Genomic DNA, 60,948 nt, shown 5'->3' on the forward strand with positions numbered 1-60,948 from the left:
CCTCAGAAGAACTCACACAGACAGTAGGGAAATGTTCATATTCACATCAAGGCTGGAACAAGCACATTGAGCTGTAAGGCAATTCATGCTTCCTGGGATTGCAGACTTACCCTCAGCTATGAAATATCACTAAACTTGTTTCTTCACCTAATGTGGGTCATCCTTCTGGAAGTCTACATATGTCACAGTAAATCACTGATGTGACCTCAGACCTTTACTCCATGTTCTCCTATTGGCTCATCAAAAATACAATAAGTGTTAATACTACACAATAATGTGCAAGTTGTGGCCACTAGGGGGTGGACCAGCACCCAATACCCGAAGCACAACTACACACACAGTGTGCTGGATTCAGATCCAGCATATTTATTTACCAATAAATGTACCTTTTAGAAGCTTCCCTCTCTCAGTGTTGTTTTGGCTCTCACATAACATAGTATATCCCAATAATACCACCAAGTCACTCCATTTGCTTTTTACATTTTCCTCCATTTTTCTCAATGGAGTGTTGTCTGCCTCCTTTCCCGAGTCCAACGCCTGAGCTGAGTGGAAGGCTATCTTTTAACTCTGGACCTGGGAGAACTTCTGATGCTTAATCTGTTGCCTCCATGAAGCAATTCCATGTCAGACAGGGTCACAATGGTCCTTGTATCGTTATCATCTGAGAGCTTCCCCAGCATCCCTCACAGAACCCGACAGGGCAGGCCCATGAGATCACAACTCCTATGCTGCCTTGCAGGCATCCATAATGAGCCTTGCCAGATGAGCATGCTGCCAGCCAGTGTAAAGGAGGACGCTCTGCCAGTAGCAAGCAGCCATGCACTTATGCTGGCCTTCCCATTTTCCAAGTCCATCCCAGGTGTCATTCAGTGGCTGTTGGGGCGCCAGGTCCAATGTAGCCACTCTAGTGTCCTAAAACATCTGGGTCCTGGCACAGAAAGGAGATATTGTCACTCCCTTCCTGACCTTCTGTTATCAAGGCCTCCTGGCCAGGTACAGGAGTGGGGTCATACAGCCTGGGATGCCAGTTCATCCCTCACAAAGGTCTTACTATGGCTAGACAATTCTGAATTCATTAATGACTAAAGCAAAAAAAAAATGCTTAATGTTAAATGAAACCTATGACAAAAGTACTTTTCAATTATGAAGTACTAGTGAAGCTCACAGTATACTGGATAGATCCAGCAAAGCCAGAAATAAGACCACAGTAACAGATCCTGAAGGTTAGGATAGAGCATTCCTCACATTGACATGATGCTTTACCTAGCTACAACTGATGAAATGTACCTATCAAAAATGTATCTTTTAAATGTGATGCTCTAAACCAATGTTAAATATTTCCCTGTATGGGCAGTCATCTATTAAAGACTTCTTATACAGTATATTGGTTCATAGTTTTCTTTGCTTAGACACATACTAGACTGTGCTTTCCATTAAGTTCAGACGAGTAGTATATTGTAGAGGTGAAATTCTCAGTTTAACTCTTGTGAATCAGGGGGGCTTCACAGTACCTATAACAAGTGTTTTTTTTTTGTATACATCTTGTAAAATGCCATGCTGCTGCTAATACATTTGTGTGAATTGAGATCTCATGGAAAACTGAAAGTGAACAGGAAATGTGGGATGGAGAACACTGTGGCCTGATTGCCAAAATGTTCTGTCAGAAAGGAAATGGAAAGCTCTGCAAAGCTGTGTATGAAATGAAAATGGTTATACAGTATAACCTTAAAGAAATTGATGGAACAACACGGATGGTTACCACAGGACAAGTTATATCAACAGTGAAAAGCTTGATAGTCCCTGGAAGTAAGAAGTCCATGATAATGCACAATAATGGCTGCCATTTCACAGTCTTTCAACCTGACAAGAACTGGCAAGGCTGAAGGTGAATGCACTTCTTTACACATCTTAAGGTGCTTATTCCAATTGAATAACTGAGTATTTTGTAGTCCCTAAAGCTCATAATGAGACTGAGAAAGGTTGATTCCCACATAAAACAGAGTTGCTCTAAGAAAATCAGAAAATGAGCATACTATTCAACCTTGAACCATCACTATTTAAAGGTATGATAGACAATAAATTAGTTCTGAATACACTGTTTGGCCAGATGCCTCTCCTAACTGTTGCCACAAAGCTGGAAGTGCACAATTGTCTAAAATGTCTTTGGTGGCTGTCGCATTAAAAGTAACTTTCATTGGAACCAAGCGGTCTAACTCCAACTCTGAAAAACAGCCACAGACCATTATCCCTCCTCCACCACACTTTGCAGTAGGCATTATGTGTTGTAGAAATTAATGTTCTCCTGGCATCCACCAACCGCAAATTCACTCATCAGGCTTTCAGATAAGAAAGCATGATTCATCCCTCCATATAACACATTTGCACTACTCCAGAGTCCTGTGGCAGCGTTTGTTACACTACTCCACATATGGTGATTTTAGGCTTGTGTGCAGCTGCTCAGACATGGAAACCCATTTCATGAACATGAACACACAGTTCTTGTGCCGATGTTGCTTCCAGTAGCAGTTGGGATTTCAGTTGTGAGTGATGCAACAGAGGATCGGGGATTTTTACACACAATGCACTTCAGCACTCGGTGGCCCTGCTCTGTAGGTTTGTATGGTCTACCACTTCAAGGCTGAGCTGTTGTTATTCCTAGACACTTCCATTTCCCAATAATAATTTTGCTTTTGACCATCAAGCAGAGCAGAAATTTCATGGACTGACTTGTGGCAAAGGTGGTATCCTATGGCAGTGCCATATTTAAAGTCACTGAGCTCTTCTGTATGACCCATACTACTGCCAGTGTTTGTCAGTTGAGATTGCAGGGCTGTGTGCTTGATTTTACACAGATGTTAACAACTGGTGTGGTTAAACACCTAAACTTAGTAATTTGGAGGGGTGTCTGCATACTTTTAGACATACAGTGTATGTGTTTAAAATATCTAGAGAGATTTGCATCTCATGACTCATTACCCTGTTTTATTTTCTTTCCAAGAAAAGTCTGCTGAAAACATTATGATTGAGAAAGAACTTGCCTGCAGATTGGCCTTGTAATGTAAAGAATATTGGGAAAGCAAAAGTTATTGGTCTTAACCTCTTTACACCTTCCTGAAATATGTTGCGCCAACCAACCATTGTTTATTTTTCATGGCAGTCATTTTATAATAACCTTCTAAAGTAATTAAAACATTGAAGACTACATCATTATGTGCACAGCGTGTTGACATAAAAGAATTCAATTGAAAGTACTAAATGTTTTTAAACTGTTTTCTGTCTTAAGTTATAAATAACAATTTAATAATGAAATAATGTTGCCAAGCTAATGATAAAGGCATAAATTGAAATGCTAAAACTGTTAAACTATTAATAAAATTATGCTGGTTTCCTTTTGATTTGAACTACTAATTTCATTATTATATACCACAGTAAAAGTGCATGATCTTATAAAATTACATCAGTAAAATTCAATGGATTTTACAACACTTCATTAAATCTGACTACAACATTTATTACAACATGTTAATGAATATTTTTATTTCCTATTCAAGTATTGTGTGGGCTGTCAAATAAAAAGCGTTACATGTTGTGAAATGTTGTAAAAATACAAGCATTCATGATATAGTAGCATCAATCACCCTTCCATTCCATCTCTCTCTCTCTTTTTCATTTTATAGTCATCCATCTTTTTTGTCTTATTGTATATTCTTTTCATTGTATACATACTGTATATGCCAATACAGATTGCATTTGCCATCCTGAAACTATTGTTGAATTATTTCATCATTAGTTCTTTTTTCATTATCCGTTGAGTTATCCATTTATTAATTTTTAAAAGGGCTTTTTTAATGACAACATATTTTTGTATAGTGCTCTTCACTAAGTGCAGACGCAGAGAACTGTGAATGGTTCTCAGTTAAAATTCAAGTAAGGGAACGAGGTTGAATCTAAGAAAACATAAATGGAAATCAATAATTTATAATCATTAATTAACTGATGAACTACAGATAGTTGAGAATGGAGGAGATTGTAAAAGAGAAAATCAAAAACAAAGTCAGTCACCGTTACAGCCATAGAGACCTCAGCCAGGTTAGAGAGAGTGGAGTGAGAGCCTTTTCTAGCAGCACTGGACCCAAAACTTAATGATATTAGAGATAACATAGTATATCTCCCCAACACTGCAGAACCTCCAAAGCCCCAGTACTCCATTATAAACAAATTAAATGCTTTCACCAGGATAGATTCACCTAAATTACATAGTATAATCTCTCAACTGAAACCCTCCACCTGCGTCCTTGACCCAATACCAACCAGGTTTTTCAAAGAAATATCAGGCGTGCTAATTGACAATATTCTGGACATAGTTAATTCGTCATTAGATACGGGGGTCTTTCCAGACTGTCTTAAGACTGCTGTAGTTAAACCCCTGCTCAAGAAAAATAATCTTGACCCCTCTGCCTTTGAAAATTTTAGACCCATCTCTAACCTGCCCTTCTTAAGTAAAATTCTAGAGAAGGCAGTCATTTTGCAATTAAATGACCACCTCAATAAACATGCTATTCTTGATAAATTTCAGTCAGGTTTCAGAACAAATCACAGCACAGAAACTGCACTTGTTAAAGTAGTAAATGACTTGCGGGTAAATGCAGACAGAGGCCATTTATCTGTTCTCATCCTCTTAGATCTGAGTGCTGCATTTGACACCATTGATCACAATATTCTTAGAAATCGCCTTAGTCAATGGGTGGGCCTCTCTGGCAGTGTCTTAAATTGGTTTGAATCCTACCTGGCAGGTAGAAAATTCTTTGTTAGGTAATCACAACTCAAAGACACATGATATCCGATATGGTGTTCCACAAGGCTCTATCCTGGGTCCGCTGCTCTTCTCAATCTACATGCTTCCATTAGGTCAGATTATCTCAGGTTACAACGTGAGCTACCACAGCTATGCTGATGACACACAGCTGTACTTATCAATAGCACCTGATGACTCCGACTCTTTCGATACACTAACACAATGTCTTACTGGTATTTCTGAATGGATGAATAGTAATTTTCTCAAACTAAAGAGAAAACTGAAATTTTAGTAATAATGGATTCAATGGAGTTATCAGAAATAAACTTGATGCACTAGGATTGAAAGTTAAGACGGAAGTAAAAAAAAGGGGTAACCGTTGACTGTAATCTGAATTTTAAATCGCATATTCATCAGACCACTAGGACAGCATTTTTTCACTTAAGAAACATAGCTAAAGTTAGACCTCTTATATCATTGAAAGATGCGGAGAAATTAATTCACGGTTTTGTTTTCAGTCGACTAGATTACTGTAACGCAGTCCTCTCAGGACTACCCAAAAAACACATCAATCACTTGCAACGAGTGCAGAATGCAGCTGCTAGAATCCTAACTGGGAAAAGAAAATCTGAACACATTTCTCCAGTTTTGATGTCACTACACTGGCTGCCTGTGTCATTCAGGATTGACTTTAAAATACTGCTTATGGTTTATAAAGCCTTAAATAATCTCGCTCCATTTTATATATCGGAATGCCTGACACGTTATATTTCAAATCGTAACCTTAGATCTTCAAATGAGTGTCTCCTTATAATTCCAAAAGCTAAACTTAAAAGAAGTGGTGAGGCGGCCTTCTGCTGTTATGCACCTAAAATCTGGAATAGCCTGCCAATAGGAATTCGCCAGGCAAATACAGTAGAGCACTTTAAAACACTGCTGAAAACACATTACTTTAACATGGCCTTTTTATAACTTCACTTTAACTTAATACTGATACTCTGTATGTTCAATTCTTCATAATAACTATTCACAGTGGCTCCAAAATCCATACTGACCCCTACTCTCTTCTGTTTCTTTTCCAGTTTCTTTGTGGTGGCGGCCTGCGCCACCACCACCTACTCAAAGCATCATGATGCACCAACATTGATGGACTGAAAGCCAGAAGTCTACGTGACCATCATCATCAGGTCCTTCCATGAAAACCCTAAATACAAAGAGGACTGTTTGACTTATGTTAGGTAGATTGCCCAGAGGGGACTGGGCGGTCTCTTGGTCTGCAACCCCTACAGATTTTATTTTTTTCTCCAGCCTTTGGAGTTTTTTTTTGTTTTTCTGTCCACCCTGGCCATTGGACCTTACTCTTATTCTATGTTAATTAATGTTGACTTATGTTTATTTTTTATTGTGTCTTCTATTTTTCTATTCATTTTGTAAAGCACTTTGAGCTACATTTTTTTGTATGAATATGTGCTATATAAATAAATGTTGATTGATTGATTGAAAACATCTGTGCACGGATATGTACTCAATTACACCAACTCACAGATTATCTTGAATGTCTCTTGAATGTGGCACGGAATCAGAGAATCTGGAAAAAAACAACCTGAGCACATGAAGAACATGCAAACTCCTACAGGCAGCATTTGTCTTGAAAAATCCAACCCAGACCCTTAGAGCCATGGCTTAACGGTCCTAACCACTGAGGCACCATGCCACCTGTGTCATATCAAATTGTATCCTGATAGACTGGTGCCCTATCTAGGGCTGGTTCCTACCTTGCGCCCAGTGCTGCATGGCATACACTGCAGTACCGTACAACACTAAATCTGGTTAAATGATTTTGAGAATGTTATAGTACAGCCTTCCAAGATGTGCATGTATACAGAAAAGTATATGAGACTGATGGCAGAAAAGTAATGAGACAGATTTTTTATTTACCAAAGTTTTTATTTTTTTTCAAACATCAATGTTATCCCCCTTCAAAGTAGTTCCTTTGGGCAGCTACACACCGATGGAGACGTTGTTCCCACTGTTGGTAGCAGCGCTGGAAGTCTTCAACCAGTATGGTCTTCAGCATGTCCGTTACACTCTTTTGGATGTTTTCTAAAGTCCCGAAATGACGTCCTTTGAGGACATTTTTCAGTTTAGGAAAAAGGAAAAAGTCACACGGACTGAGGTCAGGTGAATAAGGGGGCTGGGGAACCACAGGAATGCCTTTTGAGGTCAGAAATTCTGTTATGGAGAGGGCAGTTTTTCGGCACCATTTTGGCACAGACCTTTCGCATGTGCAAATGTTCAGTCAAAATTTGATGAACGGTAAATCTGTTCAAATTTAATTGTTCACTCAACATTCTTAATGTTAAACGACGGTCTGATCTCACAAGAGTGTTCACACGTTCGATGTTTTCATTGGTTTTCGAAGTTGAAGTCCTCCTTGAACGGTGTTCATCTTCAACGTGTTTTCTGCCTTCCAAAAATGATTTGTGCCAGCAAAAAACTTGAGCCCGGGATAAAGAATGTTCCCCATAGGCCTGTTTTAACTTTTCAAACGTCACACTTGCCATTTAATGGCACAACGTTGCTCCAAATTCCACTGTTCCATTTTGCGTGACGCACAACCAAAAACACAACTTCGCTAATAGCAGTCACAAAAATCACGTAGTTAACGGAAGGAGTTGAAACTCGCACTGAGCTATGGGAGAGTACTGATACACGTGCTCTATCAAGGACAACAGCGCAGCTTTGCCAGATCGCTTGCAGTGTTGCCAGTCTCATTACTTTTCTGCCACACCTCGTATATGCCATTTTATCATATGAAAAAAAAGCTTTTTAAAACATTTATAGGGAGCACAGTGGTGCAGGATTTGTGCTAAACTGACTAATTGTTCTGACTTCAAATCCCAGGTTTTCCTCCAGGTACTGTGCTCTTCCTCCCACATCGCTAAAGACATGCAGGTTACATTAACTGGACAGTGAATGTGAGTTTGCACATGAGTGGGCTCAGTGATGGATTGCCACCTTATTCTGGTTGTTTCTTATCTTGCACTAAATATTGCTTGAATAGGTTCAAAGCCCTGTGACCCCAAACCAAATTAACCAGACTTGAGACTGTTATTTTGCTATTCCCTAAACTAAATGAAAATTACCTTTTAAAAAAAAAAAAATTTTTTAAATTTGTAGTGCATGATTTTAGAAGTGCAACAGCAAAAGAACTACACTGAAGGAAGCATTGCTTTAATTATTTGTGCATTATTCCATCCCTGACCTGCTGCTTATGTTACTATTTTTGTCCACTAGAGGGTAGTCAAAGCTTATTTGTGTTGTTAAGCCTTATACAGTTTACTGTATATCTCAATCATTATATTTAACAGAATTATTTATTTAACAGGTCAAAATCAACAGGTGAAAACACATAATATTAACTTAAAATAGAATATGCTATCTAGATATTTAATCTTTATGACTAAAAGTGTGCAGATATGTACAGTACACTGCAAATAATATTATGCAAGTATTGATTAAGTTAATGTTAAAACATATAAAGCAGCCTTTCTCTTTATTTTTAAATTAGTTTGTAGGCTCAAATCCAGTGGCCTTGAAATGCTAATTCCACAAGTGTTGTTTTTTTTTTCTAATGAGCTTTCTTACCAGGCATTTTCTCAGATTGCTTATTCCTTTTTTACCCTATGGTGCATGAACAGGCTGTTGGTCTTAGTCCTGTTTAACTTAAAGTGTACAAAGAAAATGTATATTGATAGTGATCACTTTCTTTCCATTAGGAGATTTAAATATGAGAAAGTGGTATCTACAGTATATTCACATATCATAAAATATCACACCATAATGGAACCCTATAGTGTGCTTTAATATTATTCACTATATATCTAGTACATTATTTAGACTATTAACAGTTCATCTTTATTATTATAATTTATAATTCAGCTATGCTGATGACACACAATTGTATTTATCAATAGCGCCGGATGACTCCGACTCTCTTGGTTCACTGACACAATGTCTTACTTGTGTTTCTGAGTGGATGAGTAGTAATTTTCTCAAACTAAATAAGGAGAAAACAGAAATCTTAGTGATTGGCAAAAATGGATATAATGAGGGTATTAGAAATAAACTTGATCCATTAGGCTTAAAAGTCAAGATGGAGGTAAAGAATTTAGGAGTAATTATTGACTCTGACCTAAAATTTTAGATCACATATAGAATCAGATTACTAGGACAGATTTTTTTCACTTAAGAAATATAGCAAAAAATTAGACCCCTTATAACTTTGCAAGATGCTAAAAAATTAGTTCATGCTTTTGCTTTTAGTCGACTAGATTACTGTAACGCACTCCTCTCAGGACTACCCAAAAAGTCATCAATCAGCTGCAACGAGTGTAGAATGCAGCTGCCAGAATCTTAACTTGGAAAAGAAAATCCAAGCACATCTCTCCAGTTTTTATGTCACTACATTGGTTACCTGTGTCATTTAGAATTGACTTTAAAATACAGCTTATGGTTTGCAAAGCCTTAAATAATCTCGCTCCATCCTATATTTCAGAATGCCTTTCACATTACAGTCCAAATTGTAACCTTAGATCTTTAAATGAGGGTCTGCTTATAATTCCAAGAGCTAAACTTAAAAGAAGCTTTCTACTGTATGCACCTAAAATCTAGAATAGTTTACTGATAGAAATTCAGCAGGCTAATATGGAGCACTTTAAAAAAACTGCTAAAAACTAATTATTTTAACATGGCTTTCTCATAGCTTCATTTTAGTGTAACCCTGATATTCTGTACATGCATTTAATTACAATTTTTTTTCATGGCTCCATAATCCGTACTAACCCCTTCTTTCTCTTCTTTTCTTTTTCTGGTTTTCTGTGGTGATGATTTGCACCACCACCATATGATCAAAGTCCCTACATTGATGGATTAAAGGCCAGAGGTCCACATGACCATCATTGTCTAATTCTTCTACATGAAGCTTGAGAACCATGAGGACTGATTGATATCATTGATGTTAGGTACAGTAGAATGCCCAGTGGGTGCTGGGTGGTCTCAAGGCCTAGGAACCCCTGCAGATTTAGTTTTTTTTCTCCAGCTCTCTGGAGTTATTTTTTGTTTTTTCTGTCCTCCCTGGCCATTGGACCGTACTTTATTCTTTGTTAATTAGTATTGCCTGATTTTTCTATTTTTTCTTTCTTCATCTTGTAAAGCACTTTGAGCTACATCATTTGTATGAAAACATGCTGTATAAATAAATGTTGTTGTTATTATATTGGCCCCTCTATAGCACACTCCTACTTCAAATCCAGGCTACTTGTGTCAGTGTCACAAATCTTTGCCTTAACCAGTGCTGTTGGATCTTTTGAAGTCGGGGGCTACAGTCTATGATTTCTGTGGTGCTGCAGTAGACCACTATGACTGACACACCTTCCTTGCTATTAACCTTCTGGGTTATGTTGCTGAATCATCTCCTTTATCATTTCTTCTTTAGGACGATGTATCCGTTGCTTGGCTTTGACCTGACACCGCAGCTTAGAATTTGTGTCATATTGTTCTGAAAGGAGAACCTCCAACTTATACTGTGAAAGTGGCCTTATTCTTCATGTAGGATACTTAGTGAAAAAGCAAAAGACATGAACCCTTGAAAGTCAGAATGGAGATATATTTTAATAATTAATTCTGGATAGTTCCACAGAATAACTACTTTTTGGTAGAGCTGTAACATTGTTTGCCCAAATGATTACGGCAATACATTCAACTTGAAGGGCAAAAAAGAGTAGGTGAAATATTAAAATGAATATGAAACAGCAAGTATTAGAGTTTCCTGTGGCATAAAGTTACATTATTTATTTTTCATTTAATTATGCAAAAATTTAGGTTCATGGATATCTGTAATGATGGTCAATCCCACTGATGGCATCCCAATCAGATACTAATTCTCCTCAAGCGCCTTCACTTGACTTGACCTCAACTCCGTTCCGTGTTATGGCCTAACTACAGAAACATGAAATCACTTGTTAATGGGCACGCCTGATTATTTTTCTCATTGGTCCACCTTTTTTATAGCTTCATTTTTTTATATTAAAATTTAGTCTATGCTGCATACATGCATTTTAATCCACCTTCCCCTTGAATAAAGTACAAAGTAATTATAAACATATACAACAAAATTGCCAGTGTTATTTTATTTGTATAAGAATTAATTAACTCTTACAATATTTGAAAAGCATATACAGTGGAACCTCGGTTCACAACCATAATTCATTCCAAAACTCTGGTCGTAAACTGATTTTGTTGTGAACCAAAGTAATTTCTCCCATAGGATTGTATGTAAATACAATTAATCCGTTCCAGACCGTACAAACTGTATGTAAATATATTTTTTTAAAGATTTTTAAGCACAAATATAGTTAATTATACCATAGAATGCACAGTGTAATAATAAACTAAATGTAAAAACATTGAATAACACTGAGAAAACCTTGAACAACAGAGAAAACTAACACTGCAAGAATCCGCGCTATAGCGCTATGAACCGCTCGCTAAAAACATTTTTTTTAATAAGTTTTAAGCACAGGGAAAAAAATGAACATTTAAAAAATCTGTAATTTAATAAACCACCAAGAAAAGTAACATTGCAACAATGCACGCTACGAACCGATCGCTGTAAACAGAAGTGAAGTGGAGGTTAAAATCCAATAGAAAAAAGTCTTCATTAAATACAACAAGGTTAAAACAATGCTTGGATCTGTCTCTTTAAAAACAAGCCTGGTACATTCTTTAACTGCCTTCTCTGCCTTATGCGTCCAGCCATCTCTCTCTTGTGTGTGCGTGTGTGTGTGTGTGTCTCTCTCTCTTGCGCGTGTGTGTCTCTTTCTCGCGTGTGTGTGTGTCTCTCTCGCGCATGTGTGTGTCTCTCTCTCACGTGTCTGTGTGTGTGTGTGTCTGTCTGTCTCTTGCACTCGCTGCACAGGGAGAGACTGAACACGTCCGGAAATCATCAGCGCACACAAACCGAAAGGGAAACTGGCTTGTTCGTATACCGAGTCTGTGGTCGTGAATAGATGCAAAAGTTTGGCGAACTTTTTGGTCGTAAACCGATTTGTACGTGTTCCGAGACGTTCGCGAACCGAGGTTCCATTGTACATTGTCACACACTTGTGCATGGGAGGCAGTTAAAGGGCCTGAATGAAGGTAATTTCACACCAGACCAGGGGGTGGCAGAGTGTGCTGACCCTTTCTCTCTTTCAAATACAGACCAATTACAAGAAATTCTGCCTGGTTCTGAGGATGCCACTTCCAATTCTATCCCTGATGACATCACTTCCTTTAAAACCGGCATCTTTGCCTCATCAAGACAGTTCTGTTCTGGACTAAAATCTGTACTCAATTGTACACAAAACATAACTCTTTTGCAACCAGGAAACAATATACGGGTGGCTGCCCCAACTCTTTTTGTGGCTCACTTGCCTCTTCTTTGACAACATAAATAGCAATTTTTAAGCTTAAGTCTACAAATCAACATTTAGAAAATACAATTGGCTTGAAATATTTTGCAATCACAGCCATTCAAGTGATATTAATGATATTAGCAGGAAGTTATTACTTAGTGACTTAGTGAATTTACTTGTTGAGGTAGGTCTTGTTTGAGTGAAAAGTAAATGGGTCAAAAAATGCATGAAAAATGTCTTAACATAAAAACCTTTTACATTTTATTAGTGAAAGGAAACTACCAGAACTGCAAAATGTGAGTCTGAGGTTGACACTAAAAATTTAGATGCCTCAATGGCAAGAGAAAAACCCACTACTAGCTGTGTAAACTTTCAAAGAGCTTTGTATGAAATAGTGGCATCGCTACCTCTACATATATATAGCAAGAGGTTAGAAAGCAGTACCTTAATGAACGACCAAAGTTTGTGACAATGACAAAATTCAGAGGTGACATACAGCTAAGATTCTTACCTAATTTAACTTTAACTAATAATCAAATCAGTTATCCAGGACCCAACGTGGGTCTTAAATCATTTAATTACAGTCAGCCCTGTGCATTCAACAAACACAGGTCGAAAATATAAAAAAAAATTAGAAAGTTCAAAAAAGCAAATCTTTAACTTGCTGCGCAATGAGCACTAAATGCAAATGAAGTGATGTGTAGGCATAACAAGCTGTGGCCTCCCAATGTTTCACAGATCCTTAGTCTCTCTCCAGAACTGTTTGTCTTGCTTTTTGTTCGTTCTCTACTTGTGTTGTATGTGCCCTTTCCTTCTGTGAACAAATGGATACTTAAAAGCAATTAAGTGGTAAAAGGCTAAGAGGGAGCATAAAGTGCTATCTCTCGATGAGAACATTTTTTGATCTTATCATTGTCATCATAACAAGGTTATAAAGAGAGAAGAACCAGTGAGAGAGGGGATAAATTTATATGCTCTCTATATATAATTTTAAATTGTCTATATGTATTTGTATTTTAAATATTTTTTGTTTTGTTCTATGTATTTCTTTTTCAGGACATTGAAGAAAAAAAATCTAACCTTGTTGCTGATGTGCATTGTATAGTTAGGCTACAGTAGTTTTGTTTATCCTGAACCTGTGCTGGCTTTCTTTTCTTCTCATTATTCTCTAAACAATGCAGTATGACATCGATTTATATGGCATTTACATTATATTAAGTATTATAGTAAGTAAAGATGATTTAAAGTATATAGGAGGAACTGTGGATTTTGGTATCTGAGGGGCATCCTCAAACAAATCCCCTGTATATACCGAGGGACAACTGTACCTTATTTTGCTGCTATAATTCATATAACTCTTAGTTTTGTAAGCCACAAAAAAAAAAAAAAAATCTGACCATTATCTAGTACATGCACATATTTTGTAAATAAGTAAATTCGCTTACCTGTTGACATGGATTTAACCTCGTTTTAAAAATCATTTGAATTTTGCTGCTCTTTCTGGTCAGTGACTATAATATGCTGCTCTCCATCTTTTAAGGATTATCTGTTTCAGCTGTTGCTGTCTCTGGAGCTCTCTCCTCCAATTGTACCATGCACATAGTTTCTCTCAATGCCAGGTGTGGCACTTTACCCATTTTACTCAGCAGTCACGGCCTCACTTTTCATCAATAATGAGGCAAGGCCTGATACTTCTTCAGGTGTGGTATACATAAAGCAGAGATACATTTGACAGTCTCCATTAATTAGTCATTGATATTGCACCTTGCCTGGAGCCAACCACGGCTCCTGACCCAATTAGACACTTTGGCAGAAGATGTTGGGGTCTTTATAATCCTCACTGAGGTCTACAGTGCAACAGGAAACACTCAACAGTCTGACCCTGACGACCCTTAAAAGGGAAACTGGATTTCACAGGAAACATACAGGATTTTGCTGTAAAGAACACCAGAATAAAAAGCTTTTGAAGGTAGTGACATGTACAGTATTTTATTATTGTGTCTTTTGTGTTATGCATTCCCCTGAGATTTGGGTGGACTGGCTAGAGAACAGTAGGCCACTGTGTACGCTAGTATAAGTGATACTGTTGTTCATATTATGTGGTTTGTAGCTGATTTTCACTGCTTATCCTGTGTCTCTGTTGCTGATATCATATGGTTGGTTTAAAATCCAGATTGGTGTTTTGTAGTGCACATTTCTGTGACCCTTAATATATTGTTACACTGGTATGATAAAATAAATGTGTGCCATACAATGATTTGCATTTTGTCCTTGCTTTGGGTCACTATCTAAAGGTAAGGTACTGGTAAAGCATTTGTATTAATAGGAATGTCATGGTTGGGCCCAAAGCTAGTTTCAGCCTAGGGGCCTCCAAGTTAGCTAATCTGTCCCTGCATATGGTATACAGTTATTGCACATTATAATGTGTGTGTTTTCTCTCTGCTGTTTTGCACTTTACAAAACACCTTTAAAAAGTATTCACATCCTACTGTGGACTGCAATATATAAAAATAAGCTGTGTGGACTTGAACCCGGACACAGACAGACGGACATCGTTGACTCAACCACACACTGTTTATTTACACTAATATTTACAAAGTAATCTACGTGCACTGACAACCCCAGTGCCTCCAGCACCGATCCCCCAAATGTCCAGGCCTCACAGTCCTTGTGCCTTTCTCCTCCTAGCCGCCTCCATTCCTCTTTCCAGCTCTGTCCACTTCCACCTGACTTCCGCCATCGACTGAAGGGAGGTGGCCCCTTAAATAGGAACCCGGATGGGCTCCAGCTACTTCCCGGCACTCCTCCGCAGACACGCCCCAGTGTGGCGGAAGTGCCGGCTGCGCACCCGGAAGCTATCCGGGTGTCCCCTGTCGTCTCACCCCCAGCACTTCCTGGTGTGGCGGAAGTGCTGGGATCCAGGGATATTCAGGTACCGGGGCGCCGCCTGGCAGTGGCCACGGGTCCCTACAGAGCTGGGCTTCCAAGCCCTTTACCCGAGGCCCCCAACATAATCAGGGCGGACGCCCCCTTGCGGTCCGGAGGAGGCACAAGCCCTCCTCCGGTCCTCCTGGGCGTCCCGGCCGGGGATGCCACAGCTGAGTGATTTTTCATTGACATAAAATGGTAAGCATGTACTTAAGTGTGATCAGACATTTGCTGGTCATTGTCCAATTGGACTTGGTTCATTCTTCTTGTGTCTTTGTATGTTTTTTTTTTTTGTAGATATTCTGGCCATCCTCTAAATACTATAGTCATGAGTTTGATGATTGATTGGTAACTCTAACTTTGTATATTGTGAGTCAAAGTGGCTGCATGCATGAGTATGACCTATGATGCACTGCCACTTGGTCCAAGGTAGGATCTTGCCTTGCCACCAGTTCTTTAGGGATATGTTCTGGACTAAGTTTTTTCTGTAAAATTTGTATGGACAAATAAGCTCACTATAGGTAGTGAGACCAGCTATGCTAAATGTGTTGGAGACAGTGGCACTGAAAATCAGGAGACAGAGCTGGAGGTGGCAGAGTTAAAGATGTTAAGATTTGCATTGTGTGACAAGGATGGACAGGATTAGAAATGAGTACATTAGAGGGTCAGCTCAAGTTGGACCTTTGGGAGACAAAGTCAGAAAGGTGAGATTACGCTGGTTTGGACATGTGCAGAGGAGAGATGCTGAGTATATTGGGAGAAGGATGTTAAGGATAGAGCTGCCAGGGAAGAGGAAAAGAGGAAGGCCTAAGAAAAGGTTTATGGATGTGAGAGAGGACATGCAGGTGGTGGGTTTAACAGAGCAAGATACAGAAGATAGGACGATATGAAAGAAGATGATCCACTGTGGCAACCCCTAACAGGAGCATCCGAAAGAAGAAGAAGAAGAGAGGTGGTATAATACTGCACAGTAAGAATTTATACTAACCACACCTAACTTACTCTTTGTGGCTCCATTTCTCTTGCTGTACTTAGTTTGGTTGTTCTCCTTACTAACATTCAGTTCCGAGTGATATAGTATGCAACACAACAAAACTGGAGAGTGACTAAGGATTAAAGGGCTGCATTAATTAGACCAGAAAAAAAAATCAAACCACCCAGATTTATTTTTGGGCATCTGTATTATTCCAGCTAACCATTACCTAAGTGAATTGAGTCCATTATTCCAGCCGAGGATTCATTTGCTGTGGTAATTGAACATAACAATGTGGCAATTTGCAGTGTTTACAAAGATGAGAGCTCTTCATACCTGTCTGTCATTTTTTTTGTACTTTAAAATAATAGTGCTGCAAATATAACTTATGTCTGCATTACCATTGTATGTAACTTTGTAATTGTGTGAGTGCTTTAGAGCAGTGACTTTTGTCAGCTGGTGTGAGACAAAAGCCAAAGCAGTTTATCTAAGGTTAACAGTGCGTCAGAGCTTGAATATTTGTAATGTGCAGGCTAGGCCAGTTGAGATTTCCTATAAACCTACACAGTACCTGGTGAGCTTCATTATTAAATCTTGAATTGGGCAAACTAAAACTGCCTGTGTCCTCTGTTGCATTGAGACCTTGAAAAGATGCAGCTGTTGCCTGATAAATTCATTGTTTTTTTCCCTGAGGGAAAGGGATAAGCAGTCAGTCTGAATGGAAGAAAACACGCAGTTCTGTTAGTGCAGATTGTAGAAGCATTTTAATCAGTAACATCTGAGAAAAAGATGATCATTGCTTACTTAAAGCTCTATCCAGAAATCCACTTTACTTTGCTAAATTAACAATTTTTACATTGATGCGAGAAACAAAATCTGTAAAACTATAGTATTTTTGCAAAAAAATGCTCAGCACTTAAATGTTCACTTAAATAGCATGATTCTTAATATGATATGGCTAATATGTGTTGTCACGCGCATGCGCATAGGGGACAGCTTATTAGCTCTGGTGATTGTAATTCCACACCACTCCAGGCGTTGGTGCTGTGTCCTAATGCCCTCTTCCTCCCCCTGCAGACCAGAACATTGATGTCACTTCCAGTGCATGCCCACCTTGACCTGCCTTTTCCTGCCTGAAGGACTGAAAACCAGAAGATCTGCCATCTTTAATTAGTTCATACTTGGACTTGCATCAGAGAATACGTTTTTATGATTATTTTGAATTTGTATTTTTTGTTTTGCCAACAGTTATATGGCATTCGTCATTTTGTACCCAAACTCTTTATGATCTCTTTTGTATTTTTTTTACAGTGTGTTGGGGCAGAATAGGTACACTAATTAGTGTGCTACCTCAGAGTGGTAGGTCCTGATCCAGTTACTGTACTCCATTCTTGTGTACACACATATATCATGTTAATTTCTGACTCCAATTGGACCCTGCTTGTGTACGTGCAGATGAACACTGATGAACCCTATCCTGGGCTGGCTTCTGGCTTTTGTCCAGTACTCCTTGGATAGGCAGGGTCAGTGCCACCAGTAAAGCAAATTAGGTAAAAGGGGGGAAAACTGAGCTGCACAGGTTAGCTACCGAACAGTCGGTTGGTGCACTAATAAGCTTGGCCTGGGTTGTAAAATAACCTAGCACCTAGCATGACTACTTACATGTATGCAGTACCTAAATTTACAATTCTTGTTGCTTTAGAGAGTTGCTTGTTTAGAATAAGGTGATATAGTGCAATTTAATTACCTGGGAATATAACTTGACAGCATTTAAGCAGGTATGCATTACACATATTATTATTGCTTGATTGTATTCTGTGAATTGAGTTTCACAGTGTAATCATATTCATAGTGCCACCTATAATATATTAATCATAAATCAGTGAAAGTGTCAAGTTTGTGTTGGCCTTTGCCCCTTTCTGTATACATTTTGAAATAACAGTGTATTTAAAGACTACAGGTCTACAGGTAATACCGAAGTGCTTCCAAAAGAGAATTTTAAATGACTACAGGATGTAATATGAATGTAATGCAAAGAAGCTACCCATCACATCCTTCACAGCATGAACACAAAATGCATCAATTCCTTTGTAATAGACATTATTCTGTAGCATTCTAACCTTCCATCTCTCCATTTTCTGAATTTGGCATCCAAGGGAGTCAGAGCTTATTCTAGAAGCATTTAGTGGGATGATAAAATCATTTCTGAATTGGACAAAAGCAAAAAAAAATACTTTGAGATGAAGAAAACAGCAACTAAAAATGCTGCTAGATGAAGAAAATATCAGCTTTGGAAATACTGTACCAATATTCTATTGTTAGATAAGTGTTTATCCATTTATTCATCCATGCATTCAGTTTTTTAAGTTGCATAGTTCAGTTTGTTTAAGTTTAATTGCTATTGTGATTGTAATCTATGATTGTAAATGTATGAGTTATTACATCTTTTCACTTGTGGCAATCAACTTTTGTTACCTGTTCTATTACACTTGCTTTACAAACAGGCCCTAGCCTAATGTTACTCGATTTGTTTACCTCTTTTGTAAGTCACTTCGATAAAAGCGTCTGCTAAGTAAATAAATGTAAATGTAACATACTAACAACAAATTGATAGAGCAGGTTTCCTAAAATACACAGAGCAAATTTAGGAGAAAACATAATTAAAAACAAAATCAATTGGTAAAAAGTCCTTTCTTGCTTAATTTTTAAACTAGCTAAATACAGGACAGAATATTAAATAGCTCAAGGGCTATGGTTAATGTATTAGTGAGTCTTTGCCTAATTTCCCTAAAGACCTAAAGCTAATTATTTCAGACATATAAATTCTACCTAAAATGATAACAGACGATATATATGGCTTTGTTTAAAAGAAGAGAATGAATCTCATGCATTGGGTCTGTCTAGTTACTTTAGGGGTTTCTTTGCTTCAGGCTAGTGAAGATGCCTGCAGGGTTAGAGAAAACTTCAAAATGATCCAACACTCCAGCCCTGGTCATGTTGTATTAGGTGGCTTATTTCCCATCCACTCCAAAGGTGTAAATGTGGAACAAACTTTCAAAGAGAAACCTGGAGAGACACTATGTGAAGGGTAAGGAAAAATGCAATAAGACAGCTTTCTGTCTGAAGCCATGGAATTCTTTAACATTTCATGGTTTAACCAGACTTTAGATATATAAAGTGATTTATGTGTAATGAATGCATAAGTAAAGACATATCATTTTTTGTTACAAAGTATGACTATGGATTTGTACATATACATACAGTATGCATTTACTCTATTGTATACTGTATCTCTATAGTTTATTTCTTCTTTTTAAGACAAAATGATCAATTGATAAAAGTAACACCTTCTAGAGGTTCTTAACAAGCACAGAACTAATACAGAATTATTTTCTTTCAACATGTGCTTGAGCAAAGTCATGCGCTCAGGGTTACACAGTTTTCTGTAAAAAAAAAAAAAAAAGGAAAACCCAAACAACACATATAATCACAATTTTTACACTATAAAATTATTTTTTCCCCACAGTTTTAATTTTCGAACGTTTCGCTGGTCACAAGCAATGGTATTCTTCATCGAAGAAATAAACAAAAACAAGACCTTTTTACCAAATGTAACTCTTGGTTACAAATTATTTGACACATGTGGAATCGCCGTTCAGTCAATGAAAGCGACGTTATCATTAATCAATGCACCAAAGAGTAATGATTCAGAGGAATGCCTGGCTGCACCTTCAGTATCGATAATAATCGGTGATTCTGGGTCAACACTTTCAATGGCTATATCAAGAGTCTTGGAGTTGTTCAAAATCCCTTTGGTAAGCAGATTTTTCATTTGTAGATTAAATTAATTTTGTTTTGTATTGCAAATAATCATGTGGTTAGCTTGGAGGTCATCAGAAGATGAATTTCATATATTCTTTTTTTATGTGTCTTGAACACACGCCAAACATTAAATTTTTAGAATAAATTGACCTGTTTATTTATTTATGGGGTAACATTAGCCCAATTGAGAGGCTCTTCTGTTTGTTTTTTTTATCTGTACATCATCCATTCTTTTGGTTGTTATTTTACAAGTTCAGACTACATTACAACTGTTTGAAACAAATAGACACGTTAGGTGACTTTCTCATGGCCACACAGCAGCAGAAACTGAACCAGCAACCTTGGGGTTTTTAAGTCCAATTTCTGAGCCACCACAATACGCTTTTGTATCTGGCAGTATTGGCCACAAGGTACTTATCCGCCCTGGATGTGACACTGGTTCATTGTAGAACACTTTCACACACGTTTATATATTAAGACACTGATAATATTGATATTATATTAATAACACAACCTGAAAAAATCTAGGGTGATGGAATAAAAGGATACCTAGAAAAAAGCAGTACAGACAAGAGGAATGCTTGGCTAAAAGAGAAGCCCTGGCTCCAGAAACGATGACCCACCAGAAACAAACACCGTGTAGGTTTATCAAGCATAAAAACAATTTTTAATAAATCTGCCTATAATAAATCTGAGTTCTGCCTATGATGATACAGGAGGTGCATCAGTGCTTCTACTAAATTAGAGGGCTAAAACTATGAGAAAACAGATTTACAAACTGAAAATATTTACCAGTGACAAAAATCTATCCATCCATTTTCTAAACCCACTTTTTCTATTATGAGTTGTGGGCTTAGTCCTGGCACTATTAGTTTTGTACCAGATGCAAGCCTTAGTAGTTATTCATCAAGTTTGCTTAACAGGACACCTTAAAACAGTCAAATAAAGCAATATCTTCAAAAAATGTTCCTGAGAATTTACAGACTGTGAATGAGCTAGGAGTTTAAAACAGGTCCACAAAGCAGCAGAAGTTCTTATTGTGTAAGCACAATGTTTTTAATCGTTTTTAAATTTTTAATGGTTTTAATATTTAAAAAAAATAGAGAATAATAATATTGAAATGGTGGCAAATCCTATTGCATGGGTCTTCCACAAGTTTTAGAACATAAGTATATTAAAATCTACAGAAAAAGTGCAAAAGTATGAAGGAACAAAAATGCCTATCTATCATGTATTATAATGGCATTATACTTTTTACTTTTTATAGAATTTGTGGTCTTAGTTGTGGCAACCAGTTGTAATATAAACACTTTATTCCTGATTGCAGGTCAGCTACTTTGCGTCATGTGCGTGCCTCAGTGATCACAAGAAGTTTCCTACATTTTTTCGAACAATTCCTAGTGATTTAAACCAAGCCAGAGCTTTGGCATACCTCGTTCAACGCTTTGGCTGGACGTGGGTTGGAACTGTTGCTGCAGATGATGATTACGGGAGGACCGGAATTCAAATGTTCCATGATGAGGTGACAAAACTGGGTGTTTGCATTGCATACCGGGTTATCATTCCAAAAGTGGTTTCTAAACAAAAAGTTGTTCAGATTGTGAAAACGATCCAATCCTCCACAGCCAAAGTTATTGTTGCATTCTCAATTGAAGAAGATATATACCCCATTATTCAAGAGATTGTTTTACAGAATATCACTGATAAACAATGGATAGCGAGTGAAGCATGGGTAACTTCCTCACTAATCTCAACAAAGGAAAATTTGATCTCCCTGGATGGCACAATTGGCTTTGCAATTCGCAGAGCAGATATGCCGGAGCTCAAAGAATTTCTGATGAGCCTGAATCCGTTAAAACAACCCGAAAACCAATTTGCCAGAGAGTTTTGGGAAACTTTATTTGACTGTTCCTTTGATCAGAATGATCTTGGCTCGAATTACTCGGTAGTGTCACCTCATAAAAGAAGCTGCACTGGAAATGAGAAATTAGCGGAAACAGAAAGCATCTACAGTGATATCTCTCAGCTAAGAGTCACATACAATATGCACAAAGCCATTTATGCAGTTGCTCATGCTCTTCACAATTTGCAGTCTTGTGAAAATGGAAAAGGACCATTTTTAAATAACACATGTGCAAATATATACAGTCTAGAACCCTGGCAGGTATGTTTACGTAGTTTTTAAACAATCAGATGTTTCTCAGCAAAATACCATTACTAATGGTGGAATTATTATGTCATCTTATGTTAACTGTTTTTTTTTTCCTGTGACCCATGTTTGAAAATGTGATGTTACTTTTTTAGGTTGTGCACTATCTTAATAACGTAAGATACACTAACAAATTTGGAGAAGATGTTTATTTTGATGAAAATGGGGACCCGGTTGCATCCTATGACCTAATAAATTGGCAAAAAAATCCTGATGGCTCTGTGAAGTATGTGACTTTTGGACGTTTTGATTCTTCTGCAAGTCGACAGCAACAAATAATCATTGATGAAAAGAAAATAATTTGGAATGGAGGCTTGAGGAAAGTAAGCTGATACTATGTGTATGTCACTGCTGGCTGGTTTGTCCTGTCAGTTGACTGAGCCTTGTTAATCCTGATGGAACTTTTCATTTTCTTTCTTTGTATAGAAATGTCTTTCAATAGCAGCTAATTGAGATGATGCATAATATAAAAATGTGGTATTTGACATTATGTTGTTATTTTAAATGTCTGGCATACAATAATACATCCCACTTTGCCATTTGATTCTTTTCGAAATGAAAAGTTTTTCTTTGCACAACAGTCATCCAGATTGCTCTTTTATATAATACTTTATATTTTCATTTTAATCTTTTTAATTTTCTTGACTTGTTTTTATTTTCTCAGCAGGGTTCATTTCAGATCACACTCATGCACACACACTTTAACATATGCTAAGCCAACTTGGAGGCAACAATAAACCTTATTTGCATGTCTTTGGGATGAGGTGGAAAATTAGATTAGAGAAAACTCACATGAACATTGAGAGAACATATATTACAAGTGATAATGAAAAACACTGACCGATCCCTGGACCCAGGAGCAGTGAGGTAGCAGAATGAACCAGTGCATCACTCATCTGGAAAAGAAAAAAACTGCCAAATTAACACACCAAACAGATCCAGTAGGGAGAATAAAAGTAGCAACACACAGCGTAGTATGAGAAAATCACCCAGCATATGAAAAAACTGAAGTCGGGGGGCAAACTAGTGGCTGGGTCTCTCTTGGTATTTTCAGAGGCAGAAAAGGCAGGACTATAAATTGTTTCATAAATACATTGTGTAATTTTGGACTATTAATGGCAGTATTTATTTAGTTATGACATCTCTGAATGAATCCTGTGTGTGTATATGTCATTGACACGAAAGGAAAACAACAAACGAATGGAAGAAAGTATAAGTGCAGCACTTATAAGGATAGCAAGATTTTAGATGGCTGTGCTTTTTCGATTGAGTGAAAAGGTGAGGCTAAAATTTGGAAATTAAAGTTTATGTTGTAGGAGCCTCAGGAATAAAGGCAGAACCAAAACATGGCACTTCCATTCATTACTTTCCATCAGATTGTAGTCAGGGTTGCAGTCAGCAGCCAGAGGCATAATGAAGTATCCCACTATGGATGACGCACTGAAGCATACAGAAGCTGCACTCACTAAGAAGCAGAAGCAATGTACAGATGTTCATTGTTATGAAGGGCTGATAGAATGCGTTTTAGTTTAGCGAACACAGGGAGATCATTTATTTTCTACACAAATACATAAACTGTTTGCATGGTAGTATTTCTGAATACCTCCACTATGTTTTTGACCAGGTTCCAAAGTCATTGTGTACAGAGAGTTGCCCCTTAGGTTACAGAAAGGCTGTACGCAGGGGGCAGCCAGCTTGTTGTTATGACTGTGTACAATGTGCAGATGGAACCTTCAGCAATCAAACAGGTAAATATTGTAAAATCCAAATAGTCTTCATTGAATTTTGAGCCAAGTTATTAATAAAGTAAACTTTTCTGCCTTTTTTTTCCCCCCTCAGATGCAGCGGAATGCTTTCAGTGCCCTGTTGACTTTTGGTCTAACAAAGAGAAAGATGCATGCCATCCTAAAGACATTGAGTATCTTTCCTTTTCAGATACCCTCGGCATCACGTCAGCAACCATTTCAATATTTGGCGCTGTCTTGACGACAGCTGTGGCTATCATTTTCTTTCTGCATAAGAGCACTCCGATTGTGCGGGCCAACAATTCTGAGCTCAGCTTTCTTTTGCTGCTCTCACTCGTATTTTGCTTTCTATGTGCGCTCACTTTTATTGGGGAGCCAACAGAATGGACTTGCAGGTTAAGGCGCACTTCTTTCAGTATCACTTTTGTTCTCTGTCTCTCCTGTGTCTTGGGCAAAACAATTGTAGTCCTTATGGCTTTTAAAGCAACACTACCTGGGAATAATGTCATGAGGTGGTTTGGGCCAGCACAGCAAAGGTTTAGTGTGTTTGTTTGCACGGCTGTTCAGTGCCTAATTTGCTTGGTGTGGCTCATCCTCTCCCCACCTTTCCCATTTAAAAGCACCAGGTACTACAATGATAGGATTATCTTAGAATGTGATCTCGGGTCGGTCACCCTGTTCTGCTGTGTAATGGGATACATCGGCTTTTTAGCATGCATCTGCTTTGTTCTTGCATTCCTGGCACGGAAACTACCAGACAATTTCAATGAGGCCAAGTTTATTACATTTAGCATGCTGATATTCTGTGCCGTCTGGATCACTTTTATCCCTGCTTATATTAGCTCTCCTGGAAAGTACGTTGTGGCTGTTGAAATATTTGCAATTTTATCTTCCAGTTTTGGAGTGCTGCTCTGTATTTTTACACCTAAATGCTATGTCATATTAGTCAAGCCGGAAAAAAACACTAAAAAACATCTAATGTCAAAGACGAGTGTGCAGGGATCAGTGAAAATGAACTAATTCTTTAGTTCATTAATAACGAGCATCCTTTTTTGATTGATTATTTTCCTTTTTTAACTCTATAGAATTATTTTTTATACAGCTGTATATTTGTTTATTTGTGTTAATCCAGCCATCCATTATCCAACCCACTATATCCTAACTACAGGGTCACGGGGGTCTACTGGAGCCAATCCCAGGCAACACAGGGCGCAAGGCAGGAAACAAACCCTGGGCAGGGCGCCAGCCCACCGCAGGGCACACACACACACACTAGGGACAGTTTAGGATCACCGATGCATCTAACCTGCATGTCTTTGGAATGTGGGAGGAAACCGGAGCACCCAGAGAAAACCCACACAGACAAGGCAAGAACATACAAACTCCACGCAGGGAGGACCCAGGAAATGAACCCGGGTCTCCCAACTGTGAGGCAGCAGCATTACCTACTGCGCTTATTATTTTATTTCACTTATTTAACTGTTAACCAGCCTTTGGTGTTTTTCAGCTGTTGCTTTTCATAAATGTAAGGCTTGTTAATATTATGGGTTACACATATTTTCTTTCAGAGTAATCATTCATTTGGTTTCGGAACCCCAGCTACTCCAGTACAAGGTTGTGGTGAACAGGGGCCTAGTGTGGTGGGTTTGGGACACATTGGCAGAAAGTAACCCTTGACATGATGCCAGCCCATCACCCTTTTTATGTGATTACTTTAGTTAAATCTTATTATAAACTCACATGCAATAAATATGTATTAAGGAACATGGCTATGTGCTGAAAGCCTGTTAAAGAAATGAAGAACCTCAGGGACAATGGAGGAACAACAGAATCCCCTGCTTTAATTCCAGTATACCCACCCCTTTTATTTGAGTTTTTGTTGGAAACTTCATGAATAAAGTTCATATGATCTTTAAAAAAAACTTGCCATCTTCAGATAATTTATTCATACAGTATTATTGGCATCTTTTTTCTTTTAATTGAAAAATATAGCACATTTATAAGATTCTTTATTTGGCTAAAGAAATGTCATGCTTGTATCTTTTGTATTGCATTTTGCTGTGTACCTATGTTCAAATATAATGTTCAGTGATGATTTCAGTAAAGAGAGTGCAATAATTCTCATTGAAATAAATATTAAAAACATGGAAGGACAGTACACCTTAATCTTCTGCTGCTTTCTCATAATTCCACTAGGTGGCTCTGTTTTCAAGTGCTTGAGAAATCACAGACTTGCTATTCCAGGGTTGAGAACTCAAATTCAACATCTCAATGAATATAGAAAAATATATTTAATGTAAGATTTGAAAATAATAAATGTTTTCCACATCAATACAGTATGTAGCAATGTAATTTATACTTGTGAGACAGAGACAATTTAAAATGAAGTCACCTGAACAGCTTGCTTTGGCAGTCTTTAAACAGAAATGAACCAATGTTTACACATTTCTGTATTGAAATGAGGTGTTTTCAAAAAGTGTGACCTCTGCTCTTCTTCTCTAGTTTATGTGTTTATTTACTACTCAACTCACAAATATTGCAATTTTTTTAAGCTGAACACCACAATATATTTGGAGTCGTTATGATATTTTACAACATCCAGCTTTTGAAGTGTCTCGATGACTCTTTATTTTTAATTATATTTTCCCTAGTTGAAAGAAAATACCACAATGGATAAACATTGACATAATTTTCATTTAAAAACAACATCATTTTTATTAAAGGAAAACAATCATCCCTACAATTACAGCATTTTATAAGTTAGAATTATTTTAGACCTTTAGTAACTTATTTCACATAGAGATTTATTATTGAATTTCACTGGCTTGATGTGGGAGCAAATCATAAAGAAAGCTGGCTGGAGTTTTTAGAAAAGTACAAAAGAAGTTTTTATGCTGGGTGAAATCATAACCCAAAGATCAAGATTTATTTTTTTATTTTTTATTGCTCTGCATACAATCAAGTCACATTTATACAACAAATCACTTCATAGTCAAATAGAAAAAACGCAGAAAGTTAAAGAAGAAACTCAGCAAAAAAGACAAATCCTAACAAAACAAAATTCAGCCCCACTTGAGCAACATTTATTAACTTATTTGTTTACTATTTTTCTTTGTTTCACTTCCATAATATATACAAGCTTTCGAAATGCACAGCTAGCTTTCATGTGAAAGTCCGACTTTACATATTTTTCAGTGTAGGTCACGGCGAAGAAAACTGCAGGTATAATTGTTTTTTTAATATGTGGCTTTATCTATGATCTTATTACAAGTGTGATCAGTTTTCTGCATTTTATTCCAAAGTATATATTTTAATTTCAGATAAGATGAACTCAATATCCAATTGCATGACTTTTTTTGCCATTTTCCAAGCAAGTGGGCTCTTTATTGTTCTCCTTTTGAAAATAATCTCTTTTCATAGCTTATTTTCTGAATTATATTACCTTTATTGCTACCAATTGCACTATGCGTTCAGGACACATAAGGCTGAGTGGCCTTGACTTAGACATTGCTATAATGTGCAGTACTTTTGGCTAAAGAACTCTTCACAAATCACTTCTTCTGTTTAAACGGTTCCTATTTGACACATTATAGCTCCCAGCTCACAAATGTGTAAATAGAATCCAGGGTTGACTGTGGCTTTCTAGTGTTACTAACTATATGGATTTTATATTTGGCCCTAATCATTTCTTTTGAAGTGTGATATGCCAGTGCCCTATCCAGGGATGATTCTTGCCTTGCTCCAGATGCTGCCAGGATAGGCTGTGGTCACTGTGACTCTAAACATTTATGAAAGTGTAAGATGTATAAAAATGTATAAAGAAATGAAAATAGCTAAGATGGCAAAAATGACATCACTATTTTTCAATAAATAAAAAATATTGAAATGCTAAAATTCTTTTAAAATAATTTCTTGTTATAGTATAGTATAGTGACCATGAGCAACAGTCATGTAATTAATTTGAGACCAGGGGTGCAGAGAAACTGAAGCCTATCCCAGCTAGCATAGGGCACAAAGCAGAAGTAAACCCTGGACAAGGCACCAGGCCATTACAGGGCAGACACACACACACACACCAAACACACATTAAGGCCAATTTAGTGTAACCAAGTCACCTAACCTGCATGTCTTTGGACAGTGGGAGGAAAACAGAGCAACCAGGGGAAACCCACACAGACACGGAGAGAGCATGCAAAGCAGCCCTACCACTGCACCACCATGTCATCCATGACTAATAGAAAGTTATAAAAATAACATGTATAAGTATTATCTATGAAACTTCATAATTCAATATAATTATTCAAAAATAAAAAACTTCCATATTTATAATAATAGAATATAAATAATTTATAAGAAGAGAACTGAAAGAAAATGATCTCATTTAAGTAACACCGAGAAACTGCAAATGATAAGAGGGGACCAGAATTGATGGTTCCACAGTGGTTAGCACTTCAGTCACACACCTTCAGAAACTTGACAACTGTGTCACTCTCTGTCTGAATCTTGCTTGGCCTGCCCATATTCAGGCAAGGTTTTTTGTGCTCCAGGTTTTTTCCACATCCAAAAGGCATGTCCATTAATTTATGTTTCTCAATTTATTGACTGTGTGTATCTGTGTGTTTGAGATTGTGTTTTGTGATGGACTGACTACACAGGCACCTTATTGAGAGCTGGCTCCTACCATTCATACGCTGTGCCTAATAGAGGCTGCCAGCTCTCCATGACCCTCTTATATGTTCAGAAAATGAATCCTTAAAAACAGTCACGCTCCTGAACTAGCAGCCCACTGTGTGCTTGCCTGGCACAGAGTGAAGAATAGCAGGTTGACATGCCACACTTCAAAGAAGCAAAATACCGTCAGACCCTGAGGCATAATATTCTTATCAAGAGAGAAACTGTGGCTCAGTTTTATGTAGCGTGGATTTAACAACTGTGTTTGCTGTGCTTAAGATCTTGAGAAGCCTTCCACTTTATAATGATCTTTGTGTCTTCTCTCACTGAACCATACTGATATGGAGTGTCCAGCTGTTCTCCAACAAGTAACTTACGCCTAAACATTTTGCAATGACTAAAAATGTTAGCCTTTATATATTTTTTTCATTTTATTTTAGATGCTCCACATTTTTCTTTCTTTCTTTCTTTCTTTCTTTCTTTCTTTCTTTCTTTCTTTCTTTCTTTCTTTCTTTCTTTGTCAAATAGATCTATTCCCATTTGTGGGCAAGAGATAGAAACCAGACCTGGATATGACATCAGTGTATCTCAGGGTAGAGTAACACTTAGACACACACACACACACACACACACACATGACTTTAGCCACACCAAGCCTATTTAAAGATACCAGTTAACCTAAAATTTCAGAAGAAATCAAAATGCCACAGTGCCTATCTGACTTATTTAAATAGGAGAAAATAGTAAGGTGGCACAAAGTAGGGCACACTGTCATCTAACCTGGCAGTATCTGTCTACATCTGTTATGTAAGATGGGGCGTCTTCATTCTTCAGCATGGTTTGTGATTTGCAGTTAATGTCCAGATTACTCAGCTCGCACTCCATGTCACATAATGGCTAAAAATTACCATAAATAACAACTAACGCTTGCGGTGGGCTGGTGCCCTGTCCAGGGTTTGTTTCCTGCCTTGTGCGTTGTGTTGGCTGGGATTGGCTCCATCAGATCCCTGTGACATTGTAGTTAGGTTGGCGAGCATGCACTGATACAGCACGTTGCCACACCCACCACATGACAAAACAGCTCGGGATCCTGGTTGCCAACCCCCTAGGAAAACACATGGTCCAGTTCCACTATCTGGAAATGACCCTCTATTTTCCATAGCCAGGTGTTACGTGGGTGACCCCTTGGCCTGGTCCAGCCACTGGTCCCCAACAATGAGGATCTTAGAAGCCGGATCACCCTTGGAGAAACGCGACACATGGCCGTAGTGCCGTAACTGACGCTTTCTCATAATGCAGGTAATGTGCCTCACTCGGGACTCAATGGGCAACCGCTCATTCGAAACAAAGTCAAACCAGTGGTACCCAAGGATCAAGAGACACAGTACTAAAGGAGTCCAGCCTTCATCTCAGGTCACTGGATAGCATCCATGCCTCGCAACCATATAGCAAGACAGGGAGCACCAGGACTCTAAGGATTTGGACCTTCATCCTTTTGCATGGATATCGGGAGCGCCACACACCCCTTTTCAGTGACCTCATGACCCCCCATGGTCTCTTAATCTGTCTACTGACTTCATAGGAAGAGGCACCAAAGATATGAAGGTCACTACCGAGCTAAGTAAACCTCTCGACAAGGTTGATACTCTCTCTGTAGACAGACACACTGCTGATGGCTGTGCATAAGAGGTCATTAAATTATTATTATTATTATTATTATATTATAGTGTCAATAATAATAATAATAATAATAATAATATGCCCATTTCTGAGCCAATTTATTCTAATTCATCATTGTGAACAATCAGAGCCCATCTACGAACATTTAACACTATGCAGGAAACAAACAGGATACCATTCAATTGCAGGGACACTTACTCACACTGGGTTAATTTAAAGTCATCAGTCAATAACTACAACAACAACAACAAAAAAATCATTTCCTTCCCCAATGGGAGAAAACTGGCATAACTAGAGAAAACTCATTCAGACACAGTGAGAACATACAAACATCACACAGCCAGTGACTGGCCCGGATTCAAAATCAGTGTCTTGAATCTTTGAGCCAGCAGTGCTAACAACAGTGTGTGCCAGCAAAAATAATAATAATAATGATTATAATTCAAACAAAACTGACTTTGCAAAGCAGTAAGCAAATAAAGCAAGCTACAATAATAAATTTAATAGTGGTAACATCTCTTGAAGAATATATATATATACAGCAGTAAAATGATACCATGTCTACAGCTGAGATAATAATAAAGCATGTATCAGTTTATCTCCAATTTCTTATTAGCTGGCAGCAGGTTTTCCCATTAAGTGCTTTTTTGTGTTCTTTTCTGGTCTCACTAAGATAATATAGCACTTGGGAGCAAATATACACACAAGAAGGCTAAAGCTAGAAGACCAAATAGCAAATATTTCCACAGCTACAGTGTATTTTCCTGGGGAGCTCACATAAGCCGGTATAAAAGTTATCCAAACTGCACAAAATATTAACATACTGAAGGTGATGAACTTTGCTTCATTAAAATTATCAGGAAGCTTCCTACCTAAAAATGCCAAGAAAAAGCACATACAGGCCAAGAAGCCAATGTAACCTAGAACACTGTAAAATCCAAAAACAGAGCCCACATTACATTCTAAAATGACTCGGCCACTGTAGTGACTTGTTTTTGTGGGAAATGGTGGAGACAAGATTAACCACAGCATACAGATTAAAATCTGCACCAACGTACATAAAAAAATGCCTACACGTTGCTGAAGGGGGCCAAAATATTTCATAATATTTTTGCCAGGAAGTGTAGCTCGAAAGGCCATTAAAACCACAATTGTTTTGCCCAGAACACATGAAATGCAAAGAACAAAACTGATGCCAAAAGCTGTGTGACGCAGCATGCATGACCAAGATAACGGTTGGCCAATAAAGGTAAGTGAGCACAGGAAGCACAGAGTTAGGGAAAATAAAAGCAGGAAACTTAACTCAGAGTTATTAGCTTTTACAATTGCGGTGTCTTTGTAATAAAGAAATACAGTGATGACAAAGAGTGTAATGCTGGCGCCAGAAATTGACATTATGGTTAGAACAACTCCCATGGTTTCTCCATATGAGAGATATTCAATTTCTTTCAAAATACAATTTGTTTTGTGAGTGTTTGACCAGTAATCCTCTGGACATTTGAGACATTCCAGTGAATCTGTGAAATAAGAAAATAAACAACATTATTTCAATCCTGCAATGCGCTGGCCAACCCATTCTGGGCTGTTACCTGCCTTGTGCCCAGTGCCACTGGAGAGACTCCTGTTTCCTATGACTAGAAATGGATTAAGCAGTTTGGAGAATGTTGTTTTTACTGTGTTACAATATGATACTTTTTCTTATCATTGTGAATTTACACATTCTGTAAATCTGATTTATTCTGCATACTTGTTCAAAGATGCCTAAATTATTATAAGAGTGGCAGGATTAGTTATGAGTAGATAGATAGATAGATAGATAGATAGATAGATAGATAGATAGATAGATAGATAGATAGATAGATAGATAGATAGATATGAGTGTGTGTCCTGTGGTCGAGTGTTTTCCGGTCTATGGACTGGTCAGGAGAGGCACTGGTGCCCTGCAATTATAAAAGTGAATTAGAAAGTGGATGGATGGAATAGAGCACAATTAAAATACTGTTACAGAAAGCTCTACAATTGCTGTTATTTTTAGAGTATAAGAAATTCTTCCATTATGCAATTTTCAATCAAACTTTTAGTTTTAAATAAACTACACTGGTGGACATTTGCACATTAAGGCACATGACATTGTTTATATCAGCCATTATATTTTTACAGTATCCTGAAACAATATTATATACATATTTTGTTGTTCTACATACAGTATTTGATATTTTAAAATCAGTCTTGCAAAATAAAAAGACCAAACAATTAATCAGATTAAGAATTTAAAGCTGGCTTTGTTAAATATAGAAATTGTGAAGCTCTTTTCTGTAAATAACATCCATACTTAGCAATTTATACTAAATTTCCACATTATAATTATGGAGAATTAACAAAAAGTGGGAGGCGTGTTTACTATACAAACATTTAAATGATGCCTAAAAAATAATGGTAGACATAATTACATATGCAGAGTCTTTATTTGGAAGAGGCAAAAAATCTTCAGATTTCACTTTAATGCAAATAAATTGCTTAGCCTACACCCCTACTTAAACTTAAAGTATAAGTTTTGCATTTTTCAAGTTGAAGTAATTTCCTCAAAAACATGGCATATATGCATTTGCTGTGCAAAATTATGTTCAAACATTAAGCACTTTCTAGAAGTAAAATTTAAAAAAAAATCGCCTGTGCTGGCACTTTACAATGGAGGGTCTGGAGCACAAAGGGAAAGTTTAACAACAACCAAATACATCAGTTTTTCAAGCCAAGAGAGCTGCTCAGTTTCAATCCACACTTTCTATGCTTCTGATGCATGTCTATGACAACAAAAAAGACATGGAAATAATATTTTTTTTGCCTTTTCCTGGTACTATGTTCTTGTGGTAAAGATATGTTTTATATTCACTTGTGGAGGTAAATCAAAACAAAAACAACCATGTGGCATGAAAAGTTTACTGTGATATGGTCTTTAGTGAGATAAACCACCCCACAGTGTGGTGAAAGGTTGCTCTGCAAGAAAACTAAGTGCTGAGCTATCATGGATGGCTGGTCTTCTTTTAAAGCATCTAAATCTCACAATATTGGTGTTTTTGTATGAAAATGACACATATAGATTACTTTACAATGTGTTTGCAATTGCAAGATGCGGATCAATGCTTGGGTGGTGCAGTGGTAGCAGTGCTGCCTCATAGTTAGGAGACCAGGAGTCCTTCTTGTGTGGAGTTTACATGTTCTCCCCATGCCCATGTGGGTTTCCCCCCACAGTCCAAAAACATGCAGGTTAGGTAAATGGCGATCCTAAATTGGTCCTCGAGTATGGTTGGGGTGGATGTGTGTGTGTGTGTTTGTGTATTTGCCCTGCAATGGACTAGCACCCTATCCAGGGTTTGTTCCTGCCTTGTGCCATATTAGAAAAATGACAGATCAATACTCAACAAAAGTCTTGGCTTGTATTTGATAAGTTTTTAAGCTTCTCCTCTGTGCCCCATAAGCTATAATATAAAGCACTAGTGCAAGCAAGAAATATTTGAATTTATAGAAAAAGCTTAACTTTAGAGCACAATTTTGCATGGCAAATGCATATATACCATGTTTGTGAAGAAATAACTTTAACTTGAAATATACCAAACTTATCCTTTAATTTAAGTTTTGTTTTTATAAAGGTAAAATGCACTTTTTGTACAAATCGTAAAACGAAAGGAATAACTAACAGAATAAAAGAAATGAATCTGAAAAAACAAAAATAAAAGTGTCCATTCCAAAAGATGGTAAATAACAGATTAGTATGTCATATGAATTTACTTTGTCATTTTAAGAAAAATGAAGGCCAAATGCTTTAATATAATTAAAAATATACAAGAATAAGTATTGTGTTGCTGTGCTTAACATAGCTGTCTCACAGATCTTGGATCTGAATACCAGCCCGGACACTTGTCTTTTATTAGGAGTTAGTATATTTTTTACATGTCTGCATGTTTATGTTCTTCAGGTGTTCTAGTTTTTCTGAACATTTACAAAAGAATGTGTTATACATTAATTGGCAGCTCTAAATGAGCTCAATGTGAAGGGGATTGTGTGTCACAGTATCCTTTGATGGATTCTAACCCAGTCCCAGGATGGTTCCTGCCTTTCATCTCACTCCAAACTGAATTAAGCAGGTTTGACATATGATGGCTGGCTAAAAAATGTAGGAAAATATAAAAGTGAAAAAAAGAATTAAACTTACCATGTTGGCATCTACACATGAAAGAAACTGGATTTATTTAGTGGGCTAAACTGAAAATTGCTAATTCAATAAAATATTTGCACACATGAAAATGCATATATTTAATTTACTTTACTAGCAATAACTGGCAGAAAACATTACAGCAATTGTGTTATTAAATTAACATAATAAATGCAAAGTAAGGATGATGTGCAGCTTTTTTATGAATGGTTATATTTTAAATAACATATAAGACCCTAGATTATTATTTAGATTTTTTTTTTTTGGATGTTTGTGTATTTTTTTGTTTAAGGAAAGCTAGTTTAAATTGTGAATTTTAGCAGTTAAAGCATGGCATTGACCTTGTGGTAATTTAAATATGCCATATTCAGTTTGCCAATTTATTGTAAACCTATTAAGAAAAAAATAAAGTGTGACAGTTTTACTACTTTTCATAATCAGAATCAGGTACACTATTGTATACAAGGAATTTGTCTTGATAGTATTGGTGTAACACACAAGAACAACACAGAATACAAAAAATAAATATAAGAAGATAAAACATAAAGTGATAAAATATGATGCAGCATACAAGGGTAATGCCAGAAAATAAAGACTCAGTAAAATAAAAATGTCTAGGCAGTTTAGTGTGCAAGTACACATAGATACTGAGTAGAGGCTCAGACCTGATTAGTAAGAATAAGAGTAACTGCACGTGGAAAACAACTGTTAGGTGACATGATGTTTTAGCTTTCACTGCACAAAAATGTTTGCCAGATGGAAGTCTTTGGAGCAGGTGATGCCCTGGATGAGTCAGATCAGCAATGATCTGTGTGGCCCTCTTCCTTATCCTGGACCTGTATAAGCCTTCAAAGTGTGGTAAGTTACAGCCCTTGATCCTTTCACAGGCTCTGATGATTCACTGCAGATTGGCCTCAGTCTGAACAGAGGCAGCACCAAACCAGACAGTATTACATGAGATCAGAATGGACTCGATAATGGCTGTATGGAATTGGACCAATATTGCTTAAGGGCAATTAAATTTCCTAAGATGACACAAAAAGAACATTCTCTGATTGGCTTTCTTAATAATGTATGTGATGTTATAGTTCCACTTAAGGTTTTGTGACAGCACAGTGCCCAGAACCTTAAATGATTCTGTCATTACAATGGCTGAGATATTTATAGGAAGTGATAGTTTAGCAGGTGATTGCTTCCTGAAATCTATGATCATCTACTGAATTTTTTTGAATGTTAAGGGCCAAATTATTATGGCTACACCACAATGACAGATTTTCCACCTCTTGTCTACCTATGGATTCATTATTGTTTGAAATGAGGCCTATTAGTGGGAAATACATCCAAAATGCTCACTATGTGTTGTGTCTGCGAACGGCAATCTCCCAGCTGCTTTTGTTGCCACCGCTGTTCTGTCCCTTCAGACAGTGCATGTGCATAGATTTAATGCTTTTGTGGTTGGTAGAATCATACTGTCTTGGGATTTTTGGGTTGCAAAAAGTGTGCCACCGCAGAAAAAGAGTTGGAAAACAAAGCTTTGCCTACACCTTTGCTCCTGGCATGCTAAAAAAGATCTCCGTTGCTGCTACAGTATATCGCTTAAAAACTGACACCATAGTGTATGTAAGAGCCAATCTTGGAAAGTTAATGCTTAAAGTTAAATTCATATAGTGTTTGCTTGACTCCTATGGAAGAATAACTATTAGAATATCATATAGTCTTTTACCTCCTGTAAATTAATATGAGATAGAACGTTCTTGCTATCTCTACAGTACAGTGTGTTAATTGAGTCAGTTGTTGTTTAGAATAGATCCCAGTAATAGCAGGGACTGAAAGACCCGTTTACAGTATGAAAATGGGATAAGCAAACAGTTTTCTGAATGTTTAGGAATGGTTCAACTGTAAGCAAACTTAAAGAATGAAACAAGATATATAAGCTTTAAACGGAACTTTTCTTAAATAAGATCTTTTCCTTTCTTCACTGTATCAATTTTTTCTCTATTTTTGTGTGAACTGTTTTACCTTAAATTTTTGCTAAAATTTTTCAAACAAAGATATTTTGTCTGTGGAATCATTTCAACGTGTCAAGCTCTTGACAGAATCCCATGAAGCATTCTGAAGCTGCAGAACTTTGCTAATTTTGGGTAGACGCAGCTACACCGTACGTACATAACTTGGATTGTTATGTTGCATTCTTTGCCTAAATTAGCAAAAATACTACAAACGTGAACATGGACAGGGATAATCATTACACTTCTATTTCATATCATTTTGTCATTATACTAGTCAGCACTATAAACTGGCTAGTAGACTGGCCAGTTAAATACAGAGGTACTAGAGATGTATTTTGTTTTTAGTGCCACTCAAAGATAACTTATTTAGCACTTATGTTAAATGACTTTGATTCAATCTTCTTACCAAAACATGAAATAAAAGGAATTAAAAAAGAGAGCATAAATTTTACCTTTGCAAACAGGACTGCCATGTTTTCACGTACATATGGGATACTTTTACATCCCTATGAGATGTTTTCATGTACGTACGAGATACTTTCACTTATGTACAAGACAAAGTTAGATTTAAAAAAATTATAAAAGTATGGTTCAGGGCTAACTAATTATGACTTTAATATACCATGCTTCAGGTTGACGTCACTTCCATCTCTTGTAGTGCGGTGATATAAAAAGGAGACGGGTGGGCTTTTAAGGAGTGTAGGATGGCTAAGGTACGTACAGTACATTATGTTCACAGTTATCAAACTGCACACATGTACAGTGCCCCTGAGGGTGTATTTTTTTTTCTGGGAAATAATTTGCTGTGTACAATTTGCTCACCACTTACTATCTGGTGCACACCACTTATTATTTTGTGTCCAGCTCATACTATCTTGTGCTCACCACTTACTGTCTCGTGCCCATTACTTACCATATCATGTGCACCAGGTACTTTAAGGTCGCACCAGCTAATATTGCGTGTGCACCACATACATTCAGATGAGCATCATACACCATTGTGTGCGACTATACATCATTATCTGAAAACAGGACAAATTGCTTAACAGTTTTATGTTTTACTCACACAGTTACTGTACATTGCACAGAAATGCATATTGGCACGTTTATAAAAGTAGGCTGTACATTCCAGCCCATGTTGTTGGATCCACAAAGCAGCAGAGCTAACCCTTGCACTAATGTGTAGTAAAAGAAAATGACATGAGTTAGCTAACTACTCATATCTACTTACTAGCTCACAGCTTCTTATTTTCACAAATTATAAAAGAAATTCATATTTCACATATTGATTACATGTGAAGTTTACTAGTCCAATGCAGGTACACTAATTTAATTCTCTGGTAATTAGGAAGCCCTAAAGGGCACTTTTTTAATTTTTTAAATCTAACTTTATCTCATACATACATGAAAGTATCGTGTATATATATGAAAGTATCTCATACGTACGTAGTAACATCTCGTACATACATGAAAGTATCCCATACATATGTGAAAATATACAGGTTATCCCATAATTTCTTTCACTGTGGGGTTCAGAGATTCTGTATACAGGCAACATTACAATACAAAAATTAACATGTTAACTGTCCCAAGCCTAGTCTCCTGGGAATAAAATACTGTACATTATGAAGACATCCATTGTGGGCTGCACAAGATATAGTAATAATGATAATAACATCACTGGTGAATTATTATTATGAATTATTATTTCCATTGTACCTGTAGTATTGCTTATTTCTCCATCAGCACATGGGAGACAGTCAAAACAGCAGATAGGCTGTCCTTCTCTGGCTGCTTTCCTTGTGCCTGGTGAACAGCTTTCAGAGCACATGGACTTTGGAACCTGTTGGAAATACAGTATATTTAAAGTAGTTCCTCATAAATATCTGGTACTATATACTGTATTGAACAGAGATAATTTACTGCTCTATGTGCATCCAATAAAAATTCAAGGATAATTATGAATCCCCTGCTGAGTTATATGTTCATATTTTACTTTAAAATTACTACCCAAACCAATATTTAAGTGAAAATTATCCAAGTAACTTCCACCATTTTACATTCATAGTGCAAAACAGTTCTTGTTTTTTCTCATACTAACCCAGTATACCACACTCCTCTACACAAATGTTATGTTTCTTGTAGTCCTTGCTGTTTTGCCTTTAAGTACCGAATATGCTTCTTCTCACCATATGCGATTTACAAACCATCTTATGCCCTGGCCGCCATTTATTCATGCAAGTGACTGGCAAAATCACTAACATACCTACTGGCACGAGGCAACAATAAATGATTACAGTTTAAATCCACCCCTTCATTTATATCAGAACAACAGTAAGGACCAATAAAGGTATTTACTATGTTTGCTAATGCACAACTTTTTTTTTTTAATTAAACTTAAATTTTACAAGTATTTTCACATTATATTTAACTTTCATTGGCATTTACTGAACACTTTAAGGAGTAGATCACTCAAATCTCATTTTTTAAATGTCCTTCTCATCTATGCATAAGGGGAAATCATAGGTACCCACTATGTTATAAAGTTAGCAGCATAACAAGTCATAAATCATATTTTTTTACTAGATTTAATATGCCTACTCTTTTGGGGATATTTCTGCTGTACCTGGAATATTAGCCTTAACAATTTGTAATTCCTTCTTTTATATTAAATTTTCAAATTTGTATGAATGGATCTCTTATTTGATTACAGAATTTCATTAGTTACCGTAAAGTAATAAGTCTTTCCAAACAAACATGTTGAGAGGAAAACTCACTCAATTACCTGAGGACTTACAGACAAAAAACAGCATGCATATCCTCAGACTCCAGTGTGATTCTGTTTTTAATTTGCCTCTTTGAATGTATAACCATTTGTGATGTGATTTTGACAAAAGAGGGTAGGAGTCAATACTTGCATAAATGTGAACTGGTGCACAGCAACAAAGCAAAAGATGAGTCAAAGTTGACAAAAAGAGATGGTAAAACTAAACATTGTAGAAAGCAGATTGTGACCTCTAGGGGGTGTATCAGTACCCCCAAACCTCAGACATAATTGCAGGTTTTTGTTCCAACCCAGTTGCTTCATGATGATGTCATTTAATGCTGATAAAGTACTTATTGTTCAAGTGACATTTTTCTGCTTCATTTAGATGTCTTGACTTGTTAAGATTTTAAACCATTAATTGCTTATTGTAGTCTTAAACAGCTGTGTTCACAGATTTTAATTGCTCTTTATTAACAATAAGATGCAAATGGCGAAGGAACCAGCAATTCTCCATCTAGCTTGTCTCCATTTACAGTTGTATGTATTCATCATGTACATTTGCTTTTTATAAAATACTTCAAATCAATCTACAATTTAACAATGACTTTTCATTGTCCAATTATAACACTAACAAGTCTTGGTATTAAATAAGACCTGTCATTGACGTTGTTATAGGATTGTTTTCTAATTACGCTACTGAGTTTGAACAAAAACATGCAACCACTGTGGCATCCAGGCCTTGTTACATGGTTTCAGTGCCCATATTCTTCCACTATATAATAAGAAATTAGAGTATGGCTAAGATGCTCTCATATTTTTAAAAGATGTTGCCTATGTGTTGTTTATTCCAGGTATTATCTGTTACAGCTGAAAGCTTCACTACCTGTGCATTTACATGTAAATTTTATTATTTTTGGGCATGTATATTTTTTGGTTTATATTGGGTGGTTATAGCATTGTATTGATTTTTATCTATTATAGTTTACAAAGGCAGCTGCTCACAGGATACAAAGAGTGAGCTGAGTAAAGTAAGTCTTTGTCTGCTCATTGTAGGACTACTGATTTTACATTCTTTCCTCAGGTTAGTGTGATATTCATGGATTTTGTTCATTATATGCTGCATTTATTTTTTTACATCCTTCTCATACTTTAAAACTGTGACGTCTCAGTAGCACATTTTATGTCATTACGGTATTTTTTTTTTCTTTTTTGACTGTTGAGTGTGACTACCACTTTTTGAATCTTATAAAGTTTTGAGATCAAGCATTGTAGATTTCTTTTAGTTCATAGATATCCTCACAAACCAACAGTCTTCAGCTCAGAGGCCAGCTCTTACAGCATGAGCTAAATGGAGAACTGCACAAAGCCTGTCTCTGAACACTGTGAGTGGTGTGGCTCTTGTTGATGTCAACAGATCTCTTTCTGTGTCAGCACCTACTGTTTAGTGTAGTGTCGCCTCTACAAAAATTCCCTCTGATATTCTATTATTGCTCAGCAAGGTCAATATCTATCATCATTATGTATTGTCATGCCTGTGGATCACCCTCTGGACTCATGTGAAGCAGGTACTACCACCAGAACTCGAGAGGTGGCTTATGTTAACCTTCTCATCTTTTCTTTCCTCCGCAACACAGAGAAAACCCCCTGTGAGGGCAATTGACTCCATCAATACCAGTTTCCCACCCATAAATCCCAATGCTGCTGAAAGGAAGTGGTCAATTCTCAATATACTGCACTGTAGAATAGAGCTCCCTATCTCTTGATAGACTCGTTAATTCAGCCAGAAGGCTTTCCTAATTTATCTTTTTCTGTTTATTGTTTTGTACTTATGTGCATAATGTCTCTTTTTTGTTATGTTTTTGTGACTGAATTAATCAGGTATGACTGGGTTGACCCCCCAACATTTATCTGTGGGAAACTGCATTGTCTTATTTGACCTCAGGTGACATAGTCAGCAGAATTTCTAGCCTTCTGTGTCAGGGATCTGCACAAGTAAATAGTGTTGTGTCTAAACACTAGACATGTGATCCCCAACACAAAACAGGACAGATAACCTTACAAAGACTGGCAAGAAGTCAGGGTCAGGAGAAGGTGGACAGCACCAGTGAAGGAGTAGTGAAAAAAGATGGTAGGTGACCAACAGTGCATGATATTATTGGGCTGGACTGGACTGATTTAACCTTAGAAGGGACTTATTCTATTGTGTTTGGCCGAGTTGTGTCTGATGATCGAGGCTCTGGGTGTCCCCCTGGTGGCCACAGTATTAAAATTGTTTTAATATTGTTTGAAATAAAACTAATAAAGAACTGACATGAAAGTTGCCCAAGAAAGATATTTGCCCTTTAAAAAATAATTTACACTATTTCTTTCCTTTTTGAAAGGAAATGAGACTGTGACTGAAACAATGACAAAGTTTCTCTCTATATATTCTGTGAATTTTCTGGCCATGTTCATGCATTTGTATGTTGTTTTGTGTGTCCTGCTTCCCACAGTTCCCTGTGGAAAAAGGGGTTTCAATATGGATGGATGAATGGACAATATTCATTTACATAGCTACTGTCAGTATTATCAAGGAGACAAAATATCATAATCTGGCCAAGGTGGTTTGATCTATAGGGGTACTGCCAAATCAGAAACACATTGTACTCAAGAGGTAGCACGTACCCTGATATATTAATAATATTATTATTATTAATAATAATAATAATAATAATAATAATAATAATAACATTTAAATAGCATTTTTAGGTCCTCAAATTGCTTTACATGGACAGTGCGGATCTACATGAACCATCACCAATTTGTAGCACCCATATGGATCATGCAATAGCCGGCATTTTTGAGCACATAATCCCAAAATTGCCTATTAGGTGGTGAAGGGGTGGGAGAGATATTTATCTAGTAAAAGACAAGGGATGATAAGGGGACAGAATGAATGAGATCTTGATGGGAGATTTAGCCAGGCCATCAGAGGAACACTCTCCACTTTTCAAACAATGCCCAGGTATTTTTTATGACGACACAGAGTCAGGACCTTGGTTTTATGTTTCATCCAAAGGACAGTGCCAATTTTTTTAAGCAGCACAGTCTCTCCATCACTTCACTGGAGCATTGGGATAGACACATAGACAAAACTGTAAGTGTCCCCTGATGGCCTCACCAACACCTCTTCCAGCAGCAACCTGAGCTTTTCATAGACCATCCAAGTATTGGCCGGGCTCAAACAAGCTTACAGGCTTACCTTGGTTTGACCTTCTGCCCACACTATTTTCTCTTCATTGATTTCAAATTCATTTCCAGAATTCCATGTTGCATCAAATTGCCCAACTTTAACAAATGCAATGGATCCATCTGCATTTCTCTGCCAGTTAATAATATCATATGCTGCAATGGGATCAGCATTGTTATCAAAAGAGAAAAATTCGCCCACTGGACTTTTAAATTTTACTTCTTTCAGATAATGAGTGAGCTTTAGAAAATTGAAATGATAAAAAATATCAATGAGAAAAAAACATACAAATGATTCTGAATTCCTTTTTTTTGAAAATGTGTAATTTCAATGGCATTATAGCACCTGAAAATATTATTAGTCTTTTTTAAAGCATGCTCCTTCCTATTTTAGGGTTGCGGAGATGTGGACCATATTTTATTAACAACTGCTGCTAGGCAGAAACCTATATATATATATATATATATATATATATATATATATATATATATATATATATATATATATATATATATAGGTGTATACTGTACATTACTGTATATACAAAATTTAAGGTAAACACAACCTTAACAAAGTATTATAAGCCTGCAGTGTTCAAAACTGTGCTATTATGCTTGCAGTAGCTGAGTTCACCTGCCAAAATATTTTGTAAACCAGTTTTATTTTGCCAGACCTGGAGCTCATCCCATCAACATCCAGCACAGACCTGAAGTCAAACCTAGACGGGATATTGGTCAGCTACAGATCTCTGATTGATGAAATATTTATATATTTAAGTCAAGGACATGCTTTATTTAAACATACCTGCCAAGACTGTAAGTTAAAAATATCTGGACAGTCTCCATTCTTAAAGAAGGAAGTCCCAGGTTTGCAAAAGAGCATATTATGGAAAGAATAGGCTATGGCATAAACAGCTTTATATACATTGTATGTTGCTCTTAATTGTGATACATCATTATAAATACTTCTGATATCATTCAGGTTTTCCAAACCTGTGCACATTGATTTTGAACCTAAAGATGTAACTAGGGAAGTATCATCTGATGATACTTGCAAAGTGCATCCAAACAGTGCTTCCCAAAATTCAATAATGAATGGATCAGATGCATTCACATCAGGATGAATTCTACAGAGAAATTCCTTTAATCCCACAATCTCTGCTTTACGAATTGCAAAACCTATTGTTCCAGCCAAGAACTGATGGTTTTCTTGAGATGATACTAGAGATGATGTTATCCATGCTTCAGTTGCAATCCATTGCTTGTCACTTATATTCTGATGTACAATCTCTTGAAGTAGGGAATATGCATCTGCTTCAATTGCAAAAGTAACAATTACTTTAGCACTAGAATGTTTAATAGTTTCAACAATATTCATGATTTTCTGTTTAGAGTACATCTTTGGTATGATTTCAAAAAAAGCAATGCAGACATCAAAATGTTGGATTTCCTCTTTGAAAATCTGGATGCCGAATTTACCGTAGTCATCATCACCAGATATGAGTCCCACCCATGTCCAACCAAATTGTTTCAAAAGTCCTGCCATTGCTTTAGCTTGAAAATTGTCACTTGGAACTGTGCGAAAAAATGAAGGAAATTCATTTTTGTTGCTGAGGCATGCACAGGATGCAAAATAACTCACCTAAAAATTTGAATAAAAGGGTTCATTTATAGTATATACTTATAATAAATAAGTAAGAAGAATCTATCAACTATTTGTTATAGCTTCAATATTTTGTATTCTATTGCTTTTAATTAACTTAAACAGTATTTTTTGTTTAGGTGTATATTTAAAAATCAGGAAAAAATATCCTTTCATCCATTGATTAAGTTTTTCAAAGGAAATAGCTGCATGACTAAGCAAATTGATTTGGCAGAAATGGCCACAACACTTACAAATGTATCAATAAATGCTAACATACTATAATATGCTTCTGACTGTTATGTTTATTAGCATGTAAAGAACACCATGCACATTTGTGTTGTCTAACTCATCATCTTCTAGCTCTGGTGTTGGTTGAACATACCTCGGTATTGAATAATTCTGTATTGAATGAAGCCGCTGTTACTGAACAGTACTCCCAGTAAACATAAACACTGGGCGTGGAAATTGATCCTGGAGCTGCATCAAACTAACAGGACTATAAGAGATGATGCTCTAGTTCGTGGTGTTGCAATGTCATTTGGAAAAGAGACAGACAGCATCTTTGAATAACACCACACAAACAGTGGACCACTCATCCAAGGATCAAGCTGTGTACTTCAAATTAACTTCAGCAGGTTGCATTTCTTTAACTTGTGCACCTTCACCATGCAGTGCAGAACAGATTCTGTGCATACAAAACCTTTCAAAATGGCTACACTGATGTATGGTAGTAATAGAACTTTCACAGAATTGCGGAGATACTTAATTAAATTATGATCTCTACCAGCATTTATAATGGAAGTAAATTACAACCAATAAAATTATGTGAAGCAGGCAAATCATATTGTTTAATGGAGGATGCGTCTCTGTGCAATGATTAAAAGTTGAACAGATAAGGGGTATGCTTGGTTTAAGGCTTGACTTAATTTGTTATCAACACAGTGATTGCCTTGATTTAAATTTTTCTGCTATTGTTTCCATCCAAGTGTTTTACTAACACGATGTGCAACTAAATTTCAAATTAAATGAACCATAACAGCTACCATAGTAATGCCTTTCTTAAGCAACTGACTGCAAAACTAAAACAGATTTTAGATTAATAACTTTATTTTCATCTATCATTCCATTCATTTTCCAGTCTGCTCATCCTGCTCATTTTTACAATATTAGGCCCTGTACAATGATCAGTGTTCATTTTCTTTGAGGCTAAATTATGTTCTTTCGACATTATTTAGTGAATAAATTCATGAATTGGAGAAAAACCCACTTCATTTATGTCTGTAATAGCACAATAAAGTGCTCCAAATGTATTACCTGTGGTGTGATTGTCAAGTTCCACACTGAAATATAGCTACTTATTATAAAAGATGAAATGTGCATTGTATATAAAAAGACTGATTTTCCAGACTTGCCCTTGAATACATTTCCTATGTTTTGATTTAGAAGGCGGCTATTTAACATTAAAACAGTATGCTTAAGATTATTGAACGACAGAGCTGAAATAAGTTAAATACATTTTAGTCACACATTTAGAAAGCTTTCAGTTGTAAAATGTAACTCTTTCAATGATTTTCAAAGCACATAACATACAAATCTCATTCAGGTTTAAGATCTAATACAAGGAGCCTAGCCATTTTTCAAGGAACAGGCAGATCTTTTGGGAGTAAAAATTCATGCTCTTGTCACTTAATTCTCTCTACCCCTCCACCCCGAAACCCACAGCTTTATATATACACACTAAGGAGAATTAGCTTGCCCTTTCTGGAACTAAGATAAGCAATACAGGGCACAGGTTTGTTTCAAAGCATGTGGTTGCCTGGTTACATAAAATTGGCAACTTTCCATTCAACACAAATTTAGCAAACTGTTACCATGTAGTGACTAGCTATTCAGATCTCCGAAATAAAGAACCTTACCATAGGAATTCTGAAAACTCCCAGAGTTCTGGCAATTACCATTGAAGATGTTGAACTGGCATCCCCTATAATAACAGGAACATGTGGAGCATTTCCACAGGTGGGACCAGACACCTTTTTTTCATCTCCTGTCGCCAGTGTGATGGCCGAGCCAAGTGCATTGATGTGAGTGGAGCAAGTATCAAAAATACTGTATCCCAAAGTGATATTTGGTAAAATATTGGTATTGTTGTTTATTTCTTCAATTGCAAATATCATTGACTGTAACCAACGGAAGGCTCTGAAATCAAAGCTGTACATGAAAGAAGATTTAGACAGTAAAGTGAAGTCATCACTTTTCTTTTGATTAATGCATGCTTTCCTTAAAAGTAATTAAAAAAACCCTCCACGCCTTCAACAACCTAAATTGTGGCCACATGTTTTCCACCGTCTAAGTATTAACACTGTTATTCGCTGAATGAAAAGCACAGGCTAAGGATAAGAGAATAATAAAACTCAATAAACCTAAAGGCAGAAAATCCTACCCAAAAGCATGGTGACCGCTGAAACATTGCCAACAGAAACTGCCCACTTGTATAAACCATTTTTCCATTAGTTCTGATTACTTTCCCAATGAAGTAACTCATAAGAGCTACGAAGAAAAAAATGCAGATCTTTAGTTTAAACAAAATTTACGTTGGAAGGACTGTGTACGTTCATGAATGCTTTGACTACCATTCACCTGGAAAAAATAACACGGCTCATCAGCAGCATCAGTGAGCCAGTCGACTTACTGTTCACAGCCCTGCTAAGTGTGACCTGCTCCACATCTGTCTTCTAATAGTAGAAAAACACTCTTTGTTTTGCTTTACCTACCATTTAAACAATTACATTAAAAAGGTTCCTTGATATCATAAAAAAGCATGTCGCCTAAACAGTTTTATAACCCATGGTAATTATGTTCTGCTACTTGGAAGTTTAAAACATCACAAAATTCCCATCAAATAGGCACCCCTGCATAGCAATTAGAAGGCTTTTAAAATAAATCAATGAATGGTAAGATTTCTTCTCAATGGTATTTAAAAAAAAAACAATTAAATTTGAAATAACACAATAACAAAGAAGGGAACAGGAGTGTTATTAAATGTTTATGTACTTTTAATAAGAGGTGTTCCGTGTTCTGTTTCCAGCCCAGTCTCACGTTTTACAGTTTGTTCTTCTGATTCCATCCACATGTGGAAACCATGCAGATACGGTTAATTGGCAACTCTGAACTGGTCTGGTGTGACAGAGTATGTATGTATGCTTCAGTCCAGGACTTTTTCTTCCCTTAGGCATTATTTTGCTGGAACTGGTTCCAGCATCTTGTGATTCAGTAATGAGAAGAGTATGTTTGGAAAAATAAAGTAATAAATATTAAACTTCTTGCTATTGGTTATAAAATTTCATCTGAACTCCATTCTTACTTAAATTTTCTAACCTGTTGGATGCAGAATCAGTTCATAACGGGACACAATTATACACAAATCTATACCATCATAATTGAGAGTTGGCAATTACCCTAGCAAACCTACCCTACCTGGAAAAAAGAAAACATGAACAGACCATGCAAAATCCACAAAGACATTGCTCGAGCTCAATATTCAGATCCAGGACATTGGAGCTATGTTAAAGATCCACCCATTTTACATTATTTACATTATAATGTTATTTTTAATAGCAAACATTAATCTTACATCCATAAAAATCTTTATAACCTTCACTCACAATAGTTCCAAAAACTCAATGACATAAAAAACAGGCGGATTAAAATGATATACAGACAGACAGGAACATTTGACAGCCACATTGGCAAACAAGAAGAAAACAAAATTGACTCAGCATTCCCTTTTGCATTCATTATGGTGTCTGCAGCAAAGTCCTCTTACAATATTTTAAAGGTATGCACAGCATTCATTAATGTTTTGGCTAATGCAAGCAGGAATGTGTTACAAATTTGGACAAATCTTCCTGTAATTAATTTAGCAGTTCAATACGAAATGAAAAAATGAACCTTTCTTTTTAATAATTTTATACTGCCACACAGGCAGATAGATAGATAGATAGATAGATAGATAGATAGATAGATAGATAGATAGATAGATAGATAGATAGATTTATTTAACAAAAAATACTCAACACCCACCACCATACTATTGTTAAATATTCGGTTGGATAATGTAAAGAACAGAAATCAATTGGAATGATCGGTAAGCATCAGTGTTCAGGAATTCTACTTACCCTTCACATTTAAGAGGCTTAACCTTATCTTTCAAAGACCGTTCAGGAACAGCTGACCTGAAGTGAACAGGGAATAACCCTCCCAACATAAGGTCACCTTTTTTGAACAGTCTTGGCAAAACTGGATATTCATATAGACTGCAATCAGACTCATCAGCTTGATATACAGATGTGTGAAAAAGTAAATGTAAAGTAAGCCACAAGTACAGGTGCACTGCCATCTGAAAAAAAATAAAGAATGCGACAGAGATAGAGAGAAAGAGAGAGAGGGAGGAAGAGAGAGAAACATTGCTTTACAGATGATATAAAATTCCTTTTTATAATCTATTATAATCCTTTGGTGAAACTGCTAGTTTAAGTTATTTACTTTTGCCTCATGCATGCAAGAACGTGTAAGTAATTTGCAGAATTCCTAGAGGAATAAAGTTAATTATCCATGAACCAAGAAGCAACAGAAAATTCTTTTTCATTTCTCATTTGGGACACTTAATTGACTTAACAGATACCAACCTTATGGGAAGCACATTGTAAACAACAATTCATCTTCAAACACATTTAGCTGCCTTGAAAGAACAATTAAGCTTTAGAAACTCAGCAAATTGATTATGCTAAATCCATAACACTTAGGATTGTCTGACAAGTTTGTCACTTTTTTTTTTTGTTCGAAATCGTTCATTGTCATACACCATTCTTTGTGACCACAATAGGTGCAGTAGAGTGTGATAACAGAAGAAAATAAATATAAGGAAATGCATAAGACTAAAATAAGATTATCATTAGATCCCTCTATATGTTTGAATTTCAGACAGATATTAAATTTGGGGATTCTGATCAATTGACTGATGATAGGAAGGCCCTTGAGGTTGCATGTTGCTGGTGCTGCCAGGTGGTAGCATCCTATAAGAAGCCTGCGCTTTTTATTTAACCCCTGACTTTGTAGAAATAACCTGTATACGAGACTGGGTCTGAAAGACAGACCACTGAATGGGACTAGATGAGTGCAAGTTACTGTATTCTGAGCCTACATATTTATGTAAGGTCAGGATATTCAACAGACACTATATATTTTAATAATTAAATTCCTGAAATGTTTAGCAATACTTTTTTTATTTTTGGAACTTTTTGCACAGATGTTGAAACCAATTCATATCACTGTTTGTGTGGCCTTTCATAGTCACATATATACAATTTACCATGAATATAAAACAGACTTTTATTTCAAACATTAAACTTTGAAAGAAATATGCAACATGAATTTAAATTGTTCACCTCAAAGACCTCTATCTGTAAACATGTCAGACTGACACCAGGGATATGAGATGAGTGTCATTTAGGTTACTAAAAAAAATGCTCAAAATGATTAAAGCATCTCGACAGCTGCTTGTTCTGCTGCAGTCATCAGGGAAATCACATATAATTGTTTAAAATTGAATAATTGAGATGACTGCAAATAGATAATATGCCTGTTTTTTACAATTAACTTTTTGATAATTCACATTAACACTGGCATTCATTTTCCAAAATGCTGAACTGTTTCTAAATAATAGTATTATTATTATTTCTTGAAATGCTATCACTTAGTTAGATTTTGTTTAAATGTATTTTGCTACTCTAAGTCCCAATCACTGATTTCTGTTTCTTAATTAATTTCCATACTGGCAAAACATTCTTTTTTTCCATATTAAAATTATGGCAATGTATTTCAAAACTGAGAATTGTTTATATCACAAATTACAGGAAGTTTTAGTTCCAAAATGTGTCAAATAAAATTTACTGTTTCACTTATCTGCGGTGGGCTGGCGCTCTGCCCGGGGTTTGTTTCCTGCCTTGCGCCCTGTGTTGGCTGGAATTGGCTCCAGCAGACCCCCGTGACCCTGTGTTAGGATATAGCGGGTTGGATAATGGATGGATGGATGGATGTTTCACTAATATTGGGCAAAAATAGTTCATGTGTTTCATGAAGTCCTATTTGATCTTATCGACTAACATGTTTGCAAAAAAATAGGCATATAATTGAGTTTGTATTACTCCCATATGAAATATTAGTTGCAACATTATTAATGGCTGTATCTTTTTATTAATATTAATCAGCACAGGGATTACCTATTCTAATTCTCATTTTGAATATTAGATTTATTTTAAAATTAGATTACCTTCAATTTAAAGTACATAATGATCACAGTAAATTAATTTAACAATATAGATATGTGGCTCCCTGTGCAATACCACTGTTGTTGGATATAGGACTCTGGGTGCCAATTGACGTAACTGAATGACCAGGGGATGAGTGAAATGAGACACAGACCAAAGATTATTCAAAAGCAGGATTGTGTTTTATTCTAATTGTGCCAAATCTACTGTATTTAAAAAACAAATGTCTTGTAAAAATATTTATAAAGTCCAGGGCAAAACACTAATAAAATGAGAAAAATATATACAATATTCATAGTGGCTCCAAAACGAAAGTGCTGAGAAACAACAGAAGACTCTTTTTTCTCTTTCTTCCAACAAAATGACAGCTCATGAAGGACAGACTGAAAAATAATCAAAATCAAAAAGTAAAAAAAGTTAAGCATAATGACACTAAAGTAGAAAAAGAAATTGAGCACCCTGAAACACAAATTCCTCTTACCTAGACTATTACAGGAAATTAATCTGGTCTTTACAACTACTATGTACGAGGATCAAGACGTATCTTTACTACAAGTATAAATTAATGAGTACCGCAGGCGTGCTGGAAAGTAGGCCCAAAGACCTGGTTAACTGACAACTCCTGGTTCAGACCATAGTTTTATACTGCAAACCCTTTGGTCTATGCAATCCCTACTTACGTTGCCCACGTCCCCCATTAAACCATTACACCAAGAGATGTACTGGATGTCAACCCCTGCTTAGGCATAGTCCACCCCTATTTAACCTCCCAGCACTTGCATGCACATGTACCCTTCTGCCTTGGTGACACAATGGCTACTGGTTCAGCCTCTGGTAAGTGCATACTGTGATCTTTCACACATTTTTATTTCATCCCCTACCACACCTGTGAACTTTTTCTGCTGGTTGCTCGGAAATTGAGCCCTCCATCACTCTAACCTGCTTTCCTAAACTTATAACTAGCATTTTCTCCTTTTCTCCAGCAGCCATTATAGAAGCATGCCTCAGCACTTGAACTTTTGGAAACCATGAGCATGCTCAAAAACTGGCTTCATACACCTGCTTTGGCACTGGTTAGTTCAAGCCCTCGGTCTTAGGGTGTCTGTAGGCCTCCAGACAGCCTTTGAGCAACCCTGTGCTCAAGTGCCAGTAAAATGTTTTGCTGTTACCATGTCAACCTGGGAAGGAGCACTAAAACACACAAATTAAAACTTTATTTCTACTGCATCTTCTCCCATGTCCGCGATAGGCTGAACTGGTAAGCATATAATACAGAGTCATGGCTGTAGCTTATCCTTGTAACATCAAGTTTAACACACTAAACAGCCATGGATATAACACCAGGGTACACTCTTGAAAACACTCAACCTTATCCTCACTTATATTGAATAAAATAAGAATAACCAATCAAACTAATCTGCATGTATTTTGTATATGAAAGGAAACTGAGGTTTTCAGTGAAAACCGACAAAGAGCCAGGAAGAACATCCCAATTTCACAGGGACAATTGCCATGTTGGGTCCTGAACCCAAGCTGTTATAGCTGTGAAGAAACAGTGCTAATCACTGAGCTGTTCCTTACCAGTAGTATATTTGGAATGATGATTCTGGTGGGGCCACATATACCTGGGAGAGAGACACTGTTAGAAGTAGCGAAGCCTCTCTTGCAGAGGGTGCGTTTATGTGTGATGAAGCAATTAAAGAGAAGCACTTATAAGGCATGCTCCTCTGACTAAATTTATTGGCCACTGGCTATTCTCTGGGAGGATCCTGGCTTGGTTTATCTCACAGAGTTTAGGGAAATGAGAACATCTAGTATTGCTTCTGAGGCCAAGAGAAAAACTATGTTTCATATTGTATTAAGGTACTTGCACCAATGATGATATGTCACCAGAAAAGTGGTATAAAAAGAGAACACTCAAATTAAAGATCTATTAACATGTTATTCTGGCATAGAGTAATCCATGAAAGGCCTTTGTTAAAAGATATCTGCACCTCAGAAGGAGAAACATAAATGAATGTTCATAAATTTCCAAATCTGTTCAATGGACAAAGTGGTAAATCATCTTGTACATAAGTAACCAATGTGATTTATGAAAATAATGAAGACTACTCTTAAAAAAAAAAAAATCAATCCATGGGTTGCCTAAATGGCTTCAAGCCCCAAAGCAGAAATGAAAACTTCAGGCTGCAAACACAGACATACACAAACACCCCCCCAACAGGTATCCTTCACTCACCATGACTGTCTCTTGTTCATGCGGATTCATTTGGCATAATAAGATCAGACCATATCTGATGGAGCAGACAGCACAATTTCTATTCCAGGCAGTAGTCCTGACTACTACAGTACTCAGCTTGCAGGAGTACTTATTGGCATGTGCAACCAAACCACTGCCGGAGATTTAAAATGCATTGGCCTATCTCATATTCAACCACTTACTCCCAGTAACATCATGAATTAAGTTTGCATCCTTGATGCTTACCTACAGAGTAGTCAATGGGTTACCCCTATGCATAAGGAGGCACTCATGTAGTTTTATGCTCCTTCTCGCCCAATAATATCTGCTAATAAATGGAGGTGGCAATACCACCTTTATATGGCATCAAACCTCAGTCTAGACTCTTTTGTTGTGTATCTCCAAACTGGTGGAGCAAGCTGCCACATCCATCCAAACTGCTGACTTTCCAACTGTATTTAATAAGTGTTTCAAGACTCTCATGTTCTATGAATATCTGTTAAATTGACAATGGCTTTTATGATAGTTCTTGTAACTAATTAAAGATTAACTAGTTCTGTTCTGTTCTGTTTGGCTTCACTTGCGATGATCTGTTTTGTAACCTTGTTCCTGTAGCACTTGAATCAAAACTGCCCCGAAACTGATGTTTACTTGATCATGTTGACCTCTTTCATAATTCATTTTGGATTAAAGCATCGGCTAAGCAAGTAAATGTAATATGTATGTATACAAATATTGATGTATAGAACCCACTTTTCCGTTATAGGGTCACCAGTAGTTGGAATCTCAGCAGAACTGAGCCCTACCTGGACCAGACAGCAGTTCATCACATGGCACACTTAAGCACACACCCACCATCACTGGTACTAAGTCAAGTTAATTATACTATTCAGTTTGAGCTGAACTACTTTGGCCTGTGGAAGAAAATGCCAATCACTAGAAAAACCACCAAAGACACAGAGAAGGTGTAAACTCCACACAGAAAGAGATCAAGTAAGAAACTGAACCTGAAAGAAACTGGAGCTCTGATGCAACAATTCTATATGCTAAGCCACACTACCACTAATGTATATACTGCATTGTGCTACTGTTATTTTTATTTTATTTTTAACCACATGAGATCTGAATTATTTTGTAGATTATACAGTATCTAACTCTTTGTGAAGTTTTCTATTCTAAAAGCAAAACAATACTCTGTTAAATAATACATATATATTGAGCTCCCAGGACACATTTCGTTCGACTGATATGAAAGCATTTTAGGGGAAACAGATGGAGTTGGTGAGATCAATGTTAGATATAACGGAATGACTGGAATTGATCATATTTCTCCACCTCCTGATGACCACAGTAAATTGCTTCTGAAACATTTTTCTTCAGTATAAGAAAATGCACACAAACAAAATCTGTTCCATTTTTCAAATATTGTTCTTGGAAACTAGTCTCAGTGGGTTATTTAATGCATAGCCTGGAGACAGATGGCTAGCTATTAACTGTTTGCTGTAATTTCCTGGAAAATCTTCTGGATGTTTTTTGATACATGGAGAAGAGTAAATAAAATGGTGTAGTGGTCTAAAAAATGTAAAAAATTAAATGATCTGCAAGATAGGCAGTTGTGTTCCAGAAAAAAACTATTTAATGTTATTTTGGGCTTCAGTTTCCTGTTATATCCTGCTGTTATGCAAGAACTGAAAATAATGTACTGGTTTTCTATTGAAAACATGTAGTAATTGTTGAAAACAAAGACATTATTTACTTACATGACCGGGATTACACAAGGCTAAAACTTACATCATTAAATTAATCAGACTTATAGTATGCTAATATGTTTTTAGGAATACAGGGCTGTAAAATAAGCAGGTTTTTCAAATCCTTTACTGTAGTCTTTTATATTTTTGGGCTGTTTACATTTATTTTTCATCATTTTCAGACCATTTTATTTTATTTTTCAATTTGCCATTTTATAACTGTCTTTTCATGACTATGGATGGCCATGCTATTTACAGTGACTGTACCTGTTGCAGGCCACATGACGCAGAGGTCACATTTCAGCTTGTGTTATCAGTTGCCACCTACTGTATATAAACTTCTGAATTTGATTTTGAAAACAAGCTTTAGGCATAGTGTCAATAAATATTAGCTAGCGTAGGGACTTGTGCAATGCTATTTTGATTGTATTTCTGGTTTGATGTTACCAACCTTGCCAAACTATTTCTTTCTGTTTCTTTTGGTATTCCTATCCCTTAATACAATTAATACTGCTTTCATTTCATTGTCATTTTCTCTTTCTTCCCCTCTCTCTCTCAACATCATAAAAATTTTAGAACATTAGAAAATTTGATGCAAACAGGCCATTCAGATCAACAAAATGTGCCAATCCTATCAAATAAATTCTTCTAAAATAACATCAAGTTGAGTTTTAAAGGTCCCTAAAGTCCTACTCTCCACTACAATACTTGGTAATTTATTCTATTAAGTCTATGGTTATCTATATAAAGAAAAACTTTCCAATATTTGTTCAAAATTTACCCTTAAACAGCCTTGATCTACTAGTAATTCCTTTCATAATTTTGAAAACTTCAATTAAATCACCTCTTGATCTCTGTTTGCTTAAACTGAAAAGTTTCCTTTAATTTTTCCTCATACATCATGTCCTGCAGTCCTTTGCCTAGTCCACAAGAGACCAAAACTGACCCCAGTACTCTAGGTGAAGCCTCACCAATATGTTTTATAATTTAAACATAACCTCCTTGGACTTGTACTCTACATGTTGCGCTACACTATATAACCTTTTAGCATTTTGTTAGCCTTCTTAATGGCTTCTAGACACTTTCTGAAGGTTGATGGTGATAAGGTCCTCTTCATAAAGGGTACCTTAAAGTTATTGACCTCCCACTGTGTATTTAATCACACTTGTATCTCTTATGTATTTATCTTCCATTGTTTATTCATAAAATTAGCATAATGGAAACTGTTATGCCGTTTAACAGCACAACATGACTGTCTTCTGGCAATGAGTATTTATGAGCAACTGATATGATGTTTAAAGCAACTAAGCAGGAGATGTGTGTTTCTTTTAGGAGTAAAATCTAAAACAAAAGAGCCTTTCCCAAAGATTAAGAACAGGTTGTTAGTTGTTGTTGTTTTTTTTTAAGCCAGAAGATTTAACCATAATCGTAGTCAGCCAATGATTGCAAAGAGTCATTGTGATGTGTCAAAACCAGAGTCTATGTAGAAATCAAGACTACTGTATCTAACCACACTTGTTTGCTGAACATATGAAGGAGTTTCAATTCTGCACAGCAATTTTTTAGAGGGTCTTCATGGCACAAGTCAGGGAGGAGGCATCTGGCAACCAGTTAAGATCCCCTAGCAATCAATTATCCACCTTTAGATGGCAATGGCAATGAAATACATGTAATATTTAAATTTAAGAAATATAATCATTTTCAGACAAATGAATGAAATTCAGACTGAAATCTTAAAACCAAAGCTTTAACTTTTAAGTTACCAAAATAAAAATAAAATATATCTGAAGTCTTAAAAGAAACATCCTGGTTTAGTATGATGATAGTCCATTGCACAAATATGTGCTCACTATAATGTAATCATTCTTTTTCCAAACATATATACTCCAATACAGAATAACAGTTGGTCAGATTCTGTTTAGGCTGCTAAACCTGGACAATGGGCCAGTCCATCACATGGCAGGCTTACCTATGTACACACCCATCATTTCATCTCATACATTAGTGATTGTCAGTATTATGTCTTCATTACAGAACACAAATCTGCCACTATTTCACTCACACAAGGTATCCCTCAAGGGTCAGTTGTAGGTCCAATTCTCTTTAACATCTATATGCTCCCATTAGGTGAGATTATTCGTTGGTATGGTTTAAGCTTCCACCGCTATACCGATGACACACAATTTTATATAAGTGTTGATGCAACTGCAACATCTTGAACTGTTGCATTGACTAAATGCATTCAGGAAATCAGTCATTGGATGACAACTAATTTTTTTAATGGCTTAATCCTTAAAAATTGACGTTCATGGGATCCTGGTTGAACCATCAGCATCAGTTCGTAATTTGGGTGTCATCTTTGATCAGCTTCTTACTTTCCAACCACACATTAGCTCAATAGTACAGACAGCTTTTTTAATCTTTGCAACATTGCTCATTTGCATTCTTTCCTCAGTGTAAAAGACACTGAAACACTCATTCACGCTTTCATCACTACCCGCCTGGACTATTGCAATGCTTTGTTTTATTTCCTCCCGACTAAATATATCAATATATTACTTTACGTTCATAATTCTGCTTCTCATTTACTTACACACACTTAAAAAATTGCTCACATCACTTCTGCCCTCTATGATTTGCATTGGTTACCAGTTTCTTCAAGAATCAAATTTAAAATTATTCTCGTCTCCTTTAAAGCCCTTCATGAGTTACCCCTCATTATCTGCCTGAGCTGCTGCTTCCTTACACTCCTGCCCACGCATTAAGATCATCGGATGCTAACTTACTCGCTGCAACTAAATACAGGTTAGTAACTCTGGCATAGGTTTCAGAGTGATAGCCCCTAAAATTTGGAATGTTCGTCCTCTCAGTCTTTGTGCAGAAAAATCTATTATTCACTTCAAATTCCTGTTAAAAACACATATTTTCAATGAGTATGATTCATTTTCTTGTATGTAAATTCAACTGTCTTAATAATGTGTTTTTGTTGAATTGTAAAGTGTCCTTGAGTGTATGAAAGGCAACACATAAATAAAACGTATTATTATTATTATTATTAGTATTATTATCATTTATACAGCATTCAGCCTTTGCTACCTAGAATTTATTGGCTGCTACTGTTACAATATACATTAGATACCTACATTTCAAAGGTATTTTAGGGTAATTGAAAAGACTGCCTCAGTTCAGAAAGATATTTAAAGAAAAATACCACGAAGCAGAAGTGCAACAAAATGCAGTATCTTTAAATCACCTGAAAAGTATTCATTCTTTGTCTCTTGTAGAATCTGCACATTCTGACCATCTTTGTGTGTAATACTAAACTGGCCTTCTGTGGCAGTGTGTATGTGAGTAGGACTCGCACCCTGCCTAGACATGTTACCTACCTTACACTTGAATCTGTCAGGACAGGCTGTAGCCTCTAAGAACAATGAATCAGGAATGGATTGGGAAGTTTGGGAAGTTATGTTAAAATGAGAAAGATTCAGATTGAGGGGATGAAAGTGATTTTGATATGGTAATGATACTGCAATACTTTTCTGTTTCTAAGTTGTTGCTTTTTTAACTCAAAATAAGTTTCAAAATGAAGTGAATGTTTTTTTTTTAAATTAACAGGAAGTCAATTATAAGGCATGTCTAAATGTTTATTTGAATATTCGTATGTTCCTGCCGAGGAATCAAAATTGATGCTATGTGTAATCGGTCTGGATGTTTCAAAACTGAATTCTAGTGCAGTTTTCTAGGTTCAGTACCCAAATCATCTTGGCATAAGGTTGTAGTGCTAAGGTGTTGTACCACGTTAGCCATTATGGATATTGTGAGAAGTTAAACAAAATGACACCTTTTATTAGCTAACTAAAAAGTTTACAATATGCAAACTTTCGAGGCAACTCAGGCCACTTCTGCAAGGAAGATGTAAACACATCTTATTACATCTTGCCTGAAGAAAGGGCCTGAGTTGCCTCGAAAGCTTGCATCTTTGTATAAGGTTGAAACAGTAAAAGAATATTATATTTTAATTAGGTAAAAAATGAATTAATAGCTAGATCAGTGAAGTGAATTGAATTTTGTGGTTGTGAAATAATTGAAATAATGTCTTTTGCATTATGTGGAAATAATATTTAAATTTGTATGGTGTGTTAATATAGGAAAACAGGATTATTTAGATCAAATGAAACTTTTAGCTGATTATGGAAAAGTTTACATTGTGCAATGTTGCCTTTGACAGGAGTTTGACATGACTGGGTTGTACTTGTCTTGTTTTTTTAGGAAAGATGATAGCAGTGTGCATATTGCTGGTAAAGAACAGTCTGAGGGATGATAGGAGTTATGAAAATGTGAAAGCAAATGTTTGTATAGTGCCATAATTATAGATTGTATGAGATTTATGCTTAGATAAAAAAAAAACATAATGTGTATGTAAGATAATATGTTTTCATTTATTTAACTCCTAGTGTTCAATATGTCTGGTTTCTCAGCAAAATAAACATATACAGGGGAAAGTTAAATAAAATTTGATTTTAAGTCACTGAAACAACCTTCATGTCAGTCACTGAGGGTTTAGTAGTCACTTTTCTTCCTAATCTCGGTCCTGCAGGGACGCAAGGGGTTGTCTTTGTGCAGCCATTAGAATGGAGAAAAACATGGCGAAGATGAAGGAAGGGTGAGCAATTGTAAGTTGTATCCCCAGAAGCATGGTTGAGGTTCCCAGGTATGAGTATTGTGCGGTGTGCCTGTAACAAGAGGGTAATAAAAAGGCTAAGGTATTATTTAGGGGCATTTCATGTTCACCAGTAACAAAAAGACATACATAGTGTGTTTCGTGAAAAGGTAACATGTACATACAAAGTTAAAATGGAAAAATGGAAATTGGATACAACACACACATACAGTGGAAACTGGAGACTGCAAACACCCATAATCGGAGTCATTGGTCTTCTTCTTCTTTGTAATTTTTGTAATCTAAGTGTGATTTGTTGTATTCTGAGATATTTCCATGTCTCTCTCTCTGACAATTCCTTAAACATATAATGTAATGTGTCTTTCTGGTATGGTCTTTTTTTTGCTTCTATACTGCAACCTTTATCAGTTCTTCATCTTGTGGACATTTTCCACTGCTTTAGAGGTTTGGTATATGGATCACATGGTTTTTGCTCCAATCTAGGTATTTTCTTTTGGAGCATGTTTGTTAATGAATGCTGGTTTTAAATCAACTCTCTGCCATTGTCAGTATTGTGATTGAGCACCTCCTGGTGGTTTAATATGCAGCAAGAGTTTACTGCAGTTAAGGTAACATGTTTTGTTTTTCTTCAATATTGTTTTTAGTTCTGTGCCCACTACTCGACCTGGAAGAGTAAAAGCTGTCCATTTAGTCTCATGTCATTCTTTTCACCATTCTGGAATGACTAGACTTGCCAGGAGTGTTTAACCTTTGACAGCTTTGCTGTCATAGTGTATATAATCTGCATGTGTTTAGCCAGTATTAGCCAAGACATATGTGCAACATGAATCAACAGGGATTAATAAGGCCTACAAATTTAACGCAAGTCCATGTTTCAAAACCTTATTGTGTGCCAGAAAATTTGCAAAGAAAATGCAAGTGGCATGACTAAAACTGAAGAGGAGGTTATTTATTGAGCTGACCTACCACTGATATGTGACAAGAAAATACGTCAAGCAAAAGACAGATTTCCCCAGGTGTATCACATTATGAAAGACATGTCCTTCAAAAAGATTTGGCCAAACAAACATCACATGTATGCAACTATCTTTTATTCTGTTATTGGCATAATATAAATTGTTTCTAAGGTGATTAATAACAAAATAAAGAATGGAAAACGTTTCATAGAACTGGCTAAGTGCAATTTTATTTATACAGTATATTCAATTAAACATTGTTTTATTTTAAATAACATATTTGCTTGAAGAACTCTGCATAAGTAAAGTGGCTTTTTCAGAGTGAAAAATAGGGATAGTATGCGTGACCTCATTCTGTTCAATTAATTTTTGTGGCAAGAGCTGAAGTTTCCAGCTATAAAGAAGTGTCAAAAATAATTAACACCTGCAGAAAGAAAGAGATTAGGTCATACACACAATACAACAGAGCAGCTTTAAATTTACCTGATATAAAACTAATACAACAGAAGTGCACTGACATTATAATTGACACATGGCCAGTTGACAATGGTGTAGAAGAAAGGAAAAATCCTAGTCAACAGCATGGCTGGGCAATAGAAACTTCTAAAATGTCCCCAGCTGGTTTTAAAAATAACAAACAACTTCACAGTCACAATTCTGGTATCCTAGACCTATTGGCTAACCAAACCCAGCTATTTTACAGTATAATGGCATTTTACGGGCTGTCTAATAAGAATATTAAATACTTTGAATCCTTGAATTCCAAACCTCCCACTGTCACTTTCAACAAGCAGAAGTAGCAGCCTGGTAACTAAAATGGTACGACCGAATACAGAAGTTTTGTTTGCTGTTTTGCTTT

The 60,948-nt window shown here is 36.5% G+C and overlaps 2 protein-coding genes across 2 annotated transcripts; one reads left to right on the top strand and one right to left on the bottom strand.

The window, feature by feature from the left end:
* Positions 1 to 19,122: 19,122 nt before the first annotated feature.
* LOC120535831 (extracellular calcium-sensing receptor-like) lies at positions 19,123 to 24,968 on the top strand. Its single transcript, XM_039763973.1, has 6 exons — positions 19,123 to 19,241; positions 19,680 to 19,968; positions 21,303 to 22,139; positions 22,280 to 22,507; positions 23,809 to 23,932; positions 24,024 to 24,968. The coding sequence occupies exons 1-6, from the start codon at positions 19,123 to 19,125 to the stop codon at positions 24,947 to 24,949; spliced, it is 2,523 nt and encodes an 840-aa protein (XP_039619907.1). The 3' UTR covers positions 24,950 to 24,968.
* Positions 24,969 to 30,892: 5,924 nt separating this feature from the next.
* On the bottom strand, positions 30,893 to 51,455 carry LOC120535897 (extracellular calcium-sensing receptor-like). The gene is made up of 7 exons (XM_039764103.1): positions 51,405 to 51,455; positions 48,315 to 48,535; positions 46,056 to 46,347; positions 43,300 to 44,136; positions 42,508 to 42,735; positions 38,219 to 38,342; positions 30,893 to 31,797 (listed from the first exon to the last, which is right to left on the bottom strand). The coding sequence occupies exons 1-7, from the start codon at positions 51,453 to 51,455 to the stop codon at positions 30,893 to 30,895; spliced, it is 2,658 nt and encodes an 885-aa protein (XP_039620037.1).
* Between the last annotated feature and the right edge of the window lie 9,493 nt (positions 51,456 to 60,948).

This window comes from Polypterus senegalus, chromosome 1, assembly GCF_016835505.1.
Source record: "Polypterus senegalus isolate Bchr_013 chromosome 1, ASM1683550v1, whole genome shotgun sequence".
In the NCBI taxonomy this organism is placed as follows: Eukaryota; Metazoa; Chordata; class Cladistia; order Polypteriformes; family Polypteridae; genus Polypterus; species Polypterus senegalus.

Coding starts and splice junctions, on each gene's coding strand:
- LOC120535831 (XM_039763973.1), top strand. CDS start 19,123: ATGATCCAACACTCCAGCCCTGGTCATGTTGTATTAGGTGGCTTATTT. Junction 19,969..21,302: donor AGTTGTTCAAAATCCCTTTG/GTAAGCAGATTT, acceptor TCCTGATTGCAG/GTCAGCTACTTTGCGTCATG. Junction 22,140..22,279: donor ACAGTCTAGAACCCTGGCAG/GTATGTTTACGT, acceptor TTACTTTTTTAG/GTTGTGCACTATCTTAATAA.
- LOC120535897 (XM_039764103.1), bottom strand. CDS start 51,455: ATGGCTGCTGGAGAAAAGGAGAAAATGCTAGTTATAAGTTTAGGAAAG. Junction 48,536..51,404: donor TTATAAGTTTAGGAAAGCAG/GTTAGAGTGATG, acceptor ATTTTTTTTCAG/ATGGCAGTGCACCTGTACTT. Junction 42,736..43,299: donor TTAACTTACAGTCTTGGCAG/GTATGTTTAAAT, acceptor AATTTTCTAAAG/CTCACTCATTATCTGAAAGA.